Source organism: Pongo pygmaeus, chromosome 15 (genome assembly GCF_028885625.2).
Source record: "Pongo pygmaeus isolate AG05252 chromosome 15, NHGRI_mPonPyg2-v2.0_pri, whole genome shotgun sequence".
In the NCBI taxonomy this organism is placed as follows: domain Eukaryota; kingdom Metazoa; phylum Chordata; class Mammalia; order Primates; family Hominidae; genus Pongo; species Pongo pygmaeus.
This window is the reverse complement of record NC_072388.2, coordinates 55,470,682-55,542,770: the sequence shown is the minus strand read 5'-3', so window position 1 is coordinate 55,542,770 and position 72,089 is coordinate 55,470,682. Positions and strand designations below refer to the sequence as shown.

General features: G+C 42.6%; 1 protein-coding gene and 1 non-coding gene across 6 annotated transcripts; one reads left to right on the top strand and one right to left on the bottom strand.

Annotated features, from left to right (window-relative positions):
• Positions 1-39,415: 39,415 nt before the first annotated feature.
• LOC129013344 (U6 spliceosomal RNA) lies at positions 39,416-39,520 on the bottom strand. Its single transcript, XR_008493836.1, has one exon. It is a non-coding gene; the product is annotated as a U6 spliceosomal RNA (small nuclear RNA).
• Positions 39,521-54,052: 14,532 nt separating this feature from the next.
• On the top strand, positions 54,053-67,070 carry OTX2 (orthodenticle homeobox 2). 5 transcript variants are annotated; one of them, XM_054449724.2, is made up of 5 exons: positions 54,053-54,156; positions 54,308-54,371; positions 58,934-59,149; positions 60,170-60,321; positions 62,156-67,070. In XM_054449724.2, the coding sequence occupies exons 3-5, from the start codon at positions 59,053-59,055 to the stop codon at positions 62,774-62,776; spliced, it is 870 nt and encodes a 289-aa protein (XP_054305699.1). In that variant the 5' UTR covers positions 54,053-54,156; positions 54,308-54,371; positions 58,934-59,052; the 3' UTR covers positions 62,777-67,070. The 5 variants fall into 5 exon arrangements, with proteins under 5 accessions (XP_054305699.1, XP_063507713.1, XP_063507712.1 ...); XM_063651643.1 differs by having other exon boundaries at positions 60,146-60,321; XM_063651642.1 differs by lacking the exons at positions 54,053-54,156; positions 54,308-54,371 and adding an exon at positions 55,869-56,344 and having other exon boundaries at positions 60,146-60,321; positions 62,156-63,946.
• Positions 67,071-72,089: the final 5,019 nt, after the last annotated feature.

Here is a 72,089-nt window from a genome sequence, read left to right as displayed (position 1 = left end):
GTGGCACAATAAACTGGGTAATTTCCATCATCTTAGTGATCAAAGCAGCCACTGCACCATTGATCTGAATACATTTAACAATCCAATTCATTACTGATGGCAAATTGATCGGAGCGGTTATGCATAAATATGTGAGAATTTTCTGATTGTATCAATGGCTACATTTTCCCTTAACGATATATATGTGTGTAAATTACATATGTGCATATGCCTTTTTATATATACATATAATTTTATCATCCCATGAAATGTCTTGCAGAGATGAGGTGTTGAGGTGATTCTGGAATTGGTATGATTCTGGAATTGGTGCAATTCTGGGAGTTAAAGGAAGTAGAGATTCTTTTGCTCCTGAGACATTGTTTTGTCTCCAAACAGAAGATATGAACAGTTGCCCAGTGACCTCTGTGAAATGTTTATGGTCTCATGTCAGTTCCCAACAATGAGTTGTCCACATAATAGATGCACTTTATTTGTTGTACATACTCCTTTGATGTGTGTCAAACTTTTTATGTTTCCTTTTCTTTTTATCTGGTCTCTCACTGTTGATATCGTCCTGTTCTTATTGTCTTTCTAGATTGAAAGGACCAAGTCCACTTTAACTTGGCATGGCAACCAGCGCAACTCTGATGAGCACGTGGACACTTGATAGACAATGTTTGTGGTGCTGCTATTGAAGGCTCCAAAATTATGCTGACAATAGTGCCTTAAAATTGTAATCTGGGCCAGGTTTTGTGCCTCACGCCTGTAACCCCAGCACTTTAGGAGGCCGAGGCAGGAGGATCAATTGAGCCCAGGAGTTTGAGACCAGCCTGGGCAATGTGGTGAGATCCCATCTCTACCCCCCAAAAAAAAAACAAAAACAAAAATCAAACTAAACTGAAAAAAAACCCACAAAACTTAGCCCAGTGTTGTGGCACATACCTATAGTCCCAGCTACTCAGGAGGCTGAGGTGGGAGGACTGCTAAAGTTTGGGAGGCAGAGGTTAACAGTGAGCCAAGATTGCACCCTTGCACTTTAGCGTGGGAAACAGAATGAGATCTTGTCTCAAAATAAATAAATAAATAAAAATCATAATCTGATCTATCTATGCATACCACAATATGAATGCTCTATCTATAGATACCACAATATGAATACTCTGGTGCCTATTGCTCAGGCATAATGTTGCCAGATATGGCAAATAAAAATATAAGATGGCACAAATAATTTTTTTAGTATGAGCATATCCCAAACATTGCATGAGACATATTTATACTAAAAAATTATTTGTTGTTTATCTGAAATTCAAATTTAACTGAACATCCAGTATTTTATCTAGCAACCCTATCCAGGCACCCTTCTTTAAGGTCTCCAAAACATTTGGCAGAGGACGCACCCAAAATGGAAGAGTTGAGAGTTTTCTTAAAAGAAACTCTGTCATACTCATTTGGATAGGAGACAAAGAAAACAACTACAACTTTAAATCTGCTTCACAGTGGTAGAGGTGTTTCTCTCAGTGCACGAACTCCATGATCAGATTATTGTGAGCTCTCTTTGGGCAACATAAAGAAGCTTGAATGCCATATGGTTATTTTCTGAGTCACCAAAACTCTCTGTTCTCCCGCGGTGGCAGCCAGCATCTTCTGTGATGCTTTCACTAAATGGCAGAAATAGAACAGATTCAAGAGAATGTAGACTAGTGGATGCAAATGCATTCATGGAGAGAAGTTACATTCCAAAAAGATTTCAAGCCCTCACCTCCTATTTCCCCTCTCACCATCGCCCACATCTGCCCCAAAGCATTCAAGCTTAGGGTGTTCTCATAAGAAGCTGTACTCTGAGGAGTACACAAACATGCCAAAACATTGGGACAGAAAAAAAAACCAAAACTACAGTATTCTCCGAATTAAAATCAGTTCATGGAAAATAAAAGAGGAGCCTACTGCTAGTTGTGAGTTCAGTGATGAAGTATGTGAAGGCTGTGAATGTCATCTATTGTGGGACATGTAATAAGACAACTTGGGGGAAATCTCTTTAGTATCAGAGGGTCACAACTACCAATAAGAAGAATGTTCATGCTTAGTTACTGGATGTATAAGGTCACTGACAGGAATACCTATCAAAACTGGCTTCTCTAAAGCCCTTTTTCCTTTCTCGTTTGTCTCCTATCCCATGTCCGCACCTTTAAATCCCATCCAAAAATAAACTGGGTTGCTCTCCTTGCTGTATCCCTAGATCCTGGCCCTGTGCCTGGCACACAGTGGGCACTGAAAGCTATTTATTAATGAATGTAGACAGAAAACTTCAGTCACCCATTAATTTTTTTTTTTGAGACAAGGTGGTGCTCTTTTGCCTAGGCTGAAGTGCACTGGCACAATCAGCTCGCTGCAGTCTCAAAATCCTGGGCTCAAGTGATGCTTCCACCTCAGCCTCCCAGTAGCTGGGACTACAGGTGCACACAACTATGCTAGCTAATTTTTTCTTTTTAAGAGATGAGGTCTTGCTTTGTTGCCTAGGCTGGTCTCGAACTCCTCAGCTCAGGTAATCCTCCCACTTCGGCCTTCCGAAGTGCTGGGATTGTAGGCATGAGCCACCGCATCTGGCCCAGTCACCTATTTAGCAAATATTTTTAACTGTTTTTTTTTTTAATTTTAAAAACTGGTAATTTAAGTGTACACACCAACAGCTGGAAAATATAGCTATGCCTCTTTTAAAAAATTTATACTTTTTCTTATATTAACTGCACTATAGAACTTAATTTTTAAATTAAATAAATTAAAAAGCAATAAAATATAGTATGAAGTAGCTTATGTATATTTTAGCTTTTAAGCATTTGCCCTATGTTATGTAATCTGAAAGACTCAAATCCAAAGAGCAAAATGGAAAAACCAATGCTTTTAAAAGAAAATCTATTTTTTCTCTGTGTGTTTTAACAAATGAGTAGTTAGATATTTAGCCTATCATTACTGCATGAATAAATCTTAGGGCCTACCTGACATTACAGGTTTAGAATTCTAAGGCTTACTTTGTAACATGGAATCTTTGCATTGTTGTGAGACTATTAAAATAGATTTAAGGTGATTATTCTGGAAGCAGCATAAAAATATGCTACATTTACTCAAATGAACTAGTTCTCTGACTTTTTCCATTAGGAAACCCTCTTGAATAGGGATTCTTGACCTGCTATGGTATGTTTGGGTTAGCTGTATGTCTGCTCTTAAAAATATACCTTTCCAGACAGATACTTGAGAAGACTGAGAGGGAGAATGGCTTAGGTCCTCCCAATGAATTTGAGTCCAGGCGTTCGACGCTAATCTAGGCAAATAGTGAGACCTCGTCTCTGAAAACATACATAAATATGTATGTGTGTGTGTGTATATATGTATATGTGTATGTATATGAAGATATATATATATACCTTCAAGACTGAAAGAAGCTATGATTTTGAGCTGGAATTGGCTTTTAATATTTTTCTCTCCAACAGTGTAGCAAATTAAATATAAATCATCCAACAATCACTCCTTTTCTAAAACTGTTTTGATGCTTTATTCCTAACAAATAAAGCATATAGAATGAGAACCATAACATTTGATTAAAAATACTCACACACACACACACACACGTATATATATACACACATGTATATATAGAGAGAGACTCCTGGCTTTATTATGCAACAATGCATTAAGTCGGCTTCCTTTGAGGGTCACATGTTCATCTGTGCCCATCTTTAGAAAACACTCACTTTAATGCCAGCACATCCAACTAAAAACTGAAATCCATGAGACATGTATTATGCATTATGTCTGACCATTGCAAAGCATCTGATAATTAACCAAAAGTTTTCATCTTTCTTTGCAATAGTTATTATGCAGACATAACCATGGACCACAATAGAAAGAAGCACACACCACTCATGTTCTGCCCTGACTAGAGTTACAGCCAAATTTAAATCCCAGCCTGGTGAGTGGATTCCATGGTAAACTGTTATGCAGGAAAGCTTCTGTCACCTACCACTGCCTCCTCCCATTCATTTTCTGGCAAAACGTTAAGACGGAAGAAACCAACATCAATTAGAATGTAAACCCATCTCTGCTTAATAACAAATCCTCTCCATTCCTGTCTAGCCAGAAACAATCTGCCTGCTTATTCCTATTTTCATGTCCTCTCCTCCCCAATTAGCTTTCGTTACATTCCCATGACTGGATAGTATTGATCTTGAGTTAAGAAGCCTAGATCATGTAGAACCTGGCATATCAGAGGTGCTAATGAATGAGTGGCTCACCTACATTTTGAAATCTAGCATAAACATTCTGCTCTTAACATTTTTAGAGGGTAAAGAGCTTTATAATGTTGCACAAATAGCTCCTAGGAATTCTATATTCTACCGATAGCATTGCTTCTGTAGTCTCTGGCCTTTGGGATGAGAATTGCGTTCAGGAGCAATATTGCAGGTTTTTCCTAAAAGAATCTTATCTAAAATTCTCTCTCTTCAATGACTTCAGTGACTTCGTATTGTTCTTAGAATTTAGTCCCAACTAGTATTTTTATTTCTGTGTCTGGCCTATTTCCTTAGCATAATGTCTTCTAGTTAAAAAAAAAAAAAAAAAGAATACATAAAAACAGTGAAAACAGGATTTGTGGGGAGCACAGGAGGAAATAGGAAGATGTAGATCAAAAGGTACAAAGTTGCAGTAATGTAGCATGAATAAGTCTAGAGATCTATTTGCACAACATGAGGACTCTAGTTCATAATATCATATTGTATCCTGGTAATTTGCCAAAAGAGTAAATTTTAGATACTCTTACCAAATGCGCACACATACACAGACAGACACACATACACATAAGTATATAAGACAATAGGTATGTTAATTTGCTTGACTGTAGTAACCACTTCACTCACTACATATATGTATATCAAGCTAAGTATCAAAAAATCATATTGTGCACCTTAAATATATACAAAAAAAAGGTATTTCTGAGCCCCAGATGTTATTGAGGAATTTCAAATGATATTTCATACAAAACAATTTAATTCCTAATCAACAAAAACTGTATGAAATAGTCCTTTGAGGTTCACTGAAAAAAACAAAACAGAACAAAAATACACAGTAGCCCTAACGTCAGACTAGGCCTGGGTTTGAATTCTGGCCCCCTACTTCCTAGCTATGTGACCTTCACTAGCTACTCATCCTCTCAAAGCCTCGGCTTCTCCACCTTTAAAATGGGGATAATAATAATTATCTTATTGTGGCTGGGCACAGTGGCTCACACCTATAATCCCAACACTTTGGAAGGCTGAGACGGGTAGATCACTTGAGGTCAGGAGTTCAAGACCAGCCTGGCCAACATGGCGAAACTCTGTCTCTGCCAAAAATACAAAAAAAAAAAAAAATCAGCCAGACATGGTGGTGCACGCCTGTAATCTCAGCTACTCGGGAGGCTGAGGCACAAGGATCGCTTGAGCCCGGGAGGTGGAGGTTGCAGTGAGCTGAGATCGTACCACTGCTCTCCAACTCCAGCCTGGGCAACAGAGCAAGACTCTGTCTCAAAAATAATAATAATTATTATTATTATTATTATTTATTGTGCAGATTGAATGTGATAATGCATCTGTAATAGCTGGCACTTAGTACACAAAGGAATAAACATTAGCTACGCCGGCTGGTCTCATGATTACTAACTCTGACTATACTGAATAATAAATTGGAACAATGGTGTCTTTTGCGGGTAAAAAAAAAGAATATAATCTCAACCCCTTACCGTGGGCTTCAAGGCCAGTAAAACTCTTTAGCCTCACCTCATACCTTTCTCCCACCCCCCGACAGCTTGGTCAGTATGCAATAGGCACATAGAGTAACAAGCACAGGGCTTCGTGCTTCTTGCTTCCTCTTTCTCAAATGCTCTTTCCCCAGCTCTGTGCATGTCTCTGGCTCCTTATCATCCTTCCAGTGTCAATTTAAACACCACCTTCGCAGAGAAGCTTTCCCTGGCCACTCTATCTGAAGTAGCTCTCCCTAGCACCTCCCTAGCTTTCTGCAGTTCTCTTTATCACATACTCCTGTTTATCTTCTTTGTAGCCCTTATTACAATCAATAATTATCACCGGGCTATAAGCTCTGAGATATCACCACTGTATCTGTAGTGTCTAGTATAGCACCTGGCACAAAGTTGGTGCTTGATATCTGTCAAATTAATTATTGAATACATAAATGAATAACTAGGCTAGTAATATGAATTTTCTTCTCTTTTTTATTCTCATGTATAGCATCTAGCACCTTACAACATGGAAGAATTTAACACAATAATACTATTTTTGAGAAATAATAACATTAAGAAGCAGATATTTACAAACATTGCAGACATGTGCTAAATAAGCCTGACTTTCAGAAATATCACTGGTGTAACTGTTGAGCAGATTCTCTAAAATTCTTTTCTTATTTTCTTTTTCCTTTTCCTTCTCCCCTTCTCCCTCTCCTCCTCCTCCTTCTTTCTCTCTCTTTCTTTTAAATTATGTATGATGTTGGTTATTAGCATCTCAGTCCCCCATTTCTTCTACCTTCAAGCCTTTCCCCTCAACTGTTGTTCAATGTCATGAGCTGATGTGAAGCATATATCAAGAAAGAGTTGGTCTCCTACAGTCAAATGGTCCCCTGAAAGACAGCCTTTCAGGGATGTAAGTGGCAAACAAACCTAGAGTATAAAGCATCGCATTTATATTTGGAAGCAGTATGTTGGAGAAAAAAGACATTAGAGTCAGGAGGCTGGAATTTCACTCATTTTGCCACTCTGGGAATGATAGAAAGTCAATTAACCACTCTGTGCCCCAATTTCCTCGTCTGTAAAATTGAAATGTCTCCTATGTTGCTTAACCCACAGGTATGAAAGGATCCACTGAGTTGATCACGTGAAAGTACTCTGCAAAATATTATGTATTTCCAAGTTAAAGGTATTATTATATTAAAAGGGAAACTCTATGTCCGCTTTAGTAAACTAGACAAGGGAAGGGCAAACAACGGTCATATCTTGGGAGCAATGGGTATAGTGACCATATTTTCAAAACCCAAATCAGAACATATCTTTTGGCATATGATCTGACACATGGTTTGACCGCATGATGGAATATTCGAAATAAAAAATGTCCTGAAAAATCCAGGACATGTGGTTGCCATGGCAATGAGGAGCCATGGGGAGGCTGTGGGCAATGAAAACACAGGGTCGAATTGGCAAGCATAGAAAACCATTTTGCCAGCGATGTGCAGGACAGTTTGCAGTCAATCGATGTGGAAGACAGAAAAGGCAAGAAGAAGGAAATTTTACTAATCTGAGTGTGAGGTATAGTCATCCTGAATCACGTTCACTTTGGAAAATTCTTCCCACCCTCTCCAGAAAATCCAAGCTAGTCTCTGGTTTGCATAAACATGGAACTAGAAGAGAGGTTTTGGATAGAAATTTTGTTGGAGTGAACCTAGCCCCATGGTAGTCTTGTATCTACCCTCAATGTCCCAAAGGCACATCTAAATGAAGAATAATCTCGTGGCAGCCCAGTTCTCCAGGCCAAGGGAGACTCCCATGAAATACCCTACTGTAAACCCAAATCTGCCTCCTGGATGGAAAGACCATGGAACTCTTCACCTCTCAAAATTCTGCTCTTCATGGACTGCCTTCTGCCTCCACCTTTCCCCACGCAAAATTAAAGCAACTCTCTTCTCTGTGCAACTGTTCAGAAAATATTTTTGCTGTTTACAACTCCATCAGAGCTCCTGACAACACAACCTTGGTGTCATATGAATTCTAATGCTGAATTTTAAGTCAGAAAGTCAGATTTATTTTTTTTCTTATGGCCAGTCAAAATTAAGATGGAGATAATATTAACAAGAAGGTATAATGATTGGACTCAGAAGAAGTGGGTTTATAACAAGTTTAACTCTTTTAACAATTTACACAGATTCTTACTAAAATTAATAAATCACATATAAGGGCAAGTGTTGTTTCATGGGGGCACATTTCCCCCCATTCAGCTCTCTTATTCCGTTCCAGCCCATTAAGACCCCAAGACCTCTAAATTCCATCCAGTGCCTATCACATGCTATTGAGTTGGCATGTTTGCAAATTGCATGCAGTGAGATCCTTCCATACCAATAGCCCTGTCTCAGATTCCCCAGCATCGCAGCCAAACTAGTATTGCCTGCACATTTTCTTCATCTTTTCATTGAGTTCAGTGTGGCAGCAGCACATTCCTTAGCACAGGCTCCAGTCGGCATGGTAACTAGTTAGGGACTGCAAGTTGCCTTCTGGCAGACTCCTATTGCTTTCTGAGGGTGCTTTCTCGGGGGCTGGGGGGGGAGGTGCAGGGAGGGGACGGCAGTGGAGGAAGTAGTGAAAAGAGGGTGGAGAAAGAATTGATTGGGTTGGGCTGGAGGGGGAAGGGCAGAAGAATGACTTAAACGGGCTTTTTTAAAAGAGTTATCTGGTCCACCCATGGTGTTGGTGCTAAATTGCCTGGGCTGAAAAAAGTCCTAATTGGGGTAGGGAGGCAGTGACAAAGCAAAGCTTGTTCAAGCCTCGGAATCTGCACTGTTGATAGTGCAGGTACCTCAAGGGCGGTTGGGAGTGATTGCTGTGTTGACTTTGTCTAATTGCAGGGGAGGAGTTATGTGAGCTGTGGCGGGCAGTGTTACACCCAGTGGGGTGGTGGACAAAAACTGGCATAACCATGCAGAGCTAAATAAACTGACTGACAAAGCTCTTGGCATATTATTAAAAATCTGGCAAAATGTTCATCTCTTGACAAAAATGTAGAGAGACTAGTAATGCATAACTTCATCCCACGTTGGATTTTAAAATGGCTAATGCCAAGTTGTCTGTCAAAATTAATAGGGCATTGCTGCTTCTTATAGAACAAAAAAGAATTCTCATCCATTTTATTCATTGCTAAAAAAATCATGTATCTGCTAAAAATTTCATTTAGAAAAAAAGTTTCAAAGGTAGTTTCCTTGATTTTAAAGTGCTGCGAATTAAAAGCTACTTTTTCTCAGGTTTGTTATTATCAAAACCATACCTTCATTAAAATGTAAAGCATTTTATTCTTTGAGAATAGATTAAAACTCTGTATTCAATCTTATATTAAGAGAGGCATTAAAACTCCAATTATGGATTATAGCTTTATATGAGTTTGGAGACTTTTTTTAACTTCCTTTATATCAAGAATATGTTAAACAGTTAATTGACTGTTGAATAGATACTCTACATCATCATAGGAATTAATCAATATATTGGTTTTTTGATTCTCTGACTTGGTATTTCATGTGTTAATTTAACGATTTCTCCTTCCTTCTTTGCTTTCCATGAAGCCTTCATGCATGCTATTCTACACAAACTACTTTTCATTCTAAGTTTTACACACATAGGGTAACTTACTATTCTAGGATCTGAGTGCGTTTTGTGTGCATTCAGGCCTTAAAAAGAAAGTGTAAATAATACTCTACCTTGTCATATGCATAAAGTTTATGTGGATAGCTATTTCCTTTCTTATTTTCCACACCTCAAAGCTTGTAATTAAATGGAAATGAAAAACAATTCTCTGAAAAATTTAAAAATCTTTTAAAATATATTTTAATCCCTACTTTGCCTAATGAAACAATATATTTTCTTATTCATAAGTTTAGAATTTTCATTAATTTTTTTTTCAAAAATAATTCTGAAAGAGCATTTTCCTCAAAATCCTGTGTCTTCTCTAATTCTGTTATTTTAGGAACTTCAATAAAATAGGAAATTCAGTGAGGCTGGTGGCAAGTCTTTGCTCTTAAACTCTAATAAATACTTTGGTTTGGTGATTTGCCTCTTCTTAAAGCACCTACCTACAATGGAGTCTGTAAGTTCTTTTTGGAAACTGAGACACTAGAAGCATCAACACTGGTATACGTCCAGGTAAAAGGAAAATACTGATACACTCCCAGGTAAAAGGGAAATATATACATATTCCTTAAGTGCTGAAAGAACAAACATGTAAATAAGAGATGAGCTGCTTCCCTACTGTTCATGTTTGCTCACTGAGAACATTTGGTTCACTTGGCTTGATTCATTATTTCAGCTGGGAAAGTCACTATATGAATTAATAGCAGATTTCCCAGCTGAAAATAAATGTTTACCAGTTTAAGGGGCTGGGGTTTTTTTGGCAAAGATCTGGCTTTTTGTCTGACTGGCTCTTTTTTGGCATGCACATCCCTGAGGTGTGTAATTAAAGTAAGGGAATTTGCACATAGTGCTTTGGGGCTTTAATGAATAGAAAACACAGGATATTTCAGCAATTTTGGTGCCTAATGTCAGAGTGTGCATTTTCTGTGTGAGGTATCACAATAATAGGGCTCTGTGATAATAAAGGTGCCTGCAATACCATGCAAAGAAAAAGAAAAATGACAGCATTTGTTCCTAAATTCCAATACAAAATACATGAAAAAGAGCAATTTACATTTAAAACAGACGGACTTTGAACTTGAACATACCCTCAGAATTAATGGCTATTAAATCAGCCCCACTTTGCTGAATATTGAAATTCCCTTCAGGACAAAGATCTTGGCTGTTGATATCAGGTCACATTACAAAATTGAATACACACTATCAAATGGTTCTAATCATAACCATTCCACCCTAGCTGTTGAAATTTTTGAACAGCTCAAAACCCAAAAAGGTATTTTTAAACCTCAGGAATCTTGAGGGGAAAGGTAGAAAGAACAATGAACATTTATTGAGCACCTGTTATATGCCACATAGTTTCACATGCCTATCAAATTTCATATTGTACAATAAAAACCAGGTAAAAAAGTATTTGCAATTATATTTTTGTCTAAAAAAAATAGAGTTCAAGACGGACATGGTGGCTCAGACCTGTAATCCCAGCACTTTGGGAGGCTGAGGTGGGGGGATCACCTGAGGTTGGGAGTTCAAGACAGCCTGACCAACATGGAAAAACCCTGTCTCTACTACAAACACAAAATTAGCCAGGTGTGGTGGCACATGCCTCTAATCCCAGCTACTCGGGAGGCTGAGGCATGAGAATTGCTTGAACCCAGGAGGTGGAGGTTGCAGTGAGCCAAGATCACGCCATTGCACTCCAGCCTGGGCAACAAGAACGAAACTCGATCTCAAAATAAATACATAAATAAATAAATATAGTTCAGAGAAATTAGGTAACCTGCCAAAGACCACATTGCTAGTAATCAGTGACATCAAGATGTGAAAGAGGACAATGCCAGCAAAGAGTAAACACTCAGTGTATACTGACTAGTATTATTGTTGAACTCCAAAACCCATACTCTTTCCAACAAATTTCACTTATTATCTTTATTTCTCTTCTATACAATTTATTCTAAAGTGGGATGAAAACCTTGTTCCCTCCTCATCCCTCAGTCTTTGATGGTTCTCATTAATAAAGTTTGTATCCAATTTGAAAAACAGAAACAAAAACTTCTTGCTCCATCCCATGCAGAACAGTACAGGAAGCCGCGAGTTTGTGCTTCCTGGGTCATGGGAAGGGCATCTCAATCCTGAGAGCAAGCCACACTTTTAATACAGGACAAGGGAGGCCATGACAGGAAACAAGTCGCACACAGAAGCTTGGAAGAAGGGGATACTTTGATCACAGCCAGAGGCCAGAATGTATGTAGAAAACAGATTTCACCTTGCTAGGGCCCAATTTTATCAACAATAAACTGATAAAATTTACAGTTGGAAAGGATTGGTCCAAATGATGTAAAAGTCCCATTTCTGATTTAAAAGTCCAAACTACCAAATAACCCTTGGCTGATGACCAGAACATAAGAATTCCCACAGGATAAGCTTCAGGTAACTACCTATCTTGTGGTCACTACACAAAGACATCTGCCAGCATTTCAGAGCCATATTCCCCAGTGAAGTGATTATCAAGTTCCTAGCACATATTTCCCACAGTGATATTTCTTGATATCATCCATAAACTAAGTTCTCAGGTAAAACATTGTCTTTTTGTTTTTAAGAGATGGGGTCTCACTCCGTCACCCAGGCTGGAGAGCACTGGCATGACCATAGCTCATTACAGCCTTGAACTCCTAAACTCAAGCAATCCTCCTGCCTCAGCCTCCTGAGTAACTAGGAATACACACGCACACCACCATACCTGGCTACTTTAAAAAAATTTTTGTAGAGCCAGGCTCTCACTTTTTGTCCAGGCTGGTCTTGAACTCTGGGCTTCAAGTCATCCTCCTGCCTCAGCCTCCCAAAGTGTTGGGATTATAGGCATGAGCCACTGTGCCTGACCAAACATTGTATTTAAAAGGCTTTTTCTCCAGACCTTCCCTTTCTTGACATTTCGTCTTATCTCGGCCTTTCTGTGATCTTCCTATTATTCTCTAAAAACCTTTGAAGAATCACTGACAGACAACAAACCTGAGGTTGGGGCACTATCCTAATTTTCCGGTAAAGAAGAAAAATAGGAACAATTTGTGTATATGTGTGTTATTATTATCTCCATCAATATTTAAAGAAATTTGAACATTAGGATTTGGAGAGATTTGTTAGTACAAGGGCCAGAAATGCCATTTGGAGCACACATTTTTTACTCCACTGGAATTTAGAGCCCTATGAGGTGGATCCTACCGCCTGTCTCTGTCAGCACCCCTCGCACATCCTCGCTTTCCTCCTTCTTACCTTGCTTGAATTCCAAAAGTCATCATTATTTTTAGTTTTTATTTATTTATTTATTTTTTGAGACAGAGTCTCTTTCTATTGCCTAGGCTGGAGTGCAGGGGCATGATCTTGGCTCACTGCAACCTCCGCCTCTCGGGTTCAAATGATTCTCCTGCCTCAGCCTCCCAAGTAACTGTGACTACAGGCGTGCACCGAAACTCCGGCTAATTTTTGTATTTTTAGTAGAGATAGGGTTTTACCATGTTGGCCAGGCTGGTCTTGAACTCCTGACCTCATAATCCACCCACCTCAGCCTCCCTAAGCACTGGGATTACAGGTGTGAGCCATCGTGCCCAGCCTTCTTTTCCAAGCTCCCTGAACTCCCTTGCTCCTCTCGCACTGTACTGTACTGGCAAATTCTCACCCCAATTCAATCCAACTTCCTGCCCATTCTGTGTCTGCATCCCTGCCACTAAGTGTGCTGGAGAAAACTACACAACGATGCTCGTTGGTCTCAGGCTAAATCATGGTCATTATAACCTCCTATGAGCCATGAATGCTGCCCAGCTGTCATCCATTGTCCTCGTCCATTCCCTCTTCCACCCTTCTCAACAACTCTTTCATCACTTCTCTCCTCAGTCCTTCACAACCCGCCCACCCATCATCATTCACTTGCTTCCTGTTTCACCAAGAAAATAGAAGCGCCCAGGACGATCTTCTTCATGTCCCACCACCATATCTCCCTAGCTACTAGCATCAGAGCCTGTATACCCCATCATTCCTTCTGTGACTTTGGATGGATTATTGAGGCCAATCAAGACCAGTCCCCGACTCACATACTAGATACCTCCCCTCTCTCCTGCATCATGAATTTCTCTCATTTTGCTGGACTGTTGCAATAACATATAAACAGGCTTTTGTTTCTTTCATTAAAAATAAAATAAACTGGGTGCGGTGGCTCACGCCTGTAATGCCAACACTTTGGGAACCCAAGGCAGGTGGATCACCTGAGGTCAGGAGTTTCAGACCATCCTGGTCAACATGGTGAAACCCTGTCTCTACCAAAAATACAAAAAATTAACCAGGCATGTTGGCACCCACCTGTAGTTCCAGCTACTCCGGAGGCTGAGACAGGAGAATCACTTGAACCTGGGAGGTGGAGGTTGCAGTGAGCCAAGATTGCACCACTGCACTCCAGTCTGAGCTATAACAGTGAAACTCTGTCTCAAAAAATAAAAATAAAAATAAAACAGCCAGGGCACAGTGGCTTATGCTTATAATCCCAGCATTTTGGGAGGCTGAGGTGGGAGGATCCCTTGAGGCCAGGAGTTCAAGACTAGCCTAGGCAAAAAAGCAAGACTCAGTCTCCAGAAAAAAAAAATTTTTTTTTAAAGACCAGCCAGGCATAGTGGTGTGCACCTGTAGTTCCAGCTACTCCAGAGGCAGAGGCAGGAGGATCGCTTGAGCCCTTTAGTTCAACGCTGCAGCAGTGAGGCAGGATCATGCTACTGCACTCCAGTTGGGGGTGACAGAGAGAGACCTGTCTCAAAAAAAAAAAAAAAAAAAAAAACTTTTTAAATTAAAATAAAATAAAAACAAAAATCTTTTGATGCCATATCTCCCTCCAACTACTGCTCCATTTCTCTGAACCTCTTGACAGCAAAACTTCTCCATGAAATTGTTTATATTCACTGGTAAGTTTTCTCCTCTCACGCTCTCTTGAACCCAATTCAATCAGTTCCCCACTACTTCTTCCCTCTCCACAGCAAATATTCCATCAAAATGTCCTGTGTTGAGGTTACTAAGGACATTGACAAATCCATTGGCCAGTTCTCAGTCCTCATCTTATTTGGACTTAAACATCTCATGTATCCAAGCGCTCTCCTCCTCTCTCTTCCCCCAAAACACTTTTTCAATTGCCTTCCAGGATGCTGTGCTCTCCTGAGTTTTCTCCAGTGTCTTAGGCTATATTTCTTCATCTCCCTGACTCTGAGTTGGAGTGATCCAGAACTTAGGGCTCAGACCTCTTTTCCCTAACAACATTTGATTCCTAGAGGATGTTATCAGCCCCACAGCCTTAAATACCATCTCTACAGTGTTATCCAGATTTCCATCTCCAGTCTGTATGGCTCTTACCCTAAGCTTCTATTGTGAAACCAAAATCTAGGTTCTCTCTTGCTCCCCAGTTATGTTACATGAATTTCTCTCTTCTTTCCCTGTCTAATACCACAATTCTTTGAGGTCTGAGATCCTATATTGTCCTTATTGGTTTCCATTTAAGTGTTCTGTATCTGATACCTGCTGACAGACTTTCCTAGTACTGCTTACCTGCCTAGGTTTCTGAAAACCTTGCAGGGAGGAGGAGGAGGAAGAAAAAAGAAGAGGAGAAAGAGGAGGAGAATGAAGAGAAAGAGGAAGAACAAGAAGACAAGGATGACTTGTGGTTACTGTGCACAGCCCAGAGAAATTGAGTGGTGTTGGTTGTCAGTCGCCACTCTTGGAGAAAAGGCAGCAGAGCAGGCTCCCTCCTGAGCAGCCACAGGCAAAGTTATTGCTGTGTTGAATTTACTGTGGTCTAGAAAAGGCCCAATTCTTAATATTGCAAACCAGAAACTTCATAGTTTTAGAAAGTAAATCAATCATCCTAGGGCAGACTGCCTAATCTTTCTCCTAAGTCTGATGTACCAAATCAGAGTACCATTTTGTTAATTTACATTGAGAAATAAATGTTACAAGACCTGGAAGCTCAAAAGCCACATGATTGGCTGGGCACAGTGGCTAACGCCTGTAATCCCGGCAATTTGGGAGGCCAAGGCAGACAGATCACCTGAGGTCAGGAGTTTGAGACCAGCCTGGCCAACCTGGTGAAACCCCGTCTCTACTAAAAATACAAAAATTAGCTGGGCATAGTGGTGTGTGCCTGTAGTCCCAGCTACTTTGCAGGCTAAGGCATGAGAATAGCTTGAACCTGGAAGGTGGAGGTTGCAGTGAGCCGAGATTGCACCACTGCACTCCAGCCTGGGTGACAGAGTAAGACTCCGTCTCAAAAAACAAACAAACAAACAACAAAACACACACACACACACACACACACACACACACACGCAACATCTTCTCTCCCTGGGTCAAGAATTGACTTGCTGAGCAAAATTCTTGAAGTGTACATGATCTGTGCATCCTGTCTTTCTCAGCAGACTTACTTTTTTCTTTACTAAGAAAAATCATAGTCGGGCTTTAGAGACATGGTAGCTAAGTGAATCTTTCTCCACATTGCAGCCAGAGTGATAATTTTTGGAGCACACATCCAAGCAGGCCACTCCTTTAAAACTGTGTATTCTTCCTTTTTTTCTTCTTCTTCTTCTTTCTTTTGAGACAGAGTCTTGCTCTGTCGCCCAGGCTGGAGTGCAGTGGTGCGATCTCTGCTCACTGCAACCTCTGCCTCCCGGGTTCAAGTGATTCGCTTGGCTCAGCTTCCCGAGTAGGTGGGACTACAGGCGCCCACCACCACGCCCAGCTAATTTTTGTATTTTTAGTAGAGACAGAGTTTCACCCTGTTGGCCAGGCCGATTTCAAACTCCTGACCTCAAGTGATCCACCCGCTTTGGCCTCCCAAAGTGCTGGGATTACAGGCGTGAGCCACTGTGCCCGGTCTAAAACTGTATATCGCTCTTAAAAGAAGACAAAATCCTCAACCTACTAGTCCTACAATGGTCTGGCCACTTCAGCCCCTGTCTTCAGTATAAGAACTGGATAGGAATGTGGGCTCTGGGACCACACCTCAATGGTTCAAATCCTTGTTCCTCTCATTCCCAGCTCAGGTGATTCATTTACTTATATTGTGCCATAGTTTCCTCCTTAATAAAATAGGAATAAAGATAGTGCTTATCTCATAGATTAGAATGAACATTAAAAGAGTAAACTTCTTTCAACCATGTCTGGCAACTACTGAAAACTCAATAAATATTATCTGTTATTCTTGAAAACCACTCTGGGTCCAGTCACGCCTGCCTTCTTTCCATTCCCCAAATAGGCTGCAAACCAAGATCTTTCCAGCCTGGTTGCCTGAGCAGATGCTGCCCTGTTCAAGATACTGTCCTTATACCCACCTCCTTGCACCGTTTCACTCCCACACGTCCTTGTCTCTCAGATCTAGTATTACTTCCTCAGGCAAATCTCCTCCTGAGACCCGCAAGTTCTCAGTCTCAAGTTTCCTTCATTATGTTGGTGTGTTCTTCCAGTTTGTGCCTGGCTCAGGTCAGTCTTCAACCTCTAGAGGTCATCTCCAGGTCTGGCACTTTTTCCCAGAGTCTGATATATGCCTGACTCATTGTAGGCACTCCATACCGATTTGTTGGGATAAATGTTTAGTTGATGCTTAACCCAGTCTGAAAGACTTTGGCCAGATCTGGCCTTCCAGGGACAAGCCTGGACCAGCTCCACTGCCTTTGACTTATGGGCTCTTTTTTTTCCCCCTACCTCCCAGGGTTCACCAACCCCCTTCTGATTAACACATTCTTTCTTTGCATGTGTTAATGAATTTGATGAGGTTTCTTAGGGCCCTAAGAAAACTTTGCATATCTATGCTCTGTTTTAGTTCACGTTGTTTTTAAAGTTTTGCTCTCAGTAGGTGTCTTATTTCCCTTATTTCCAAGTTCTGGCAGGGGCAGGTGGATGAGGGTTGTCTCATTGTGTCTCTCTATTATTGACAACACACCTGGACCAGGATTCTATCTGGCAGTGGAGACTCCCTGGTGTTTTGTATTTAGGTGAGTGTCTGCTCACCTTGCCAAGGGAACACTCCACCTTCTACACTGAACTTCTAAAGGCTGATCTAGGTCTGTCCCTAGCCCCCTCAACTCCATCCCCAGTCTCTACCAATCTGTTCCCTCTCATCTCCTGAGATAGGGCCCAGCAGATACTCTCTCCAGAGAATACACTATGTTGCTATATAACTCCGTTTAATGGAGGCAGGTGGTCAGGTGTGTTTTTCAATAACCCAAGAATACAGCACTGCTCTGGGAATGAGTTATTGTCTTAAATGGAAACATTAAGACTAGCCTAAGGGCAAGAGTAATAAATAAAGTCATCGTTACCCCTCCATATTTGTACTGTACGATGAGACATATGCAAATCCTCCCGTCAGTACCAGGCAAAAGTGACTATAGTTACAAAGATTCCATCCTGCTGTCATAAACTCTCTGTCAAAAAGACTCAATGCTATGTTAACAAAAATATTTGATCTACAACGTACATCCCGAAACCCTGGATGTCTGAAAAGCATTGCTCTGGGTTTTCATGCTGTTTCCACAATGCTAAGATCTAGTGTAGGCCAGAGATGTGTGTGGAAATGGCACAAGAAAAGGGCTTGTCCAATCCAATGCAGAATTTAGCAGAAGGTAAGAAAGAACACAAAACTCAGGTTAAAGAAAGCCTCTCCCTGGGGTATTTCTCGTCCTTTATTTTTACCCCAGATCCAAGACTTGTGGTTAATTCAGATAAGCACTTGACCTTTGTGGGTGCTTATCCAAAGTCAACCTTCCCGTGTCTGAGGGTCACCTGTAACTCATTAATCTCAGTCCATTATTGTTTTGCAGGGATGTCTGTTCCATTTAAGATATAAAACTCCTATACAGATAACATGGTAGGTTAATGCACTCACCTTTCATTCCTTGATTGCTGGGTTCAAACCAAACTCAATTCTGTTATGAGTGAGGATTATGTTTTGATATGTTCCCTGTCCCCAGGAGCCATTTGTCTACAGGTCTTCAAACCCTAAAAGGATGTTGCAGGCATCAGCATACTCTTCAGGGCCCTATACAGGAGATTCCAGGGAATAGAATGGCCCAGAGGTTACTTGATCAGGACTGGAGAGGAAAGAACTATTTAGGGAATCTTGCTGAGTGCATGCTTCTGAGGGTGCAATCAGTCTTTTGCTACTCTCAACTCTTAAGATGAAAACAAGGCCATTATCACTTTTCAAAAAATAATAAATTGTTTTATATAGAATCTAGTACTGTTGTACCGTAGGTACTTCTCCACAGCAAGAAATGTGCTAGCAGGCAGTCGGGGAAAAAAAAGGCACAAATTCTTTGCAGTTTTTCGAACATCATACTTTTCTAGCATTGTCTTCTTTATGATTTAACTTCATTTCCTCTTCAATTAAGATATACAAATCTATACCCTCATCTGGGACAAAAATCAAGGATGTAAATCTAGAGGGAAATAACAACCAGGCATTCGACTATCTGTGAGGCATCACTGCCCTGCACAGTGGATGGCTTGCTTCTCTGGAGTCAGACTGCCAACGATAGAATTCTGGGCCTGCCACTGAAAGCCTTAACCTCTTCCAGCCTCAGTTTCATTAGCTGAAAGATGGAAATAATAAGAGCACCTACCACAGAGAGTTATTGGATTCAAATAAGATAATGATATATAAAGCTCTTAGAACAGTGTCTGGGCCGGGAGCAGTGGCTCAAGCCTGTAATCCTAGCACATTGGGAGGCCAAGGCAGGCAGATCACTTGAGTCCAGGAGTTTGAGACCAGCCTGGGCAACATAGAGAAACGCAATCTGTACAAAAAATACAAAAAAATTTAGTTGAGCATGGTGGCATGCACCTACAATCCCAGCAACTTGGGAGGCTGAGGCATAGGATCACCTGAGCCCAGGAGGTCGAGGCTGCAGTAAGCTGAGATCGCACCACTGCACTCCAGCATGGGTGAGTGACAAAGTGAGACTCTATCTAAAAACAAACAAACAAACAGACAAACAAACAACAACAACAACAACAAAAACCAGTGTCTGGCATATAAAGAGGGTTCAATAAGTGTTAGCTGTTATTGGCACTTAATTGCTTTGACTCATGCTATAGAAACCAAAGGGGCTTTTTCTTTAAATCCGTGGCTTCTCCAGCCACCTGAAACAAGTGACTGAACTCCAAACAAATACTTCTGGTTCTTTCTACCTTGCATGGCCACGTCACTCTTCCCTCCTGTTCCATGCCCCTTGAATCCCAACCAGTTAAAGTACAAGGGAGTGGCCAGGGAGTGAGGATGGTGCAGTCCAAACCGCCTCACTTAATTAATTTCAGCCAACTCCTGCTGCTGGCCACGCTGCTGCCGCCTCAATTACCCTTGGAGTTAACAACGGAAAGCGGCACACAAAGACTTTCACTTTATAGCAAGGAAAGGAAAAATGTACTGTCGATACATATTACTTGTCAATGTAAATGCTTTCAGGAGCCCTTCACTGCTTCTTTTCATGTTCTTCGAGTCTAAGAACCATTTAGAGAAGTCCCGCTGTTCTAGCACCCTAAGGACATGTAAGAGGATGTGCGCAGGCAGCTGAGAAACAGAGCTTCTATTTATGTGGAGCAAGGCAGGCCTAGATCTTTGACTAACAATAAGCAGAATATCTTAATCACAAGCATTCTGAAGTCATGCCAGTGGAGTGCTTAGTGTTTGCCAGCTTTCTTTTCTTTCTTTTTAGAGAATACAACTTGGGAAAGATGCAAGCACATGCAGGTAGGCTCTTATTTGAGGATCCGCTGTTATTTTCCCATTGGGAGCATTGGGAGCAAGCTACCTAAATATCAGTCCCAATCCCCCCACCAGGAGGGGTCTAGAATTTCTAAAACGAATAGGTGCAATCTGGGAGAAAAGGGAGACAGAGAACTTCTCTTGAAATTATGTTTGCACGACTGAGCGCTGTCACTCACGCCTATAATCCCAGCGCTTTGGGAGGCAGAGACGGGCGGATAACTTGAAGTTAGAAGTTCGAGATCAGCCTGGCCAACATGGCGAAATCCTCTCTTTACTAAAAATACAAAAATTGCCCTGGTGTGGTGGCACACACCTGCGGTCCCAGCTACTTGGGAGGCTGAGGCAGGAGAATCGCTTGAACCCAGGAGGCGGAGGTTGCAGTGAGCCAAGATGGTGCCACCGCACTCCAGCCTGGGCAACAGAGGAAGACTCTCAAAAAATATATATATATATATATATGTTTACACAGAAAACAGTCTGTTGTTTGGAGTCCATGTTTACTGGGGGTGAAATTGTAGGGCTAATGGAGATTTTGAAGGGCTGGAGTCCACCCCCAAACCCTGCCCCTCACCACCTCAAAGCACCGCTCACTTTGTATTCTAACACCAGGACTCCCATCTTTCATTCCCCATGTTTTTAGGAGCCTTTACTACACATTCAAGGTAATGTCTTCAACAAAGATGATGTGTTAGAGTAAACGTTGTTTGTGGTGTAGGAAACGGGGACATTTATTTGCCTTGAAAAATGCCTGGCACAATAGGTGCTCAAAGATATTTGCTGGATAAATTTCTGATTTTATGGAAGCTACTAAGGTAAAAGCCTTGGAAAAGAGGCTGCCACCAGAATAACTCCTTGCGATTTTTAGGATTTAAGGTAATCATTAAATATATTTTGAATAACTTCTTTCCCCCGATTGAAGCAATTAAAATGATCTCTGTATAGAGTATAGAAATTGTTTAGTAATATGCGACGCTTGGCAGAGATCACCTACTGTCTTCCGATTTTTAACAATATCTATTCTATCCATCTCTTTAAGGATAGACGCCCCCATGGCCGGGCGCAGTGGCTCACACCTGTAATCCCAGCACTTTGGGAGGCCGAGGCGGGCGGATCACGAGGTCAGGAGATCGAGACCATCCTGACTAACACGGTGAAACCCCGTCTCTACTAAAAATAAAAAAAATTAGCCAGGCGTGGCGGCGTGCGCCTGTAGTCCCAGCTACTCGGGAGGCTGAGGCAGGAGAATGGCGTGAACCCGGGAGGTGGAGCTTGCAGTGAGCCGAGATCGCGCCACTGCACTCCAGCCTGGGCGACAGAGCGAGACTTCGTCTAAAAAAAAAAAAAAAAAAAAAGAATAGACGCCCCCATTTTAGTTGGGTACATGGCTTCCCAGATGAAGATTATATTTCCAAACCCCTACCTCCTCTGCAGCTAGCTGTAGGTACATCACTAACTTCTGACCAATGAAATGTGAACAGAAGTAATATATACAACTTCCAAGCTGGCACTTGAAGGAAAGGAGTGTGGCCTTTGCTTCTTCTTTCTCCTCTTCCTGCTGGTTGGGATGCAAATGTGATGGCCGGTGCCTGAGCAGCCATCATGACTTTGAGTTCAGAGTTGTAGGTTGAGGATGATGGAGCAAAAGACAGAAGCAGCTTACACCTCTGACACCCCCAGCCTACCTGCAAGCCTCAGACTACTTATACTCAAGCTGTTACTTGAGAGAGAAATAAATTTCTATCCTGTTCAAACCATTGTATTTTAGAATGCCTCTGTTACTTTAGCCTAACCTGTATTTTAACAATACAGACATCATTAGAAAGGAAAGTTTAAAAAAAAAAAAAAAAACTTGCTACATTAGAAAGGAAAGTTAAAAAAAAAAAACTTGCTACATTAGGAAAGAAAGTTTAAAAAGAACTCCATTCATTTGAAACAAAAACAAGTAGAACAGAATAAATTACTGAGATATTAATTTGTTCTCATATTGTCCTTCTCTTAGTTCACTACTACTTTCAGAATAGGTTCATATTATTGTTGACTCATGAAAGATAGGTTGGTCCTGGTTTCCAGTGCTGTCGTAGTGGACAATGACACTAACAGTAAGTGACAAGTCCAGCCCACTTTCTCTTTTTTCATGGCCTATGAGCCAAGAATAGTTTTTATATTTTGTAATGGTAGGGAAAAAAAAGAATATTTCACGGCATATGAAAATTATATGAAATTCAAATTGCAGTGTCCATAAATGAAGTTTTATTGGAACACAACCACATTCATTCATTTAAACATTATTCACAGCTGCTTTCATGCAGTTGAGTAACTACAGCAGAGACTGTATGGCCCAGAAAGCCTAAAATGTTTGCCATATGACCTTTTACAGAAGAAGTTTGCCTATCCAGCCCTGGAGTGTCTTTCCTGTTGTTTTTAATGAAAGGTAGATATATATTGTCAGAATTGGTTCCCTTCACTTTGAAGTTTCAAGCTATAGGATCATATTCATGCATTTAAGGATTTTTTTTCAAATAGCTTGATTGTAATCATGAAGAATATTTGATTAACTGATAAAGAACTTGGAAAGCAACAGTGGCTGAATTGCATTGCTAGTTATTTTGTTTGTTTGTTTGTTTGTTTTTGAGACAGATTCTCACTCTGTTGCCCAGGCCGGAGTGCAGTGACGTGATCTCGGCTCACTGCAATCTCCCACTCCCAGGTTCAAGCGATTTTCATGCCTCAGCCTCCCAAGTAGCTAGGATGACAGGCAGGTGCCACCACACTCGGCAAATTTTTTGTATTTTTTAGTAGAGATGGGGTTTCGCTATGTTGGCCAGGCTGGTCTGCAACTCCTGTCCTCAAGTGACCTGCCCACTTTGGCCTCCCAAAGTGTTGGGATTACAGGTATGAGCCACCATGCCCGGCCACATTGTTAGTGTTTCTGAGTTATAGTATTTCCTGGAATTTTAATGATAGAGTCTTCAGTCCCACATTCAGCTTCACTTCATATGGTATTGGTTGACAGCAAGCCCTGTTGCTATATGTTGCTTTTATAATGTTTCTTCTGCCTCTCTTTTCAACTGTATTCCTACAGTCATGATACTCATTCAGCTCCTTAGTAATTCAAGGCCAAGCTTTTGCAATATGTCTGAACTGGTTTTCTTGCATCTAATCTTTTCTCCTCCCTTCCATCCCTTGTCACCAAAGATATCTTCCCTTTAAAAAACTACATAACTACTTCCAATATCTAATTACATAGCTACATCTCCCATCTCAAAAATATCAGCCCATCAATTGCTTACAGAATAAAATCCAAACTCTTCAGGCTAGTATTCATGATTCTTTATGGCTTGTTCTTACTCTATACTGTATCTAACTGAACCATTTTCTCTTCCCTGTATACCTCTGTAGGACAGACTTTGTTCTCTTGTCTATCATCTGTACCTCTGTTTATACCATGATCTCTTGTCTTCAAACCCAACCCTTCCTCTTCATCCCTACATATTCAAATGCTATGTATCTTTAAGACCTAATTCCAATATTAACTCTTTCATGATGGGTTCTCTGACTCCTCTATCCCAAGCCCAATAAGTATTGTGGACACCAATGGCTTTTTTCTTGCCTGACGTTATTCATTCACCACTCTTTCAGAATGATTTGGATTCTTCTAGGATGCATTGGTTTTGCTTTGAGAATACAATCAATCTTGGGGATGCATGCAGCCTTGATAGAATTATAACTCAAAATGTCCCAGCCTTTCTGGTGAGGGGATAGAGATATGAGATTCGCTAGGCCAATCAGAATTGTACTTGTGCACTTGCTAGTACTCTATCTCTCTCTCTCACTGCAATTTGACTCTTGACTTATTTTGTGAGCATAGAAAATGGCTGGAGATCACTGATGCCCTGAAGAGGCCAGCAGTGACTCCTACTTGTGGATCTCTGTAGCTGCCCTACTCTAGTTCTTGCAAGTGTTGGGTTCTTTGACCTACAGTTTAATTTCATGAAGAACTCCTTACCCATCCAATGAAGTTCTTTGTAAAATTAGCCACCACCAGTTTCTATTGTTTGCAACCAAAGATGCTGACTGATAGAAGGGATGATCATTCCTTTTCCCAAACCCTCATAATACTTTACCTAAACATTTCTTAGGGCCCCTAACATTTCCAACCTTGTGCAATAGTTATTCATGTCATTATTTTCTTTGTCTTACACAATGGCAGTTCCAGAATTCTATCCAGAAAGAGCAATCAGAGTGGAAGGAGAAAAGTATAAGGGAATTATCATTACTCCTTATTAAAATAAGTGTTTTCTTTTTATTTAGACTGCGTGTTTAAAATCATGAGAGAATGAAGTCTTCTAAAGATGTCTTTATTCTTGTTTTTTTGTTTGTTTGTTTGTTTTTTGGCAGACTCTTGCTCTGTCACCCAGGCTGGAGTGCAGTGCAACCTCCGCCTCCCAGTTCAAGCGATTCTCCTGCCTCAACCCCCCGAGTAGGTGGGACTACAGGCGCACACCTCCACGCCTGGCTAATTTTTGTATTTTTAGTAGAGACGGGGTTTCACCATCTTGGCCAGGCTGGTCTCGATCTCCTGACCTCCTGATTCACCCTCCTCGGCTTCCCAAAGAGCTGGGATTAAAGGTGTGAGCCACCGCACCCGGACTTATTCATATTTTAAAACTAATAAAAGCATCAGTTTTCCTTATTAGAGCACACTTATTTGAAGAAGAGATGGCATTGAGATTATAGTGGGGTGAAATTCTCCCTCCCTTTCCAAGGCTTCTTTTGTTATGGCCACTCAACTTAAAAGACTGTGAGCCATTTGTAACCAGGTGGTTACAGTACTTGCATGGACCTAATACAGTGTTTGAATCGAACAATCACTGGCCACTGTACCATCTTGTATTTTTTTTTTTTTTTTGCCACCTTTCCAATGAGATTTCAAGGTGTATGTTTTTCCCATTTGGAAATTATTTGGCTTACAAATCTATTTTAATAAATTATCATTAAACACCCACCACTATAACGGGCACTCTTCTAAGTGCTGGGAATACAGTCAAGATCAGGCAAGATTACTGTCACCACAGAGCTTGCATTCTAGTGGGATGTACATCTACTTAAGAGACGAAAATCACTATATAATAATTTACATCCTCATTTATTATAAGTATAGGACCAAAACTATTCATCTTTCTCCCATGTTACTTTGTGTTTCTGCCTCTTCTTTACTTCTGTTTCCAGCTGTAATTCAGTTTAATTCTCAACTTTACCATGAACCCAGGGCTTTCTCTTATTATTTTTGTTGGTTTTTTCACTTTTCCCACTATTTTTTTTGTGTCTTCTGATATTTGAAATATTCTTAAAAAATAACAACACATTATTGTTTAGTCTTTTGTACAAAGTTCCTAAAACTAAGAAATATTAGCCACATACAGCTAGTATCTATGAGTCATAGAGCCATAGATTCTTAATAACATAAAATTAAAAGGAAGAGCTTCTTGCCAGGTGCAGTGGCTCACATCTGTAATCCTAGCACTTTGGGAGGCTGAGGTGGGCGGATCACCTGAGGTCGGGAGTTTGAGATCAGCCTGACCAACATGGAGAAACCCCGTCTCTACTAAAAATACAAAATTAGCCGGGCGTGGTGGCGCGCCTATAATCCCAGCTACTCGGGAGGCTGAGGCAGGAGAATTGCTTGAACCCGGGAGGCAGAGGTTGCAGTGAGCTGAGATGGTACCATTGTACTCCAGTCTGGGCAACAAGAGTGTCTCAAAAAAAAAAAAAAGAAAAAGAAAAAGAAAAAAAAAAAAAAGGGCTTCCAATTAACTAGTGTTTTTTTGTTTCCCAACCAAGCAAAACATACAGACATTATTTATATCCCATTTGAAACAAATTATTTTTCCAGCTTTATTGAGGTATAACTGACAAATAAAAATTGTATATATTCAAGCTGTACAACCTGATGATTTGATATTCATATTCATTGTAAAACGATTGCCACAATCAAATTAGTTGACACATCCATCACCACACATAGTTACCATTGTGTGGTGGGGTGTGGGGTGAGAACACTTAAGATCTACTCTCTTAGAACATTTCAAGTATACAATACAGCATTAATTATAGTCATTACACTGTAAATTAGATACTTATTCATCTTATTACTCAAAATTCATACCTTTTGACCAACATCTCCCCATTTTTTCCACTTCCCGTGCCCTGGCAAAATTTTAAAAATAAATTTTATTTCCAAGTAGCATGTTTAATGATAGCACTCAATAAGTCATCAAATCTAAATAGATGAGAATTACTTCCCCAAAGAGGGGAAAGGTAGTAAGGAAATTTCACTAACAATCAAAGAAATAGAAATTAAAACAATTGGTATCATTTTTGCACATTTTAGGCATTGAAATGTGTTTCAAATGCCATTCAGACTAATGAGGTTGCAGCCTCACTGAACTTTGCTTTCATTTCTGCCAATACTGTAAATACCTCACAAAAATCATGAAAATGTTTATTTCTTTTGATCCGATATTTTCACTTCTAGGATTTATTGTAAGCAACTACTTCAACCAACATAAATATATATGTGCACAAAAATAATCCCTTTACAGTTATGTTAAATCATATGAATAGCTGGGCTCAGTGGCTCACGCCTGTAATCCCAGCACTTTGGGAGGCCGAGTTGGGCGGAACACAAGGTCAGGAGATAGAGACCATCCTGTGAATGGTGAAACCCTGTCTCTACTAAAAATACAAAAAATTAGCCGGGTGTGGTAGCGGGCGCTTGTAGTCCCAGCTATTCGGGAGGTTAAGGCAAGAGAATGGTGTGAACCCAGGAGGCGGAGCTTGCAGTGAGCAGAGATAGTGCCACTGCACTCCAGCCTGGGCGACAGAGCGAGACTCCGTCTCAAAAAAAAAGAAAAGAAAAGAAAAAATCATATGTATAAAAGCAAAAATATGTCAACATTTGGAATAAGCCTTAATAAATTTAATTGTAGTATTGCAATTATTAAGCCTATTCGGAAGCATAGAAAAATATTTATTAGTTAATGACAAGTTATTTTATGTTGCCACATTATTGTATCTTTAATTATTTTTATAACAAATTGGGACATAAGTAACTACCTAAACAAGTAATAAACTATGAAGTCACAGTAGCAAAACAGGAAATAGCATGACTATCCTATTGTGTCATCATAGAAACATACATGTTTTTGGAACGCAGTATATACATACTCAGTTCAACAAATGTTAATGGAATACTATATATCACACACTCTGCTAGGCCGGGAGGGTGCTAGACTGTGGCAGAGGCTATTGGCTACTCACCAAAATCTATATACCCTTTTTCTTAGGCACAGAGCTAGAATACATTTGCAGTTAGGTAGTCATGTGACTAAGTTCCAGCCACATGGAATGGGAGCAGAAGTCTTGTGTGCCACTCCCAGTCCTGGCCCATAATGCCCTCCCATTCTCACTCCTCTGTACTCTTTCTCCCTTCCACCTGGCTGTGATGGAGATAACCATAGCGACTATAGAAGCCATAATTTGAAGATGGCAAAGTCTCTGTCAGCCTGGTACCCTAAATGAGTGTGTAAAGGAGAGCTGCTGGCGACTCTGTTTATATTCCCAGGACTCTAACATGAGCAAGAACTAAACTTCCATTGTCCTGAGCCATGACTTGTTTGGGTGTCTTTGTTACTGCAGCCTTGCCTACCCTATCAGACATGGAATTACAGATGATTTATTTTAAATGTTTTTATTTAACATTACTGGCTGGGCACGGTGGCTCACGCCTGTAATTCCGGCACTTTGGGAGGCCAAGCCAGGGGTGGGGGGGGGGGGTGGATCACGAGGTCAGGAGTTCAAGACCAGCCTGGCCAAGATGGTGAAACCCCATCTCTACTAAAACTACAAAAATTAGCTGGGCACAGTGGCAGGTGCCTATAATCCCAGCTTCTCAGGAGGCTGAGGCAGAGAATTGCTTGAACCCGGGAGGCGGAGGTTGCAGTGAGCTGAGATTGCGCCACTGCACTCCAGCCTGGGCAACAGAGAAAGTCTCTGTCTCAAAAATAAATAAATTAATTAATTAAATTAAATAATTATAGCCCATCAATTAAATTTAAAAATCCTAAATCACCATGTCATTTTTTTTTCTTTCTTATTTGCTAAAATGCCTACAGCTTGCCCAATACAGTGAAAAAGTAGACCATCTTTGTTTCTTACTTACTGAAAGAGGTGATGGGAAATAACAAAATCCTAGTTAATTTTATTGTTTGTCAATTTGATATTTGTTAGGGTTCAGAAGACATTTGAAAAATGTTTAAATAATTCCAAATTACACTCCTCAACTGAGATTTCGTGTCTCACATTTCAGACCAAAGCAGATTTTTTTTTTCATTTATTCATGAACTTCTAAAAGGAAAAAAAAAAATCCACCAATTGGAATGCTACAGTAGTCTCAACTCTGTTCAAAATATGTGCTATTGTGTTATTTCTATGTAGCATCCACAGTAATTATTATTGGGGAAAAAACTAAATGTATCAGTTTAATTTCATAATCTCTACTAAAAACTTGCTTAGAATATTACATATACATTAGAAACTGAATGCTGGCAAAGACATCTGCACATTGAGATCTAAGTATATTTAGCAGAGGGAAAATCTTTAAAACAAGAAAAAATTCACAAATTAGAACAAATACTCAGAACTGAAGGTATCATATGCATAACTGTATTCCTAGCACACATTTTAAAACATTTTTTTATCCATGTGTTTCAGAGTCCTTTCACCTTTTTTACATTTCAGTCTGCCTTACAGTGTATAGGTTAAGGTTTTCATCATAAATAATCTTTTGTTCAAGTGAAAAGAATTCATCCTATCTCAGGCACAAGATTCTGAAAACCCCCTCATCACAAACTCCCTCTTCAGGTCAGCAGGGTGCTATCGGCACTAACAGTCATTTTCAATTTCTTTCTAAATATAAACACAAGGATTTGTTGCACAGAGCACCTCACCCACAATTGGATTGCAGTAGGTATTCCCAGATCTTAGAGACACCTGAAAGCCTTGGATCTCCTCACAGAGGCCGGAATTGTTAAAGTGAAATTCAACTCAATGAGAAATTTGGTCGTGCAAATGTAATTCACCGTAAAAGGAGGGCTGTCCACTTTAAAGTTAAAATTACCACATATTTATCATCATCTGACAATATTAACCTTGTCTGACTTTCAGCTTCTATAAGCCATAAGATAAGTTTGAACTTAGTTCTCTCTTTGTGTCCGATAGCAAATAAAAATTGTAATGTTTAAAAGCCAGTAAACAGGAATTTACCCTCAGGTACCATAATTAACAAGGCAGTGAGGTTAAAGCTACCTATTAAGGAAGACGAAAAAAGTGCCTCACTCTTTGTTGAGTAAATGGGGCATGTGGGGAGGGTGCACACCCCAATACTCTCTTCTCTAAAATGAATGTCACTCAGATTACAAATTAAAATAATAACCTATTCCACACAGGTAGGTAATTGTTCTCACGGTTGTACTTCTCATTTGGTGTTTATGGGAAGCACTTCAGAATTACTTAATATGATTTTAATGGCAGTGGGAAAAGAAGTTGAATGCTTAAAGAAAGGAACAAAGGTAAAAGGAGCCCAGGAGCCTCCTCCGCTGCAGTGAGTGGCACTGAGGCCGGCTGCAGGTGCGCACACCCTGGGCTGGAGGCTGGAGACAGAAGCCCTGCATCCGAAATGGGTTGTTCTCGTGGGTTGCCTCTCAAAGGTGATTCAGGGCCTGAGATTTTTTACCTACTCTTATATTTAAGCTATTTAAACAACTGCACATCTGAGACTCACAAGAAATTAAAGTGAGGAAAAATTAAGAAGCACTTACAAGTAGTCGGCTGGGTGCAGTGGCTCACACCTGTAGTCCCAGCACGTTGGGAGGCCAAGGCAGGCAGATCACCTGAGGTCAGGAGTTTGAGACCAGCCTGGCCAACATGGAGAAACCCCATCTCTACTAAAAATATCAAATTAGCCAGGCATGGTGGCAGGCGCCTGTAATCCCAGCTACTTGAGAGGCTGAGGCAGGAGAATCACTTGAACCCGGGAGGCAGAGGTTGCAGGGAGCCAAGATCGTGCCATTGCACTCCAACCTGGGCAAAAAGAGCTAAACTCCATCTCCGAAAAAAAAAGAAAAGAAAAAGAAAAAGAGAAAGAAAACAAAAACAAAAAACAAGTAGTCATTAAAAGACTGACGGACTACTTAATGTACCTTAACAGTAACTATACCTGAAAAGGGTAGGGAGGGATCATCACCCCAAGCAACCTGACTGTAAAAGGATAAATGCATTCAAGTATGCATTCATTTATTAATGTATCCCAGCATTTATTCAACAGATATAGGATGGTGCTGTAGCTCTGAGCTGGGCTCTGTGTTAGGAGATGGGATTATTTTAAGAACAAGGTAGACCAGGTTCCTGCTTTCACAGTGGGTCTGCATGATGATTAGCTGGAGTGCAATGGCATGACCTCTGTTCACTGCAACCTCTGCCTCCCAGGTTCAAGTGATTCTCCTGCCTCAGCCTCCTGAGTAGCTGGGATTACAGGTGCCTGCCACCATACCTGGCTAATTTTATTTTATTTTATTTTTAGTAGAGATGGAGTTTCACTACGTTGGTCAGGCTGGTCTCGAACTCCTGACCTCATGATCCACCTGCCTCAGCTTCCCAAAGTGCTAGGATTACAGGCATGAACCACCGTGCCTGGCTTGATGATTAGATTTTGGAAATCAATATAAATGGTCATCTTATGCACTGTTTCAAAATATAGAAATTTCTAGTACTTCATTTTAATTACTTATTCATTTGGTCAACAAATATTTAGTGACCACCTGTTGTGGATTCATCAGAACCTGCTTTGGAAGAGCACAGTTCACTTTCTTCCTGTCTAAACTAGATGAGGTTCAGGCTGAGTCAAACTCTCAATTATTGCCTTCTGGAACTGGATCACTCCCAAGGAACTGAATCTTTTTTTTTTTTTTTTGAGATGGAGTTTCACTCTTGTCACCCAGACTAGAGTGCAATGGTGCGATCTCGGCTCACTGCAACCTCCATCTCCTGGGTTCAAGCAATTCTCCTGCCTCAGCCTCCTGAGTAGCTGGGACTACAGGCGCACACCATGGCCAGCTAATTTTTGTATTTTTAGTAGAGATGGGGTTTTGCCATGTTGGCCAGGCTGGTCTCAAACTCATGCCTGCATCTGCCTATTCTGTGCTTCAGCCAATTGGATACAGCCTCTCAGCCATACTATATTTATTTCTATTTCCATGTCTTTGTTCCACTGTTCTTCCTGTCCTCCATATTCCTCTCTGCTAATCTAATTCTTACTCATTCTTAAAGGCCCAACCCAAAAAAAGTATTCCTTTCTTTCTAGGGATCTTCCCTAAGTTATATTACATCCTTAACCTGGACCTATTGTCTATACCACTCACTGTCATCTTGTGACATCTTTTGTATCACAGCTTTATTTTGTGCCTATGGTTTTTTCCATGTATGTCTCAAGGCAGCATGCTGCAAATGCCACTTGCCCCTCTAGAACCATCCTCTACCTTTCTCTACCCTGCTCTGTACAGCAGGACACTGACCTTCTGAATTATGTCAATGAGTTCCCTTGTTTTCTGGCTCTTGGCTGAGTTTAAACAGTGCAAGCCACCAGCAGGAATCAGTGGGTGGGAGGAGAGGGTGTGTAGAGTTTGCTGCCCAGTGCCCACCAGGCTGGGATGCACCGGGTCAGCATTTATTTCCTGAAGGCCACCGCATCCATCAGGTGGCCCTCTCCTCCAGCTACAGCCACAACCATAGCTCCGGCTAGCTTTGGGTTCCAGTTCCCAGCCCTTTCCTTGACCTCTTCAGGCTTATGGATGGTAATGGCTCCCCAGTGTTGTTAGTCTCATGTGCTTCACCACCCCTTGTGGCTTCCCTTATCCCTGCCACACATTTGTAAATACTCCCTTCATTACTATCTCCTCAACTGCCGTGCTTGAGTACACCATCAGTTACCATCCTTGAGTGCCAGGATCCTGACTGCTAGGGCAGCAACTTGGATTTTGCTTCTATGTATTCCCATGGGTTATGCTTCCATATAGCCCCCACAACATCTAGCTCACTGTGGAGCTTAATAAGCATTTGCTGAAGGAAGGAATAGAATCATGGGTGGACTACCATACTTGAATTAACAATGGATAATTCACAGAAGAAAAAGAATCTCTATGCACTATGGTTCCTCAACTAATGAGAAGATTCACCTTCACCTAGTACCTATACATAACCAAGCATAGTGCTATTTCTTTTTTTCTCATAGTGTTTCTTCTTGAATCTGTATTTATGATATTAATTAAACTATATTAAAATAGTTCACATATTTAGTCCCACTTATTCTGGGAAAAAAATTAGTTGGACTCCAATGAATTGGGTTAGTTGAAATGAAACTTCTATTTTTCTCTTTCTTTGCTTTTCACTTTTTTAAACGGAGTTTCTTTACTGATGACCCAGTCATACCAGACTTTGCCCTCCTATTTTCAGTCCTTTTTCTGGACATGTTTTTGCATATCTCAATCTAATGGGTAAAAATTAAATAGATCTGATGCATTCATAAGCTGTCAATCACTTGAGAAAGTTTCAGCTTTTTCACCTGCTTATCTACACCCTGTTCTACTGAATATCCTAGGTGCCACCTAACACACGCCTATCACATATGGGTGAGAAAAGAAGTACATTAGTTCTGCACAGTGGAGATGAAAAGATAGGTGTACATAGATAACCTGGAGAACAGGTTAAATGACTCCTTGACCAGTGATCTTTCAAGAGGCCGTGTCACCTCTCGAAGGTAAACTCAGATACCTGCAGCATGGTCTTCCTTCCTCAGTGGTCTTTCTTAAGCAACCCTCAAGCTCTTCTGCCTTGTCTTTCAGAGTCAGAGGATGGCCTGTGACCACAAAATACATGCTCCTTGAACCATACTTGTTTGAGCAGTACCACTATCTGATTAGTACCCTTTTAGCATCACTGTGATTGTTCACCAAGAATAATATTGCAACTAATGCATTTATAGCCAATATTCCATGAAGAAATAACCATTTGGTAGTTTGCTACATCAATGAACAGCAATAGCAGGTTGATTGTGGTGGGAATACCAAGGTCCTACTATTCAAAATCCTAACAGTGGTATAGGTGGATTGAGAATTATAACCATTAACATTGAGGGATTAAAAAAAAGGCAAAATTATTTCAGCCAATTGTTTCATCATTTCAGTCACCAAGGAATTAAACCTATGAGAGATTTTTCATCTATGGTTTCCATACCTAAAAATTCAGAGAGAAAGAAAAAAAAACTATCACAAACTAACTTGAAATTTTTATTTTATAAGAGATGATTAATGATTAGTTAGTGGCAAAGAACTACATACTGACTCTTCTGAAAATGTATTCAACATTATTTCTACTTTTTCCTAGGATGAAATTGTTGGGTAAAGCCAGTGGGTTTTCAAAAGATAAACTTAGCAATCACTGCAAAATGTAGAGGGGTTTAATCCTCTCTACAGCAAGTCCCTCTTACCTGTAGTGATTTCAGTTATCTGAGATCAACCAGGGTTCAAAAACATTAAATGGAAAATTCCAGAGAAAAAGAGAAATCACATTCACAAAACTTTGATTACAGTATATTGGTTTTTGTTTTGTTGTTGTTGTTGTTTTGTTTTGTTTTGAGACAGAGTCTCACTCTGTTGCCCAGGCTGGAGTGCAGTGGCACCATCTCGGCTCATTGCAACCTCTGCCTCCTAGGTTCAAGCAATTCTCCTGTCTCAGCCTCCCAAGTAGCTGGGACTATAGGCGCCCACCACCATGCCTGGCTAATTTTTGTATTTTAAGTAGAGACGGGGTTTCACCATACTGGTCAGACTGGTCTCGAACTCTTGACCTCAGGTGATCCACCCGCCTCGGCCTCCCAAAGTGCTGGGATTATAGGCATAAGCCACCGCACCTGGCCAATTACAGTATATTGTGAATAATTGCTCTATAATATTAGATGTTATAGTCAATGTCTTAGCGTGACTAATAATTAAATTTTGTCATAGGTATGTATGTATAGGAAAAAACAGAGTGTATATAGAGTTCAGTATTATCCAAAGTTCAGTATTATCCATAGTATACATAGAGTTCAGTATTATCCAAAGTTTCAGACATCCAGTGGAGAGCGTGGAACATAACCACTGTGAATTAAGGGAGATACTGTCATTTCTGATCTTTATTGAATTTCGAGTGTAGTTGGAAGTCTGCTCCTTGAACCACGCTCATTTGAGCAGCACCACCCACTGCCCACCCTCTAGACATAATAAGTAAGTAATCAAATATCCAAAATAAGCTTCCCTCTTAGAAATAAGGAGATGAAGCATGGTGAGCAGCAATGAGCAGTGGTGTGGGTGGTACAGTTTGAACTTTAACACTGTGGCTTTCTTCATGGGTAGAGATACTGATATTTTTCCTCCAAGATGCTCTTCTTCACACTTACACTACTATACTATGTAACTACTATAACTTCTATGATCATCCTTTAGGATTAAAAAAAAATCTGAAACCATTTATTTCTTCCTGACAAGTGAAATGGTATATAAAAAAGGGAAAATAGACAAAGAAACATTTTACAATCCAAGCAACCGCAAACAGCTCCTGTGAACATCAGAAATGTGGAAGTATCCGGACAATTTTGCAGCATTGAAGGAAGTCTTTGAGGTAAGTAATTGAATTAGAGACAGCTAGCATAGCTTTATGAAAGCGATACTTGTGTACCTTACTAGTTGGAATGCTTTACAGGGCATTACTGCCATAGGAAGAAAACGGAACACAATGGATGTCATATAATTGTTAAAAAGCCATTGAATGTTATTAACAATGAAGATTATTGGCTAAGACCGCATCTATTGTGTAAGGTAAAATAGCTTGTTGGATTAAAAACTGTTCAAAACCTGCAAAAAGTGAGTGAATGTTAATGGTAATTTTTTTTTTTAAACTGAAGAGAGGTTATCAGTAAGGGTGAAATAATAGCTTTGAAAGCAAATGACTAAAATTGGAAGAATACACGCGATCCAACCTCATTACATTGGACTATTGTGGCATCTTCTCTGACACTAGGTACTAAATTTCCAGGTACTTTTAATCATATTATGTTTATGATTATTATAATAAACCCCCTTTCTGAAGAAGAGATGGAAAGAAACGGCCGTGTTTAACAGAATACGATTCAGTGTGTTGACTGTAATTATTGGAGCACAAATTCTTGACTTTTTCAACTTAGCTACTTAAAAATTACAAACCTATCTTTTCTTCTATCTGTAGAGACAACATAACCAAAAATCAATGCTCTTACCTATATTATTTACCTGTGTATATACAAACTTGGCTTACAGTAAATTATTAACATGCTATATATCTACAAACAGGTAGCCAAATTTGACACTGCTAAAAGATCTGACTCATAATGGTGTATCAAAAAGACTCTGTCTATAGTATTAATTCCTCTTAGGAAGTTTAGACAAGTCAGAATGACCCAAGCTTTTTATTGTATCCAATTTAGTCATAAAAGTTGGGTAGAATCTCCAAATCTTGGGCCGGGTATAGTGGCTCATGCCTGTAATCCCAGCACTTTGGGAAGCCAAGGCAGTCGGATCACCTGAGGTCAGGGGTTCGAAACCAGCCTGGACAACATGGTGAAACCCTGTCTCTACTAAAAATACAAAAACTCGCCGGGCATGGTGGTGCACACCTGTAATCCCACCTACTTGGGATGCTGAGACAGGAGAATCGCTGGAACCTGGGAGGCAGAGGTTGTAGTGAGCCAAGATTGCACCACTGCACTCCAGCCTGGATGACAGAGTCAGAGATGCCATCTCAAAAAAAAAAAAAAAAAAAAAAAAAAAAAAAAAAATCTCCGAACCTATTTCTTTAATCTTGAGTGTAATATTTTTAGGATACAAAAATCTGGTGTGGCAAAGAGTTTGTTTTGTTTTGATGGCTTATGATGGAAGTCATATTTTCTGCAATCTGTTCTAAGCAACTGTTTTTTTGTTTTTGTTTTTGTTTTTTTTGAGATGAGTGTCGCTCTTTCTCCTGGGCTGGAGTGCAGTGGCTTGATCTCGGCTCACTGCAAGCTCCGCCTCCTGAGTTTATGCCATTCTCCTGCCTCAGCTTCCCGAGTAGCTGGGAATACCGGCGCCCGCCACAATGCCCATCTAATTTTTTATACTTTTAGTAGAGATAGGGTTTCACCATGTTAGCCAGGATAGTCTCGATATCCTGATCTTGTGATCCACCCGCCTTGGCCTCCCGAAGTGCTGGGATTACAGGCATGAGCCACCGCGTCTGGCCTCTAAGCAACTTTTAAAGAAAAAATAAAACAAAACACAATCAGGGTAGATTCTACAACAAGTAATTGAGTGAAAGTACTATAAGTTTTAATCTGATTGTAAATCTGAAAGTTCTGTAAGTTATAATCTGATTGTAAATCTATGTCATAGTTTAAATTAGATTTTAAAAACTAAAAAACCTTATGAGACACTATTAAATCTTCAAAATTGTGGAGAATTGATATTCATATTATATGTATATGTGCATATGCTATTGTCTGTTAATAACGACAGCTGTTACAATAACAAGGAATTGCATAAAATTCATTTGAACACAATGGGTCAGATTCAGCAACTTGGATCTGTTAAGAATATCTTCAGTACAGCACTTTATTGTACATAACACTACTTTACATTTTGTAGTAAGTATTATATATTCTACTATGTATTTTGCTCATTGAGCAGTTATATTAGAGAATGGATTTCAGTGACAAAGCTATTAAAATATGGAGAGTATCTTATGTTAAAAGAGTTCGGTGTATCCAGATTGTAGTGGTGGTTACATGAATCTATATGTATATTAAAATATTCACAGAATAGTACACCAAAAGAAGTCCATTTTACTGTATGATAATTCAAATAATAAAATTAACTGTCTCTTTTTTTTTTTTTTTTTGCATTGGGTGTCTTCATCACATTGCCCTGCTACATTGCACCACCACGCCCAGTCAAAACTAATATTCAAGATGTAATAAATAGTTTAGTTTTTTAAATGTTTGTGCTGGGCTCTGAAGGATAAAATATAACCTATGGCATAAAATAAACATTTTTTAAGGTATAAATAATGCTAAGACTATAAAGAACAAGAAAAAAGATTTTAAAGTATATCCCCCCAAATATGACAAAACAATCTATCACAGATGCAATCTGGGACCCTGAGCTTTTTTAAGGGAGAATTTCAAGGCTAGCAAATCTTCACAACACAAACTTCTTATAACCTCAAAAGATAAGACAGCTTTCCTAGGATTTACTAGTTGGGAATAAATATTTTGCTCAGCAATTAATAAAAATAATTGTAAAATTGTGTTTGCTTCATAGAATAAGAACTGGAAAGAAACTTAAAGAATCATTTGATTACCTTCAGGCAGGTGTACATAAAGGTACTTAACCAAAGCTTACAAATCTCTTCTCAGAGATCTCCAAACACAGAGATTCCACAATGGCCACCAATGAACAGATTCTCATGTTTTAGCACTAGGATAGCTAAGCTGGGGATGTGAGTCAGTGTGTTTCTGCTGAAACAGCTCCTATGTTAAGTTCTTTCATCATCTTGGATCTCTCAAGGCATGGAGAACTACTATAAAAATTCCTCTTCTAGAAAATATCCATGCTTTTCAAGACATTAATTGGATTATCTCTTTAGCCATTCTTCTTCAAGGTTAACAAACCTGCCCTTGATGTGCTATGCTCATAGAGATGCCCATAAAACATTTCTATCATAATAGCTCTTTCTCTTCACTTTCGGTTGTCCACATCCTTTGTGTTTTAAAGAACAGTGACCAAAGTAGGCCCTGTACTCAGCCCAAGTCTCGAGAGTACAGTGCTAGAGTGCTTCCTCAGCCATGCATGCTATGTTTCTCTCTTTCTTTTCCTTCCTTCCTTCCTTCTTCCTTCTTCCTTCCTTCCTTTCTTTCCTTTTCTTTGTTTTTAGCATTCTTGGGAGAAGAATGTGTTGTATATACAAACCACATACAAATGTCCTCATGTAAAACACAAAAACCCAGTAAAGAAGCACATGGTTCTTTAGTTAATTTTTTAGTTAATGATGGAAGTGCATGTAAGAATATGAAAAAAGAATATCCTTCAGCCAAGGATGTACAAGTAAGTGACTGAAATAAAAAGGAAACTCCAGGCCGGGCGCGGTGGCTTGTGCCTGTAATCCCAGCACTTTGGGAGGCTGACGCGGGTGGATCATGAGATCAGGAGATCGAGACCATCCTGGCTAACACGGTGAAACCCTGTCTCTGCTAAAAATACAAAAACTAACCAGGCGTGGTGGCGGGCACCTGTAGTCCCAGCTACTCGGGAGGCTGAGGCAGGAGAATGGCGTGAACCCGGCAGGCAGAGCTTGCAGTGAGCTGAGATCATGCCACCACACTCCAGCCTGGGCGACAGAGCGAGACGCTGTCTCTAAAAAAAAAAAAGAAAAGAAAACTCCAGGCAGTAGCCAGAGTAGTTACCATTCCCTTCCTATCAACACTGGGGCGGATATATAGACCCCTTCCTCTACAGCAGCAGAACAAAATAAAATGAGTTTTATAATTGGCAGTCATAACAATTTACAGACAACTACAGAATTAAATGAGGAGCTACTTCTGATATTTGTATAATGATAGGAACAGAAATATCTAGACCTGTAGACATAAAGTTGATGAAGACACTTGACATTAAATTTCAAACTTCAAGTAACACCTATAGACCAAGATTTTTCTGTAATTCCTAAGTCAGCCCTGATTCAAAGAAGTGACCGGGTTGGCATAGGCCAACTTTAGATATGAACAGGACCTAAAGGAGGCCCAGCAGAGACCCATAATCAGCTAGTTGATGAGGAGAAAGAACAAACACAGAATCAGAACAAAGGATTGTGTAGTCTTAAGGACAAAAGGGTTTGTCTGTCCATTATTGTGGAAAGGATCCATACTTCAGCTGAACCATCATATATTTTTTACTAACTGGCATATTATTCATTCTGTGGTATATTTCATTTCTCTTCACTGAATCTTTTAAAAAATCTTTTAAAAAATCTCTACTTATGTTCTCTTTCTTTTTTTTTATTTTTGTAATTTAAAAAATGTGGAACGATTCACAAATTTGCATGTCATCCTCACGCAGGGGCCATACTAATCTTCTCTCTGTTGTTCCAATTTTAGTGTACACGTTGCCAAAGCAAGCACTATGTTCCCTTTCATGTGTCTGAACTTGGTGGACACAAGAGAGCTGGCTTCTAAATTCTGTTGTTCAGAGTACATAAAAACAAATAAACAGCTTCCCCAGACAACTGTTTGCATGTGCCACCTATTATTTACCCAAGGGTGAGACCTATTTTGTGAAGAAGAAAAGAAGTTCTGCTCTGGAAACTGTTCAGTGAAGCTTTTGTTTTATATTGCTGGTTAGGGAGGAATACAGGGGTGAGGTTTCCATAAAATTGGCATTGTCAACTGCCCAAGGCACAACTTGTGGTAGCTTGAGAGCTAGTCACTGTTTTAAATTCCTGAAAAAGCCAGATGTGGTGGCATACACCTGTAGTCCCAGCTACTTGGGAAGCTGAGGTGGGAGGATGGCTTGAGCCCAGGAGTTCTGTGCTACAGCAATCGGATGTTCACACTAAGTTCAGCATCAGTATGGTGACCTCCTGGAAGCAAGAGACCCAACAGGTTGCCCAAGGAGGGCAAAAATGGAGCAAAAATGGAGCAAAAATGGAGCAGGCCAAAACTCCAGTGCTGATCAGTAGTGGGATCACACCTGTGAACAGCCATTGCATTCCAACCTGGACAAAATGGTATCTTATTAAAAAAAAAAATCCTGGAAAAAATAAACCCTGAAAATTGTGGGACCATTTCCAATTTTTTTCTCTGCTTCCCTGAGTTATTGGTGCAAAAGAAATTGCAGTTTTTGCCATTAAAAGTAATGACAAAAACCGCAACTACTTTTGCATCAACCTAATAATACGGGTCCGAGGAGGAAACCAAAGATTAATGCCTCAAATAAAGCAAAAGTCCAGTCATATAACTGCCCTTCTTAGACTACTTGGGCTGCTATAACAAAATACCAGAAACTGGGTAGCTTTAAAACAACAGAAATTTATTGCTCACCATTCTGAAGACTGGGAAGTGCAAAATCAAGGCAGATTTGCTGTCTGGTGATGGCCTGCTTTCTGGGTTATAGAGGGCACCTTCTTGCTGTGTCCTCACAGCAAGATGGAAGGGGTAAGGGTCTCTCTGGGGTCTCTTTTATAAGGACACTAATCCCATTCATGAGGGCTCCCTCCTCATTACCTAATCACTTCCTAAAGTCCCCGTCTCGTAATAGCATCACCTTAGGGGTTAGGATTTTAACATGAATTTTGGAGGGACACAAACATTCAGATGATAGCACTGCCCAAATGCTAAATGCAAAGTCATTGTTGTTCAATATGTTATTTAAAGGCTGTGCATTATTGCATTATCTTCCACTTGTCCTCTTTCCTTCTGTAATTTGTCCATATTAGCCTGCTGTATCTTCTGGCGGTTCTCCCCTCCCTTCTGTCTGGGTTTCATTCCCTAACAAGGGCTCTGTGCCTGTCTCCCTGCCCAAATTGTAACTACCACCTTAGTCTTGCCCAGTGGCAGTATCTTCACCCATAGATTTAACTGAGGCAAAACTATTACCTGTTAAACAACTTTAGCTCTGCAGCATAAACACCCAAGTTAAGAAAAAATTACTAGTACACAAGTCATACATAGTGTTGGAGAATACTAGTTCTAAACATCTGACTTAAGAAAAAATGACTAGGAGACAAGTCACACGTAGTGTTGCAGAATACTAGTCCTACAAGATATAAACAGATAAGGCAGATGAGGTCCAAGCCCATTTCTCTATGGGGAGATGTCTTCCACTTAATATAACTGAATACATTACAAAAGAAAGAAAGAAAAGAAGTAAAGGAAGAAAGAAAGAAAAGAAAGAAAAAATTCCAATAAATCCACACTCAGAAAAAAGGATGCAAACTGGTATGGACAGAACAATTAGGAAAACAACGATAAATTTCACTTTACATGTGCTAGACAAAGGAGTTAATATCATGAAAACCTAACCATAACAAAATATTTTGCTGAACAGTATTTGGTCCTATATTAAGAAATCAATGTCCATAGACACAAGTTTAAGTTTAAAGAAGCTAAAAACTTAAGATGGCTAGATTAAAGATGTCTTTCATTTTCTTCTCTATAAGTTTATGCATTTTTCAAATTATTTGGAAAGAACTTTTGGAATTGAAAAAAGTTTAAAAACTGAAAATTCTTTTATATATTTTTCCTGTTGAATTATTATTCTGTTTATGGAATAGGAACATGATATCCCCAAGCTGCTGTTGATGTCATCCAGTCGTAGCTAACTATGTGCTTAAATAATAATTGAAGTGAGGATGAGAAATATATTTTACAGAAAGCGACAACAATATTATGCCTTTATACTTTGTCAATATGATCCCAAATGTGAAGATATTTGAAAATATTTGTTACTGATTTTTTTTTCTTTTCATCTAGATTAACGACACTACAGAGCTATCTATATTTTGATAGTCATCAAACTTTTTAAAATGTCAGTATCATTGTACGTGTTCTCCATTCTCTACACCAGGATTTTTCAACCTTGGAACTATTAACACTTTGGGCCAATTTTCTGTTGTAGGGTGCTGTCCTCTGTAGTGCAGGATGTTTAGCAGCATTCCTAGTCTCTACCCAGTAGATAAGAGTTGTGATGACTAAAAATGTCTCCAGACATTGCCAAATGTCCCCTGGGGGGACAAAATTGTCCCTGGTTGAGAAACACTGCTGTATAGTGAGTTATTACTATCCAAATATTTTGATTATCTGTTTAACCATTACGTATTACCCTGGCCGCATTAATCATGCCATGATTCACATTGATAACAATGATTAAAGAAATTATAGATTTACTATGGTGCTCAGGCACTTACCATTAGGCTATTAGACAAAGTCTGGGAATATAAGGGGAAAAATTCCCATAATTACAAAAAATAAAAGATTAGATGAAAAGAGCAAAGGTGTTGGCTGTACGCTAGGATCAAACGACATTCATTTGTTGAAGTAGCCTGAGTGACTCAAAGACATACAGCAGCTATTATTCACTTAGCCACAACACAGCAAATATTAACACATATTTTGAAAAGGAGAGATGTTGCTTCATGTGACAATACTGATAATATTTAAGAAGAGATGTTAGTGACTCATCATACACTCAGGCAGCCATGATTTTTCCCCTTAAATGTCACTAATAATTTTTCTTCCTGCCTTTTTTATTTAGGCACATGTTCAGTGGCACCCACAATCAAAATTCTATTACAAAACACAGTATCGAATGTCTTACTTTTATTTTATTTAAATAAATATTGAAAATGATCAGAGTGAATAACATAATAAGTATAATTTGTATCACCATTCTTCTAGATTGTAGTGATTTTTATTTCATCACTGTGAATGGTGGATGGTCTTTTGTCTCTTCTAAATGTCCCATTCCTCATGGGATAATTTAAAATGACCCATAAGCAAAGTTAAGTTTCAAGAGGATTTTTTTTTTCAAATAGACAGCCTTGCCTTGTACTATTATCCTCCAATTTCCTTTTTTACATTTTCAAAAATAATATGTGAGTTTTAAAACTTGTTTAATTTAAAATGACTCTTTTTAAAAAAGAAAACACTGTAGTGGGATGCCGGGATTGCATTCATCCCAGCATGCCCCACCACTGTTCTTTGGATGGCAATCACAGGACCCAGACATCAAGCTGTGGAAGAGATTCTTCCAAGCAACAGCATCTGGCTCTTTGGCAAACTGAACAGGCAGTTGCCCTGGTGGCTTTGGAGTTGCCTCTGGGTCTGTCACAGGGTAAGGCTGCTGATGGAGTGTCTGGATTCTCATCTCCTTTTCATTTCGCTGTCTTTCACATATACATTTTGGGCATTAAGAGACCCACTCTCTTCAAGGCAAATACTGCCCTCCTTAAGCCTAATGAACTTTTACATAAACCCTGTTGTACTTCCATAAGTATCCCTTTCCATTGCCCACGTCTCTTACAGAAGTGTAAAAATAGGCAAGCATTCTGGCATCAGCAACACTAGCATTCTATTTCACACCCCACCTACAGAGAGAATCAGAAATTAAATGCTCTATTCTCCGTCCTGAATATTTTAAGCTTGTATTTTCACCTTCTTTACTCATAATAGATCTTTTTGCCAGTTAAATTTAATAAATTCATATTTATAATACGAGTAGCTACCTAGTCTCATAAAAACTTTTTTTCATTCTTAGGATCACATAATCTAAGCTGGTAAGGTGGTATAAAGACCATAGGAGCTTAGTACGAAGAATTTATGGCACTTTAAAATCATAAGTGCAGTCCTTGGAACAAACAAACACCTTGAATACCAGAATCAGCAGCTCCAGAACAAAGGGGCTCTCATATCCTCTTAGCTGTGAAGGAAATTAAAAAGACCAAATTTGAAAAATAAAGAATGAGTTTTTAGAGGTTTGGGGATTAAAAAAAAAAACAAAACCCTCAGCCTTCTGAATAATTTGCATGAAAAGTATTAATATGGCTTCTCTACAGACCACAGGCTATGCACAGGCACCATGACCCACAATTCATACCCAGAAGGTAAAGTACTATTGGTGAGGATGTGTCTCAAAGACTCTAGTGTGTCCGAACACATACTAGATCAGTAGGACTGATTTGTAAGAGGTAGCATTTAATTCTTCCTGTGAGAATTCTTCAGAAAAAAAAGAAACCTTCATGCACTGGTCACCTCATGGAGACTCAGTTTTAATCTGTTATTTGATCACCACATTCAATAACTCCATCGATAACCTATGAAAACTTTCATGGTAATGTCTGTGTTATGAATGGAAAGCAAATAAAATAGAGAGGGGGAGAATCTTTATAAGAAAGACTACGTTTGAGTGTAAGTTGTTACTAGAAAACTCCTAAATTCGAGGGGAAATTAAACCCTTTAATTTCTAGGACTGGCAAGTAGTTGAAGCTAAAATGGACAAAAATAAATAACAGTAACTACTTCTAGCCCAGAAAGGGGGTTTTAAAAAATAAATTGTATTTATAATTATTTGAATACTTTTTTTGCATTCTCTTTGAAATAAGATAAGAAGGTAATGATGGCATATATGCACATATAGTCTCTATCTTTTAGAGATGAACTAAAAGAATATAGAGTTAAATCTAAAGTTTGTTTTTATTCCTATCAAAAAAAAGTATTTTTTACTGAGGAGCACATAATCTAAACACATAATAAACCATACACTCAGCTGCCTTATGATTTTATTTTTTAGAAACAAATTAGATTTGAACATTAAGAGTCATATACTTTTGTCAGTTCATGCAAACAACTCATGCAGCTTTCCTTAGGAACACTGCTGTGGATGAGCAATAAAAGTCCTTACACCCTAGAGCAATGGACAAATCTCTCCAGGCTTAATTTTCGGCCAAAAGAGAGCAATGAAAACTTTTAAATCAAATGTTTATTATAACTATTTGATTATTTGAAGTGAGAAAAATTCGAACCTCTAGACATAATCAATTCCTGACAATTGCCTACTACATAGTAGGTGTTCAGATATGCTGGTTGACTGCATACATGAATTAATGAATGAATGTGAGTTCATGTTACAAAAAACTTTCAAAAAAGTACTTATGCTCTGGAGATGTCCTTGATGGCTTGATAATCACAAATCTTTAGACAAATCAGAGGCTTCAGTAAATATTTTTGCATGTGAAAAATAAACAAATTTATCCGTCCCTCCATGTGTGCACAAATTGGGTAATAAACCAAATTGATTCAAATGTGCGATTGGATTTAAGAATATATGGTCTAACGTAAAATGTTGTTTGCTTTTACTGAAATGTTTTCATTAAGACTCTAGAGTTGACTGAAGTTATATCTACCCAATGCCAACTACCAGGATATTAAAAATATTTCTTGATGATAATGAAATTGTTTGGTTTCCCTCCAATTCCTTGGTGAATATCTCATGTAGAGAATGTCTTTTTGTTAGAGAAAGATTTCAACCACTTCAACCACTACTTCTGGTTTTCGGTTGAAACAGTAGGAAAAGGTCAGGGTAGACTTAATCCCATGATTCTGTTGATACTCGAGGTCTATATCCCATGCCTGTTTCTTCTGTGCTTATCTGATATATTTTGTCCATCAAATACAAGAGAGCATAATCAAAAGGGTTACTGCTTTTCCAGTAACCCAGAATACACTATCTCCACTTGGGGTGATCTGTGTGTCCCTTAAGTGATGGCTTTCATTGTCATATTTGGGAGCTAAGTATTGGAAGCAATGTTATCTTTCACTTTTTGCATGTTCATTAGTTGAACAAGCTGCCAGAAAACTGCCATTTAGGCTAAGAGTTACTGTCTCTGGTTGAACTAGCTTAAATGGTATTCAATAAATGATTAGGAATGTCATTATTGAGTGGCTATCCAAAGTCAGACACTTGCTAATAAAGATGCCTCCAAGCATCCATAGGTTAAATGCTAAGAAACAGATCCACAAATGAAAGCAAGTCTGTTTTTGCTCTTATGTTGTTGGGCAAGTAAGACATCTAGACTTCAAGCTATCCCTAGGAGACCTGGTGCCCTCCTTATTCCAGCCGACACACATGGCCTCACCAAAAGCAGAAACCACGGCTTGGTTGATAAATAGTAACTGAGTACTTCAATGTTTGCAATCTGAAAAAGGTATTTAAAAGGAACAGGTGAAACTCTAGATACATCATGCAAGGAGGCTTATCTAACATTGAAGCTGGAAAGGAGGCAAGAAGATTCCTAGACCACACCAAGTAGCTGATAGTTGGCTCTCACCAAAGGGAAGTTACAATGTTCTAGAGACTCACCTGCCCTAAGGGAGGGAGAGGAGGCACCTGGGGCTTCGTGGAAATCTCCAGGCCTGCTTGTCTTCAGAGCCTTGAAGAGGCTACCTAGCCCGTGGGCAAAATCACAGAAGTGGCAAGTCTACAGGAAATTTGTAGATAAATCGATGGAAGCAGGGAAGAAAGTGGGGTATGCTTGATTGAGGGACAACAGAGCTGGCCCCAGCATACTGAGGGCTGCAGAGGGAAGCGTGCATTTGTGGAAGGAGCTTTCCTGTGAGGCTATGCCTCAAGGAAGGAGAGTGTATTCAGTTGGCCCTTGGAGGACAGGGTCCTTCCTCCTCCACGAGGCTGGATGTGTGCAAGTGTCCGCAGGGCAGCCGCCAAAGTCTGACTACCTGCTCCTCTCTTTTCTTTCCTAGACACTTCCAACGGACTCAGACCCCAGCAATATCTTTCCCTGGCACTGCGCGTGGCTGATCAAAGCGAGAAGCTTTGCGAACTCCCCAGAGGGTGCACGCTTCCCATCTAACCTTTGGTGAAGGGAAGTGACGGCCTGGTCACGGTGCGCCTGTCAGCCTGCAGCCGCGCCCTGGCTCACACTGGGGCGGGTTGTGGGGGATACTGATGGGGGGCGCCCCTTTCCCAGGCTGTCTGAGCCTTGCTGGGAGACTGTGCTGGGGAAGAGGCAGGGGCAGAGCCAGTTCCAAGGGGTGTAGGACGCCAAGCAAGACGGGCCTACCCTTTCGCGAACATCGAAGCACTTCGTGGAGACCAAACAGAGTTTGCCCCTTCCCCAAGCTGTCACGGCCCCGCGGGTCTTGGGACTGCGGGGGCAAACCGCGTCCTCGAGTCCCGGCGCCCGGGAGGGCCGGCAGCCTCAAGGACCAGGCCCGGCACCAAGGGCTGCCACTCCTTCCGCGCCGAGGGCGGGATCCCGGGGGTCCCCCAGTCCCGCGCCGTCTCCCCTAGCTCGGCGCACTGGGTCCGAGGCGGCCGGTGTGAGGTCTCAGCTGGCCGCACCTCGTACAAGAAGGGAAAAGACCAGAGGCCGCAGACGTCTCCTCCCAGTCTGGAGGTGGGACGCACTAGGGTGTAGAAAGGTCGGGATGTCCCCCCACCCCAAACCCACACGCGCTTGCGAGCACACACGCAGACACAGAGACACGCGCGCGCGCACACGCACACGCACACACGTACGCTTTGCTCCCCTGGCCTGAGAGCTGGAGAGGGGGCGCTTTGGAAAACTTGGCTGATTCGCCGGATGACCATGTGCGCTCAAGACTGTACCCGCCAAACATAACCTTAATTTTACAAGATATTTTTCCCCATAACTTTTCTGCAAATGAGTCAGAACAGAACCCAGTTTCCGAGGCAGCCCAGTCTGGTTTGCTAAATTTCTCAAAATGTACCAGGTGGCTCTGAGCCTCCAAATCCTCCACCGCGCGGTGGCCGCGGCCGCCCTCACCCGGCTCCATGCGCGCAAACGGAAGGGCGCGAGGTTTGCGCGGAGAGCCAGGCAGCCCGGGCGCCTCCAGCGGGGCGGCGCAGCTCGAGACCCGGCGACCCGCCGGCAGGGGCGTCCAGTCCCGCGCCACACTTGCCAGAAAATAGCCCGCCTGACCACAGCCGGCCCTGGCGCTTGCACATTAAGAAACTCAAATTAAGAAGTGGGTGAATTGGGAAAGGAGGGAGCCGGGGGCGTTTGCACCGTGTATCTCAGGTATGAGCACTTTTCACTGACATTGATGCAACTGCATTAGAGTTAATGGCAGCAGCCTGCTTCTCATTATTAATTGTCTTTGTGTTTGGATAAAGTATGTAATCTTCTTCTCAACCACACCATTAAAATAGGTTGCCTTTTCAATTAAGAACTGTCGTGAGCACAGCAGTCAATTTTCCTAATGAAGATGCATTATATTTTCACTTTTTTTTAAATAATGGAAAATCCCAGTTTTTCATTAGACACGATTACAGAGAAATACAAGAGGGCTCCTCTAAAATTCATGCGGTCATGTAGTGCATTAAACGCCAGGCTTTTAAATAAATTGAAATTTCTGCAGATAAAAGAAAAGCATGGCTATCAAATATGTTGAAACACGCTTCATTCAGATTTTTAAAAGCAAACATGATAAGTTCGTTTTTCCAAATGAGCTTAACAGTTACAACAGTTTTTAAAAGTACAGTGACTGCCTGAAAATACATTATAAACTTTGGGGGGGGGGGGTCCCTTCTAGTTTACGGATGATTTGCAGATCTTAAACTAAGCGCTGAATGTTGGAAATGCACTATGCACATTTATATAATGTTCGGCCTTTGAACAAATATCTCGGATTAATCGTTCAGCAGCACAGACTGTCTGGACTGTGCACCTACAATTAGTTTTTATTTGTTTGTTTGTTTATTTCCTTTCTTCCTTGCTTTCATTTTCTTTTCTTTTCTCTTTTAAGACAAACTGAAAGCCAGTGACCCTGGTAGAACTGTTTAAAATTCTATGCCTTTGAGATAAGCAACTTTTCCGTTGTTGCAAAAAAATTAAAAATTGCAAAATTCTAATTTTGAAGTTTTAAAATTGGTCAGAAATATTCATTCCTGAATCCGAAAATGGAAAGTTTGCATTCATGCACAAAAATGAAAAAATATGTGTTATTTATTCTCTAATCTTGAGAATTTGGGAGCATGTAGTGAAAGGGATCTGTCAAGATTTATGTTTTCTTTGTTAATAAAAAATTAAGGTTGCTATCTTTTGCATATGAAATACTGTTTCAAACAAACAATTTCTGTCTTTTTCTTTCTCCATTCAATGTGAATACTCTCATAGGAGCCACATTAGGGAATACTGTTTGAGAGAAAAATAAGTCAAATTCTTCTAAGTAGAAAAAAAAAGTTCCCAACAACAGCCAGACTTTTTCTTTGTAAGGCAACATCAGTTGGTTTCTTGTAGACATGATCTTTTCCAGGTTTTAGGTGTTATGTCTTTTAAAAATTGAACTCTTTTTTTTTTTTTTTTTATCAACCAGTCTCTTAAAATGATCTGCAAAGAGTGGGAAATTAGATTTTCGATTAAAACCTTATCCCATCTCGAAGGATTACTTTATATTGATTCTTAAATATGGCTACAATTGATGGACTCTAATTAAAAATCCAAAGGAAAAGTCTGTCGTGCCCATATAAAAGAAGCTTTTCATATACGGGAAATAAAGCTTGTAAAAGGTTACAAATAAAAGATTAGAGATTTATCCAAACTAGTTTAAAGCTTCGCTGTGGTTTTCTTTTCTTCTTTTTTCCTTTCTTACAAAACCATTCCTGGGTCTTTTTTTCCCCAGTTTTAAATGAAGTTTGCAAACAGGCAAGATATTGGACTGTAATGGTTGTTTTATATCAGCTCTGTAAGCTCAAGGCTGCTGCCTGCAGTAGAATTGATTTCAAGGAAACTTCAGGACCAGGAGATGAAAATTATGTAAACTGACAGCTACCACCCTTCATCAATCCATCCACATTCCCGTCCATACCGTCCTAACACACACACACACACACACACACACACACAGACCCTGCCTCACACTTCTCTCTGTCTCACATCCACACTTGCCCTGCCTATCCCTCACCCTAACCTTGCTCTGCACACACCCTTGGTCACCACACTCTAAGGGACAGAGGCACAGCTCCCCGCTCACACTCCGCTCATAAATGTCTCACAGCCCCACATCTCGCACTTGTCACACAATCTTAATCCGTTTCATTCCGGAACAACATGGTCCTCTTTTCCTCTTTTTCGAATTTGGAGTTTGCCTCCCTACTCTTTTATCAAGACAGCCCAATCCTATCTTTGAAGTTGTTTCTTTCTCCCTTACCCTCTTTTTGAGGCAACTGCAGTGCAGGGAGTGAGAGACCCAAGCTTAATTTGTAAGTGATCTATTGCCTTATTTTTTCCCCTAAATTTTGTCTGCATTTCCAATCTTAAATCTTTGTTAAAAAAAATAAGGTTAATCTCCTCAAAGTTTATAATAAAGACATATCTAAAAACCTAATGAAAAAATGACTTCTTTCTAGGTATTATGGTGCTTCTACGGCAAAATGTAGTCCCTCACTGTCCACTGAATTGCTGAAAAGATTGGAAATTAATGTTCATATTTCTGAAGTCAGTGTTAAGGAAGTCTAACTGGCTCCTTTCCCCCAAGAGGCTGCGTTCTCACGGAATATGGGTTTTGTTCTTCTTTTTTAATTAGCCTGGAAGAATCCCGGGATGTCTTGTCTCCCCTCCCCCTCCCCTACTCCCCCCCACCAAAGTTAATAAACTTGGAGGAAAGTTTGGAATATTTTAAACTGGCCTGGCTTGTGCGGTGGAGAAATTGAGCCTAGTTAGTGCCAGGCATGAATCTTAATTTCAAAATATGAATATCAGACATATTCTAGAAACTGCACACAAGCTCTGACAAATAATTTGATTCCCTTCGTATTGGTTTTAATTTAGCTTCTGAATGCTTATATCTCATATGCATAGCAAAATAATTGTGCAAGTGGCAATTAAAAACCATCCACTTTTTAATAAAAATTATTTAAAAACACAAAGCATGCTACCATAAGTCATATTCATAGAAAAAAATGTTAAAGACACAGGACACAGAAAAAAAGTTAAACACAGAAATACAATGAACAGATACTAGGTAAATTGGAAGTTCAAGAACTTACTGAAAATCAAGAGTTAGACTTTTCATCCAAAGAGTCTTTTTCTCCCACCAAGCATCTAAGGTTTTCAGTAAAAGAGCCCAGCCCCCTTCCCCCAAAGCCAGTGGCTTTTGTCCTGACCTAGAATAGGGTTTGTGGGGACTGTACCTGAGCCGGGCTGTCTGCAATTTCCAAATTGACAAGAAGAGACTGGAAGATAAAGAGCATGTTCTTACAGGTGAAGAGCAATTTTGCAACTTTTCAAGGAGACACCCAGGAGAAAGCTTGCCTGCTACCAACTGCTGCAGAGTCTGGGCAGAATTCCTCTAGAAAGAAAAAGAAAGTCTTTCCCCCCCCGCCCCCCCCCCGTCTGCCTCTCTCTGTCTCTAGTTCTCTTTCTCCTCTCTGTCTCTCTCTCTCAGATCCAATCTTTTAAGAGCTTCAGCACATTGCTAAGCTAAAGGGAAATTCTCTTTGATAAAGCAGTGTTTCCAGCTTCTGGGTTTTAAAACCTAAATCTATATTCAAATCTGGCTGAAGGTGTGTTCTGGGATTTATGAAAGCCTCTTAAAGGGGTAAATTTACCAAACCGTGACAAAATCATCACAATCTTACTTTAGACATCTGAAGTGGATGAGAATTTTAAAGAGACCCTTGTTTATTTAACACTGTCCATTTCCAACTCGTAGTTTATTGGCCCTGTATTTCTGCGAAGTTATTAGACTAGAGGGCAAAGGAGAAGCGGGAGCTGTCTGCTGCCGGCCGCTGGAAGGGCAAAACCCTCTCACGCCCCACCATGCATAAATCTGCCCCTGTCGAATAGAACAGGGGGATTTTTAGGGAGATTCAGCTGCCCCCGCCATCTGGGAGGACATCGCAAACCTCTACACTGGGCTTGAAAGGTTTCCCTGGACACTGGACCCTACAGCAAATGGATCTCCCAGTCCAAAATGGTTTAGTTGGTTTAGCTCACAAGCGCATGTTCTGATAATTCTCCATCCCACCCCATGCCCCCTGTCCCCAAGGCCTTCCTCCGGCCTTCCCCTCTGCCAGATCCACAACGTCCATTTTTCTTTTTCGGCTCTTTTATGCTTTAAACATCATTGTGATCAAACTGGGGGAAATGTTGTCTTTTCTAGGGGTAGGAAGGAGACTCTGCTTCAGGCGATCGAGGTGGATTTGCCTTTCCTTCATCGAAAGCATCGTGACTCTGACCAAGCGCACCCAACCAGTGCCTCCGACAGCCAGCGCCACGAGGGCAATAACGCCTGGGGCATTGGTACCCCCTCCCCACAACCATCCCTATTAGTCTTCAGGGGCGGCCGCCAGGTGTTTCAGTACAGTGGGGGTGGGGTGAGAAAAAAGGTCGGTACTCACCCTCCCCCCCGCCCGGGCCCCTAGAAAGTCTTGACTCCTGGGAACGCGACAGCCAGCGGGTCTCCGGACTGGAGCTGCTGCAGAGGGCTGGGAAGGAGCTGGGCGGGCTCCGGGCCCCTCGGAGGCTCGAGGGGCCGCCAGGGCCCAAAGCTCTAGAGACACCTGTGACAGGGGCCGCTGCCGCGGAGTCCCCAGCCCCAGGCCGAGCCCGAGCCGGAGCCCAGCCCGGCTGCCGAGAGCTTGCTGCCTCGTGCGCACTCCCGTAATTCGTTAATTGCTGTAAATCCCAAGGACGGCCACATTTGATTACACATACAGTATAAGAACCGACAACAAAGCGACGAATTAATTACCAACTTCATTAACATAGGTCCCCAAATTAAAGGCAGCGAGCTGTTTCTTTGGGCCCACTAGCCGTGGTGGTGATGGTAGTTGGTGGTGGGTGGGTGGCGGGGGGTGGGGTATTTAGGAAGAGATTTTATTTTTCTTTTCCTGCACTGGGTGTTGTGAAGCAAGAGCTGTCTTCCGCTCCCACCCCCACCCAGCTTATTCACACACACTCAGCAGTTCCACTGCCACCCCCCACCCCATACTCCGCCCAGTCTGTTTTTGCTTTTCTAGGGACTCGGATCCGTTTGAAACCTGTCCGGTCCCTGCTGTCTATGCCAGGCAAAAAAGTTGGGCTGGGGGTCGCACTCTCCGGCTCGGGCCCCTAGGTCCCATCACTTCCCAGCCTCACGGCTCGCAGCCCGGGGGTCGGGCGGCGCCAGCCCAGGTAGCTCCAGGCCTCGCAGTGTCGGGCGTTTGGTGGCGTTTGTTCTAACACAGAAACTGTTTCCAACGGGGGCCTCCCTCGTTCGCTCCCTTCCCCGATATCTTGTCGAGCTCACACTCGCATCCTCGAGGCCTGATGTGGCCCCAGCTACTTCTCCTAAATGGGCCCTGAGATTAGATTCCGGGGTTCGTGTTCCTGCAGTCTGTCGTGGGCTTGTCAATTCCAAAAAACCCCAGGAGCCTACCAGAAGCCGGGGTCTCTCACTTGGGGATCATTTATTTATATGTGTAAGGATATTTATAAGGGTGTAGGGAATAGAGAAGACACTGAGTTTTAGAAAATAGTTTGTTCTTGGACTTGTGTATCTTTCTCTCTCTCTTTTCCCTACATGCCCACATCGCACTCCCAGGCCTCCCTCATTTACCCTTTCTGGCCGTCAGCGTGCTCTGGCACTGTCTGAGACAGCATAGTAGTGTTTTTGAGTTTCAGTCTGACTTGCTTTCTGCCTGTCATCCACACACTTATTGCTGGGGTTGAATGTGATAACCCAGTCACTCCCTATCCCCCGCCATTCTCCAGCATTTACTTAAATATTTTTATCTTCCATCTTACATTGCATGGGTTTCCTTTCTTTCCTTCGCTAAAAACAACAACAACAAAAAAAAAAAAAAAAGAGGAAAGGAAATTTCGGAGTAAAGGAAGCAGGGGAAAAGAGGGTAAGAGAAGAACTCCCTGTCCATCATTTTAATTATACAGTTAGTTCACATGCTCCGGCCCATAATGTATATTTTAAGCAAAGCCCAGTGTCTTTAAAGAACATTCTGGTAATGTCGGAGGCCTGGATTTGTTGCCTGCTCGTCCCCCCGTGCAGCAGCGGCCTGTTTTCCTCCCCCTGTTGTGTGTTTTTATTATTTTCCCTCTGGCTTAGATGTGTCAATCATTCTCTCCCTGCCATTGGTTGGAGAGTTTGCGTCAAAAAGTTGCCAGAGAGGCGCTTTCTCAGCAAATCTCCCTGAGAGCGGGACCGGCCTCAGCTCCAACTCAGCCTCCACTGTGATTAAAAATAAAAATTGCTAGAGCAGCCCTCACTCACCACATCTACTTTGTATGTATTGCAGAGGGGCCCACGCGTGTTTAGAACTCTAGCCGCCTTCATTTTCCGTTCTTTAAAAAAAATTTTTTTTGGTTGTGTTTGACTTTTCGTGGAAGGGTGAAGACTGCAAGGTTTCTAACTCAATACTCTTGATTTCTTTTAGGATAGCTGGCTATTTGGAATTTAAAGGATATTTGACTTTTTCTAACCTCCCATGAGGCTGTAAGGTAAGTGTCCGTCTGTCTTGTCTATATCCATATCTACGTGTCCCCGTGTCTGTCGGCCATCACCCCAGTACCTCCAATAGACCGACCGACGCCCCTCTGCGAACGTGGAGTTCTGTAGGCGGATGTATTTTTTCTCTTACAAATTTTGAGGTGTGATAACGATCGTTGCAAAAAGAAAAATGTGATCTAGAGATGAGAGCGGTAGTGGGAGAGAGGCAGAGAACGTGCTCCTGGGGGTCGTCGGTTCTGCAAAACGTCGTCGAAACGCTGCGAGTGTAATCTGGGGTGTTTTGGAAGGTTTTGTTTGTGGTTTTGTTTTTTTGTCAACGCCGTTCTGGGCTTCTCCCGCGATCTTTGCGTTTTGGCCCCCAGATTGGGTTGGGGTCGTTTGGATGGATCCCAGGGACCTTTTTAGAGTCCGAGACAAAAAGATGCAGATGTAACTAGATGGATGGATTGAAACAACAATAATAAAAAGCCAGGCGCCTCCTTGGGCCCGCGCGCCGGAAGCCCGGTTCGCTTGCGGGTCGGCCTGGGCCGGGGGCCGCCGCTCGAGCCCCTGTCGGCCCCTGATGAACGTGAGCGGAAACCGGAGCGGATAACCGAGGAGGCTGGGAGCGCTGGCTTCTCGTCTGCCCCGGCGCTCACTGCTCGCTCTCTTTGGCCTCCTCTCCCTCAGCCTAGCACAGCTCGGTTGTCTGTTTCTCCCAAAAGCTTCCAGATCTCCTTTTTGTTTTTAAATACCCGCCACTCCCCAAAATCCAAACCACCCTGGGTTGTAATTACGCAGCCTCCCAACCCCCGGTTGTCGTGGTCCCCGACTCTGGTCACCAGGCCGAGCGAACGTGAAGAGTGTTTTTTCAACATGACTTTGCCGGGTCGCGGCCCGCCCCACGTAGCCCTCCGCGCGCACCTGGGGCGGGCAGAAGTGGCAGCTAGTGGCCCCTGCTCCGCCCGAGGCCGCGGCCGGGCCAGGGACCGGAATCCTCCCGCTGGGACCGCGGCCCCTCAGCCGTGCTCTGGCGGGGAGAGGCAGGGCTCGCCCGCGCACCCCCTTCCCAGGCTCCAGGACAATGAGGTGTCGTGGCTCGGGGCCGGGCGGGGGCCTAGGGGTTCGCCGAGGCCCAGCCTGCGCCATGGGTCGGCCCAGTGAGAACCATCCGAAGGTCCCTGCCAGCGCCGGGCGCAGGCGACGGGTAGCTCTGCAAACTCCCAAGAAGTCTTCGCGTTGTTGCGTTCAAGTGACTCTTGAAATCGATGCCCGATTTCGGGACATATTTTTGGAAACCCAAGTCCCCTGTCAGGATTCCACCCAGTTGGCTTTTGCTTCCTTCACAGACAGAACTGGTGCGCGGGGAGCGAGGGCCGAGCGGCGCTGACCCTGCGGTGGTGGATTGCTTGGGGAGGGGACGTGGAAGTCGCTCCTAGAAATTCTCCCCTCCATCCTAGTGCTTCGGGGTCAGGATTTCTCCTGCTCAGCTCGGGACTTTTTACAAGCACCAAAAGTTATTAGCAACAGAGAGGGGAGTAGGAGAGGAAACTCCTCCCCCCAGAGTAAGGTAGACACCCAGACCTCAGCGCTAACACCGGGGCTTTCTCCCAACGATAATTAATAGTCAAGGCCAACCCTTTTGGCACGTTTCTTCCTCCCTCCCTCGCGGGTGGCAGAGTTATTTGATTCCCCGAGGCCAGAAACTTTCACTCGAGTTCGCCGGAGAGAGGCCAGCGCCGGCCGTTTTCCGCGGTGCCCACACGTCTCCTTTTTCTTTCTTTCCTCCTCTTCGTCGTCTTCCCAGCCGCAGGCCAGTCGCCGGTCCGCGTAGTTTTGTTTCCTTTCCATCATGCAGAAAATTAATCAGCCCGGACGAGAAGCAGAGCGGAGCATGGCGGCCTGTAATTAAGGGACGTGTGCCCCTCGGATTATCTCGTTAGTTTATCAAGAAAACATTTATTATAATTAATTCTCGGACGAGGTAATTATTGTTGAGCGAGGACACAGCAACTGGTAGATGGGCTTCTTGGAAGAAAAAAAAAAAACAAGGCGTGGGGGAGGGGGAAGCGACAGATTGCACGAATTGACCGTTAGATATAAGGCTGCGCGGGGGACGCGGGCAGTGGAGCGGGACCTCGGGCGCCAGGCCTGCGGGGCTGCGGGGCTGTGGGGCTGCGGGGCTGCCGGGCAGGGACGCGGGACCCAGGCACTCGCGCCCGGAGGTGCGGTCGCCGACCGGCTGCCGGGACTCGCCGCGCGACCGCGGTCAGCTTCTAGGTATGAGTTCTCCAGAGGCCACCTCGTGAGCAGTCACAGTGAGGCGTGGATTTTTCAAAAGTTATTTCTTTTCCCCCTTCTGGACCCTGCTTCGAGAGGAAAAGAGCTTTGAAAGTTAGATTGAAGGGCCCATGCCTTCTATGCACAGTGCATACCTAGGCCGGTTGTGGAGAGAATCTCTTAGTTTTGGGTTTTGGTTTTCCTCTTTTCCTTTTAAAGGTGGATCCAGGAGCAAAAGTGAAAATAGTCTATTCTGAGAATTTTAGCCATTTTGCAATGGTAAGGGCAAAGGAGCCCCTGGAAAGATCTCGGCCCTGGTGCTTTCTGTGTGTTACTGCTTTTTATGTTGGAATGTGCTACTTTATTGTATGATGTGTCAGGCATTTCTAATTGGGTGAGAGCTCGACATGTAAGAACATTTCCATATTTCTCAAGGGTACATCTGATACGATTTTACGATTCTCTATAGCACTGTAGTTCAGAACTTTGCAAGGTAGTATGATTAAACAAAAAATCTCCAATCTCCAGTTTAGAGGCTGTTTAAATACATATACAACTGTATTTTAAAGCAGTCGTATATGTGTTTAAACAACCTCTAAGCTGGAGATTTTTGTTTATTTTCGCAGCCTCCAAAGAACAGCATTTTGAAAAGGAAAGACAATGCAAAAACATAAAGTCTGTATTGTAGGAGCCACTAAATTAGTTTCACTGAGGATAATAGAAACTCCTCCAAGAAAGACATTTATAAAATTATATTAAATTAGATCTTAGGGTAGAAAAGCATGACTTTTGTGCACTGAATTTAAATCAGAAAGAAGTTGCAGTTACTGAGTTTCATTTATGGATTTTTGTGCCTTGCTGTCTTAAGCAACGTAAATATGAAAACCCGGAGTCCTTCAAACTCAGTAAGACCTTTATCTTGTATCCGCCATTTTGAAGCAATCTCTCACGGTGTCAAAGTTTCAAAGTAGAGATCCTTGCATATAAGTGCCACATTTTAGGAAAATAAAGGCCAGACTTGCAAACTGCCAGTCTATATTAACATCTACTTTGAATATCTTTGCTGGGGTGGAGTGGGGGTAGCTCAGCTGAAGAAAGTAAATAACTTTTCTTTTTCTTCCTTTTTCCCCTTGAGCTCTTTTTCTTATAGGATTGTAGGAAACTTGAAAGGTAGGGAGAAATTCTATTAGTTTCACAACTTTGGGTGTTTGTGTATCTACTTTCTTCAAAACTAAAATGTGCAAAAGGCAGTTAGAGTTAACAGGAAACTCTGCTGCAGCTGCGAGGACCCAAATGTCTGAAAATTTGCCTCCCGCAGGATCTGCAGCCTCCACACATCAAAATCAACAGGGAAGCAACTTGCACTACAAATGTGGGGTCCCGTCATTATCTGATTGGTGGGATTCTAACTTTACTTCACAATTTCTGGCAAGCCCTGTGCCAATCTTGAAGACTTTTTTGCAATATGCTTAAATATTTGATGGGTGTCTATTAAAAGTTAAATACTTGTTTGTTTAGCTTTCGTTCCTTAGACACATATAATCAAGGTTCTCCAAAACCCTAATAAATCTGTTACTTACCTCGAAATCTAATTACCCAGACTACTAATTAGGTGAAAATGATTACCGGAAATGACTTCAAATGTGGAATAATAGTGGTTGAGCGGTTTTTCCAAGTTTGTCGTTTAGTAAGTTGGTATTTTAGATGTTAAACGCATTGACATTTTAGGTTCGCAGCAGTTGAAAGTGGTAAAAAGCTAAGATAATTAAAATCTCTGCCATGGAAAGGCAACAGTCTGGGGAGAGGTAGATTTCTTGAATTGTTTCTTTGTTTCTCACCAATGGGCTTTGTTATCAGCATTATTTATTTAGCCAAAGAGTTCTTTGTCTCCGCAAATGGCCCCAATCAAGTTTTGTTTGAGACAATTAGCTAGTGCCAGCCAATGAGTCCTATGCAAATGTAGGGATAGGAATGCAATGTGTGCATTTGAAGGCATGGGGTTTTGTTCTTGGGGAAGGCAGATTGTAATTGCTTTCTTCGGGTACTTTTTTTTTTTAAGTTTAGGGTGGGGGTGGGGAAGACAGGTTTATCTGGTCTCCCTCCATCCCCTCTAGTTCCAGAGCAGCTGGGGGTGGGGGTGGGGATGGGGGTGGGGGGAGTGTCTGCAAGTCCTTTAAAAGCCTCTGCCTCGCCTAGCCCGTGCTCTTTTTAAGTTAGTGGTGGAAAGTGGAAGAGCTGCTGCCTCCGAAGCAGTAAACCAGCCCCTCTGTTTGTTTGTTTGCTTTGCCCTTAGTTCCACTGCTCCAAACCCACCCACCAAGGACTCTGAACCTGTCCACCCCTGGCGCATCAAGATCTTCCAGCTGGGTACCCCCGATTTGGGCCGACTTTGCACCTCCAAACAACCTTAGCATGATGTCTTATCTTAAGCAACCGCCTTACGCAGTCAATGGGCTGAGTCTGACCACTTCGGGTATGGACTTGCTGCACCCCTCCGTGGGCTACCCGGGTAAGTGAGCCCTGCTGCACTCCCGCACACCCCTTCTCCACGCCCATCCTCCGGGGATGCAACACCCTGTTCCCATGGAACACGGGGGTTGGCAGTCACACTGTCCCCACCCAGCTTCAGGCTAGGTCTCCTCTAGGTTTGCCTTCTGAGGAAGCAGTCCCAGGGCATTTACTGACCAAGCAGAGAACAGGGGTTGGGAAAAGTGAGTAGGTGGGTCTGCAACTATTACAATCACATCACTTTATTCTTAATTCAAGTAAATAAGGATTGGCATCAGAGTGGGATGAGGAACATTACTGTCCTTGTCATTTGAGCAAAAGACCCCTGCCCATATCTCAATGACCAATTCCTCAGAAGTGTCCTCTTGGAGAAGCTGAGTTTTCCCTCCGTAAGTCCTTAGCACCCTCGGGCTTTGCAGTTGTTCCCTCCATGCCCAGGCCTTCCCCTATGACCTCCAGAGCCTGCTTTAATCCCAAGAGGCGTGACTTGCTCCAAATGCGAGTGCTTTCCTTTCCGATCAGATCTGTTTAAAAATCCTCCCAGAAGTATGAACTATGTCCCCATTTTAAAGATGGAAGAACAAAGGCCCATGGTGTGCTAAAAACCATGGGAACAGGATCCAGATTTCCCCCATCAATTCGAGCTGCCAGTCTGTCCTCGGAGATCCTTTGACTTCATGGAATAGCCTTTTTGTGTTGTGGTTTGGGGGTTGATCTTGGATAACTTTTTTGTGTGTCTTTTAAAAAATGTTTCATTTGTTAACTTTCCAAGTGATGCTCTGATTGGAGCAATCTCAACACCAAGAAGAGTAGGGAAAGAAGCAGCATGTGTCCTGGGTCCCTGGGGAGCAAGGCTGGGGAGACGGTGGGGAGAGCATTGGTAGGCTCCCGGCTGAAGGGCTGTGAGGAACGGGGGACTGCTGCGGGGTGGAGGGCAGGGGCGTCGGAGAACCCGCGGTAACGCCTATGACTGAGAAACTGCTCCCCCACCCTAAAGGGCCCTGGGCTTCTTGTCCCGCAGCCACCCCCCGGAAACAGCGCCGGGAGAGGACGACGTTCACTCGGGCGCAGCTAGATGTGCTGGAAGCACTGTTTGCCAAGACCCGGTACCCAGACATCTTCATGCGAGAGGAGGTGGCACTGAAAATCAACTTGCCCGAGTCCAGGGTGCAGGTAGGGCAGATGCAGGCAGAGCCATCCTTCCTGATCATGCCACCCTTCCCCAGAGTATGGGACTGTGGAGAGCCCCAAGTCTTTCAGAGGACTGAAGGAAGGCTTGACATTCTCCTTCACTCACTAAGGGGCCAGGAAACTATTCTCCTTCTGCCCTTTTTTGCTTGCCCATCAACACTTAATCCTGTAAGCAAGGGTCTTCAAGGCCCGGGTGGCTGGTGGACAGAGACCCAACCTTGAGCATGTTTCAAGAGTAGTCACGTGGTGTTGTAACCCTTCCCTTCCTCTGTATAGAAATTCTCTCCTATTCTCATGGACTTGTCGTGTGAAAGCAGCTCAGCTCTTGAACAGTCCAAATATTTTTACAGATTAAAACATAGAGTAAATGACTTGCTCAAGGTCATAACTAAGTTTGGTGGCAGAATCAGGGTATAAATGCAGCTGGTGCTTTTACCAAATAAATCAACACAAAAAGAATGTATTTTCCTTGACTTCTTAGGGATTGAAGAGAATTTTCTAGTTCTGAGCCATTTAACAGATAAAATATCTACATAATGTCTCTAGTGACACCCCTCTTGTTTTAGTTCCCCTAAACTTGACCTTAAACTGGAGAGGGAAGGTCAACTCCAGCTTGCCTTGTGGAGTGAGCTCTATACAGAATTCTCTGCAAAGTGTTTAGCACATAAACCACATACATACCTGGGCCTCTCCTTCAGCTAGAATATGTTTATGAAAGCGACAGACATCAGTGTCAGTTGCAAATTGGGAAAGGGGCTTTTTCAAAGTAGGTTAGAGGAAGTTTTAGCACTTGTAAGGCTTGAACCAATGTCCTCACTAGGAGAAAACAAATGGCCCCAAATGGTTGGTGGTCTTGAGTTTGGCCTTGGTGGCATCACTTTTACCACAGTTACGGCACCCATACAGAGAGCTCATTCAAAAGTTCAGCTAAGGATTTGTCCTCCAGAAAATGCCAGTAGTTTCTCTTCTAAGCCCCCTCGTACACCAATCATAGCTCCTTCATTGCAGAACATGAACAGGACTGGTAAAGAGAATTGTCAAGATTGCAGCAGGGGGTTGAAGTGGTAAGTCAGTAAACACAGCACAGGAGACTGAGTCTATGTGCTGAGTGGCACTACTCTAAAGACACAGACTCGAGTCTCAGAGACTAGCAGGTCTGTGCTCCAGCTCAAAGCAGAGTGCATGTAAGTCACTCCTTTTACCACAAAGAAGCTTTTAGCAAGTAGTGGCTTTCAGACCTCTTTCTTCAACAAGATCATGTCTTCCCCTTGGAGCTTTCTTTTGTGAGTTTTTCTAAGAGAGACAGAAGGGTGATGGAACCAACCAACCTCCATATTAGCAGTTGCTTCCTGGAAGATGAACTGTAAATGAATTTAGGCTGTTCCTATTAGCATGTAACAACAGAATTGCTTTCTCTCACTTCTCATGTATTTCCTTCCAAAAGACATAGATACATTCCATTCCTCTGTGAGAGTGTTCCAAAATATAGCTGGGTCTATGTGTATGTGTGTGTTAGAGGCGAAATAAGATAGGAAAGTGATGTGGAGAGTTTTTAGCTATATGATTTGGGGGATTATCTTAAATGTTATTCTGGGCAAGAAATAAGGCAGTGTCAAGTGTTTTTAGACAGAGCCTCCCCAACTTCCTTACAACTCCAGGAGTTTATATGAGAGTGCCACATAATAGGTCTTCAATGGCAGGGGAAATTGTGTGTTTAGCTGATCTGCCCATGTAGGGTAGATTTATAATACGGGAGCCATTCTTGTCCTTAAGGAATTATCAAAACTGTGTTAAAGAAGTTTCTTTCCCTTCCAAGGTATGGTTTAAGAATCGAAGAGCTAAGTGCCGCCAACAACAGCAACAACAGCAGAATGGAGGTCAAAACAAAGTGAGACCTGCCAAAAAGAAGACATCTCCAGCTCGGGAAGTGAGTTCAGAGAGTGGAACAAGTGGCCAATTCACTCCCCCCTCTAGCACCTCAGTCCCGACCATTGCCAGCAGCAGTGCTCCTGTGTCTATCTGGAGCCCAGCTTCCATCTCCCCACTGTCAGATCCCTTGTCCACCTCCTCTTCCTGCATGCAGAGGTCCTATCCCATGACCTACACTCAGGCTTCAGGTTATAGTCAAGGATATGCTGGCTCAACTTCCTACTTTGGGGGCATGGACTGTGGATCATATTTGACCCCTATGCATCACCAGCTTCCCGGACCAGGGGCCACACTCAGTCCCATGGGTACCAATGCAGTCACCAGCCATCTCAATCAGTCCCCAGCTTCTCTTTCCACCCAGGGATATGGAGCTTCAAGCTTGGGTTTTAACTCAACCACTGATTGCTTGGATTATAAGGACCAAACTGCCTCCTGGAAGCTTAACTTCAATGCTGACTGCTTGGATTATAAAGATCAGACATCCTCATGGAAATTCCAGGTTTTGTGAAGACCTGTAGAACCTCTTTTTGTGGGTGATTTTTAAATATACTGGGCTGGACATTCCAGTTTTAGCCAGGCATTGGTTAAAAGAGTTAGATGGGATGATGCTCAGACTCATCTGATCAAAGTTCCGAGAGGCATAGAAGGAAAAACGAAGGGCCTTAGAGGCGCCTACCAACCAGCAACCCAAAATGGACAAACCAATCTACTTAAGATCCTGTCATAGTTTTAGATCATTGGTTATCCTGATTTGCAAAGTGATCAAAAGCATTCTAGCCATGTGCAACCAAACACCACCAAAAATAAAATCAAACAAAACTAAGTTGTGAAGGAAGGGAGGGAAGGTCATAGCCTTCTTAAGCAGAGATGTTCCAATGTTTTAGCCAATCCTTGGTTGAATCTTAGGAATGAACAGTGTCTCAAGCTCATTCACGTTTCATGACCAACTGGTAGTTGGCACTGAAAAAACTTTTCAGGGCTGTGTGAATTGTGCGACTGATTGTCCTAGATGCACTACTTTATTTAAAAAATAATGTTCATAAGGAGTCAATATGTAGTTTAAGAGACAATCAGTGTGTGTCTTATAAATGGTACATCTGTGGTTTTTAATCTGTGCTAGACTTCAAAACTGTGATCTCCTGTTATTGTATGCAACCTTGAACTCCACCTCTGCAGGGGTTCTTCTGTGATTAAATAGGTTATAATTATAAGCAAAATTCAGAGCAACTGAGTACTGATCTAAAAAGATTACCTTTGGCTGGAGGTGAGCTGCACTGAAACTTTACGACAAAATATCTCTGGACAAGGAGAGTCAGAGAAGAGAAGCAAAAGGACACTAATTCATCTGTAATTTACTGTTGGTAAGCCTAGCAGTAAAGAGACATTGGTCAATTGCTCTGACCCTGATGAATTATTAAACTGAGATCATTGTCGTTTATGCTTGCAGATGTTAACTGGAAAAGTTATATATGCATAAACCTTTTCTTCCTGGATTTGGCAGATATGTATAATTATATTAAAATGGTTCTAGCACAACATTGGGTCCAGTTTAATTTTACACCACTATTTACGAATGAGAAGCCTACATTCAGCCTTTCCTCCCCAAAACACGTTTTTCTTAGGACAGAGAGTAAATTAGCAAATTTATTTTTACTTTTTTTTTTTTTTTTTGGCTAATCTATGCATAAAATAGATATGAATGACAGTGGTAGGTAGACTTTTTGTGACTTTCATCAGGATTGCTCTGAAATTGAGTTCGGAGAGCCTAACAAGCAATAAGATCTTGTTTTCCTTGCTTTTCCCTCCCTACTTCAAACCTGAACGATTTCTTAAGCACTTTATTAGTATGTTTTAAAATACATCAAGTTTTTAAGAGGGAGGAGGAGAATTGGAGTATCTCTGAAAACATGAGAATGACAAGAATTTCTTGTTTCTATTCTCTTATTTGGTTAAGGGGATTTTTTTTTTAACTTCCAAAAACAGGTAAACATGAGAGGGAGTGTAATCAGAATCTGAAAGCAATTCAGGCAGAAATGATTTCTGAACAAAAGAGTTTCAGAAAAGTTTTAAAACCTATAATTTCAGTAGTTGAACATAAGGCACCCTGGTCAGTTTGTGTGTGTGTGTGTGTTTAAGAAAGTGTCGAGGGGGAAAAAAATGGGTCCCTTTTCAGTTGTACCTGCATTTTGTAAACCAGTCACCAGAAAAGACAAATGGGCCAATGATCATGGTGCTCCTCAGGTAAAAGCAATATTTAATTTCATTTTAAGCTGCTTAAGCTCTTACAGCTGACCAAAATTAAGTGACTCTTGATTGTAACGTTTTAAATGAAGGTTAGCAGTTGCAACCATTTTGTTTTCTGGCTATTTCATTTTTCCGGTCCCTGGCTGCGCATGCTCTCTTGAACTCTGTGTAATCTTTCCTAATAAGCAAATTGGTTCACTGGTATAGGAAATGCAATAGTTTGCAACCAAAATTTGAGGCCAAATTTGATGGCAAGAGTTTTCAGCACCTATTGATAACCTTCAACATACTGTAGTTTACACGAAGTTAAATTGGGGCCTGAGGTTTACCCAGATTCAGTGTCTTAATCTCCCAGCTTTTCTTCTGCAACAGTAATGCAGAATCAAAATAACCATTTTCTACCATTGCCTTCCGTTTTCAGGATGTCCCGCAAGGGGCAGGGAAAGATTACCCTTCTTTAAAAACAATAATGACGATAAACATTGGGCTACTCAGCAAATAACGCAGTTGGCAGTTTCTCTCCTGAAACTTTAAAAAAAAGGTCAGAAAGAAGAGGCACTGAGCACCCTCTGAAACTAATTTTTCCATCACCTCTGCACAACTTCTCTTAACTAAGACCACGCAGTTAAATCCCTTTGAATCAAAGGCGAAGTAGAAATGAATTCCCCTGACCGAAGGCAACGGAGGGAGGGAAGGAGGCGGGGAGCGAACACTGGCTTAAAGACATCCAGAGAGTTCCGATCTCCACTCCGAGTCAAGACCGGTTTTAATGAAGTTAATAAGCCCAATAATGGTGATACTTGGTACTGAAATGACGCCGTCCTCCAAAGAGGTCAGGGAGCTACTTCAGCTGCGTATCGGCAATTAACAGGAAGTGAGCCGGCAATATAAGCTTCGGTTTGGAGGGCAGGTCCTGATGAGGGTGGGGGTAGTTTGCTTTACAAAGATCTATTGCCCCAAACCTTTATCTTTCCCACAGGGATTCTTGGCCCTTTGTATTTCACCTTGGGAGTGTTTCTTTCCTTCCTAGATAAGAAGAGAAATTCAATCAACTCAATTAAGTTCCGGCTTTCGAAACCTCCAAGTTTTAGATAATGGTGGGTTTCCTCAACCGCTCTCCCACATGGTGCTGCTAATCTCACCTTTCCTGTGGGTGTCCCCCCACGCCCGTACTGCCGCCGCCACAGGCGCAAGACGCTGGGAGGCTGGGGCGGGACTGCCAGAAGGAACGTGGTACCGGGCGGCCAGCTCTCTCCGCCGCGCCCTCGGCGCTCTGGCCAAAGAGCTGGCTTTTCTAACTCCCCAATGCCCAGTCGGAGTTTCCTGGGAACAGCACTCACATCTCTGCCCCGAGGGCCCCCAGCTGAGGCAGACGCCGGACTCCCCAGGCTGGCGCTGCCCAGTGGGCCCCACTCGCAGCCTGGCGGGCCAGGCAGGGGCGAGACTGAGGCTCTTGCCTCGCCGGGTGTTCCCCTTTCTCTCTGGGCTGGCTCCGTCCCTGGCCCGCACCTAGGACCTCTCTTGAGCCTCAGCCCGCCCCCTCTGGGCCTAGTCCTCAGGCCTCGGGGGCGCCGGGCCCAGGGAGCTGTGGGCCGCGGCAAGGCCGAGGCCCGGTGGCGAGGCCTGTACGCCCGCGGGAGTGGGCCGCCAGCCAGAGCCAAGCGAGGGCCCCTCCCGAGCCCTGCAGTCAGGCCTCCAGGTCGGCCGCGGGCCGGGGCGCCAGTCGCTGGGAAACCTCGCGGCCTGGCGGAGTGCAGGGGTCGGGTCGGCCCTGGGGATTGGAGGGTGGGGTGGCCCGGCCGGGAGCAAGCGCCCTGCGCCCGAAGGGGCTAAAACCGAGACTGACAGACGGGACAGCGAGCGGGGTCCACTGGCCGGGGAGAAGGGGCCGGGACGGCAAGCAAGCACAGCGGGGCCCGCGGCCGCTAGTTTTCCAGGTCTCCCGGTAGGATGAGCCGCGGACGGCTTGGGAGGGGGCCGCTTCTCCTGGCCGCGAAGGGCGAGGCCGCCACAGCGGGGGCTTCCGCCACGGCTGTGGCCTCCCGCGTCCCTAGCAGACGGGGCCCAGCTGGGCCTGCCTCGGGCCCCCGGGGATCCTCCCAGGAAATCCAGGTCCTCGGCCACTGGATTTGGAGGAGTCTGGCCCTCCATTGGGGTCTCCCCCGGCACTGAGCTGAGGCTTTCGGGGGAAGCCCGAGCAATTCCCAGTTTGCCTTGGCTCATCCCCTTTCTCCCAGTCCTCTAGATCTCTTTTTTTAAACTGAGTGCCTTCTCTTTCTTTTCGGACCTGTCGCAGTAGTTAGCGGCCCTGAAGGCCAGAGGCAGGCTCCGGAATGGGGAAGCGGTCCCTTCGGCGTCCCGGGCAGGGCCAACTTGCCAGGCAACCCATTGCGGTTACCTGCAGGGCAGGGGCCGCAGTCAAGTCCCCGCGTCCACTTAACCGGAAGTGGCCAGCCCTGGCGCGCACACCACATGTTCGAACCCGCATCTTACACCCAGGGAGAACCTCGCTGTTGTTACCCGGACAAAGCTGTAACCCAAAACCAGGCGTGCCAGTGCTAGGTGATGGTTTATTGCATACAGAAACGTGTTTTTAATCATGCAAAAGAGGAACACAAAAGAGTCGGGCAGGAGACCAGCGCATCCCACGCAAATGGGAGCAGACGTGGTGGAAAACAACCAGAATGAGAAGATGCAGGATCAGAGTCAGCCGTGACTTCCGCCTGGGTTTTTGCCTTCCTTCGAGACTTTTAAGATGAACAGCAGTCTCTCTCCTTTTCCTGCCACGAAAGGGTCCAAGCCCCCATCAGGCATCTGCATGCCCAGATTTGTGACCAGGTGCCCTGAGCACCTCTGATTTTCTCTTCTAAACTGCCCGAGCCTGTCAGCGCAGGGTGCTCTGATAAAACCTGATTCCCCTAGTCGCCCCATTTCCGCCCTTGGGTTGGTGTGACAGAAAAGACTGGGAGCCCCTGGGACTTTCCCCTGGAATGGGGAGAGCAAAACCCCAAACAAAACCCATCCCCATGTTTTTTGGTATTAGGCTCTGAAACTGCACAGATTATAGGATTTGTCTCGGACAGAATTAACATTACATGTGAAACCGTAGTGCTTCGGTGTATTGAGACACGTTGTATAGGATTGCTTGGAGCATCTCTTTCAAACTGCCTGTTAATAGCAACATGAGACCTTCAATAATAATGTGTTGGGGGGGTGGTTTTTTGTTTTTTACCTGATGGAAACAAAATCTAGGCACTATTTAGAAAGGGTAGTTTTTCTGATGGCAGCAGATGGAAGGAAATGGAACCAAATGAGAAACTAGAGGAAGTTTCTGTATACTGAAGTGGCTGTAAAGGAGGGAGCAGACGTGCGTTTGAAAGGCCTTCTACTATGCAGCAGTCCTCACAACCAAGGGAGGCCCCCCAATGCTAAAGAGAAACAGCCAGACTTCCTCTCTTGCAAGCAGTGTGTTTTATGTTTAAAAACCAACCTGCTGTCAACTGCAAACAAACAGTAAGCAAATTCAAATAAAGGATCCCTACCAAGTCCAACCCATTTGGTCAAAGATAACTGCAGGTGCCAGGGAAGCCAGGCTATCACTAGGGGGAGGGTCGCTTCAAATTTTGTTTTTCTCCTAGAGGGAAAGTCAAACAGCATGAGGTCTATGACTCACTTTTATTCCTTAATCTCCCCACCCCTTTTCTTTTAATTCTTAGTGGAAACACGGTATTTTGAAAGAAAAAACAGCAGCAACAACAAAGAAAACAAAAAAGAATCCCACTGAAAATATAATGGTAAGTGGGCAAAGTTTGGATTGACTTCTGTTTCAGCACCACAAGGAAAAAAAGGTATTCAAGAATCAGAATCCTTTGCTACCTGCTACCTCTACTGCTCCTGCCTTAGTTTGCCTACTGCAGGTGTGCAAAGGGGGCCTTTTGATTAAGAATTTCTTAGTCTACTTGACATCACTAGGTGACATTTCCAGCTGAGGGCTTCTTTAAAAATAAGATGCCAGTTTCTAGTAGCCATACAATTGTCTATTGCTTTTTTTGTCCCCCTGGACTCCCCATTAAAGGACCTTCAAATACTGCCTTTAGGAGCCACAGGCCTGCTCCCCCTCTATCTCAGTTTCCCCAGGTAAAAGCTGGAAAGTACCCTTTAGAGACAGGTCCTTGGTGGGGTGAGGGCTCTCTCCCTTAGGTCTTGCCCCCAATCTCCCAAATGAAATCTCCTGAGGCCTTAGGCTGCACGGAAACCAGAAAATCACTCATCACAGCCTTGAGTTGTTAAAATCTGTTCCTAGAACCAATAGTCACATTTTAGGATCATGGACCATTAATAAAAATCTCCTTAACATTCAAATGGCTCTAAAATGCGTTGATAGCGGATTACTGGGGCCTAATGGACGTCGCGTGTGATAACATGGTCTCTGAGTAGCAGAGGTTCTGGAGTGGGTGTCTGACCACAGCTACCTGATTATCAGCTTACAGCCAACCCACTTTTTAGCTGCGATACTCTTAAGAGGCGTTCCGCCGGGCAGAGCCAGAGACTTCTGTGTTCTTCATTTAATCCATGTAACAACCGCATAGTGTTCCGCAAAGGAGACAGAAAAACCTGCCTGTAGGCGTGGGGTGACCTCCGGACGTAAGGAAGGCGGGTCGCTGGCCAATGCCCCTCTCCTCCCTGGCTTTAATGGAGCGATGCCTGAAAGTCAGTGGCTCTGGCAGATCGAGATCTTCGCCCGGGACGCCCGGGTTGTCCTAAGGTTGAGGCCTCCTTCGCGGGGCCAGCGCTCCTCCCTGCCTCGGGCCACCTCGGAGTGCAATCCCTGAAGTGGCTGCTCAGCTCTCCCCTTTAGGACCCGACACGTCCGGGAGAGCTCGCGGGGCTCTCCTGCCCGCGGTGGGGAAGGCTTCGGGCTCCGGTGCGCGCAATCGACAGCGCTAAGGACCCGCTGGCAGTGGCCGGGGCACCAGGGACAGAGCTAGTCCCGGGGTTTCTCCGGAAAATTTGGCAAAGAGACAGTGCTCCCATCCTCCACCCCCACGTCTCACCTAACAAACTAAGCCAATGTCCCTGAAAACTAGGCCTTCTCTGGCTGTAAAGTACACACCTGCGTCACCCCGGGGGCCTGCCCTCCCCGCGCCCGGTGCCCCCAGCAAAAGTCATTTGGAGAGTCCAGAGAGACTACCGGAGGAGGCAGGGAGTTGCTCAAGAGGCTCAGAGGCAGCTTTCTGGCCAGCTGCGGGGAACATCCGGCTCACGATCCCCCAACCCGCGCCTCCGACGGCCACCGCCCCCCGGAAGCGAGCCTGAAACTCGCGGCCGCACGTGGCGGGGCCGCCGGGTACCCTCCAGGGCGGTGGCCGGTGGTTAGCGCTGGCCCGGCGGATGCGAAGTCTCGAGCCCCAGGACACCGTGCCGCCTCGCTCAGAGGCGGGGGTGGCTTGGGGAGTACGAGGGCAGCCCTCTTCCCACTCCTCTGTGGTCTTTGCGGGGGTCAGAGTGTGGTGAGTGTGGGTGTAACAACACTGGGAGGCGACGTGGGCGTTCTTCCCGCAGCGCTCCCGGACCGCGGCCCCAGGCAGGGTGGGCTCCGAAACCCAGGCTTCCTCTTGACGCGGGAACTGAGACAAGCTTGGCCTCAGTGCTCCCGGCCTGCAGTACCTGCCTCCCGGAACCGAGTGTGCAGTTGCGCGCAAGACTTGGCCGGCGCTGTCCCCGGGCCCTCGCGGAAGTGTGCCCACCCGGGCACCCAGGGCCTAGGAGGCCGGCTGGAGACGGCTTCCGGTTCCAACTCCAGGCCTCACCAGCTGGCGCGTGGAGCGGTCGGATACCCAGTGCCAGGGCCCGTTTAGACGGCTGGTTTAACGAATTGGCCTAAAATGAATTTTGAGTTAGAGCTTTTGAACACTACGGTTGCACACATAAAGCTCACTTCACACCCCACCCCACCCCTGCAAGTCCTTCATGGCCACTAATCCGAGTTAGTTTCATGACCTTTGAGTTACATTTGGTTCGAGATTTCCAACCAACCTTATTGCTATTGCTTAATGCTAGGGAATTTTTTTATTTGAGAGGCAGATATATGGGCAAAAATAAAAAAGAAACATATATAGATATAAAATATATGTAACAAATAGGTATTTAAATTGAAGTCTAAGAAGAAATTGGACAGTTTTGGAAAGAGGAATCACGTTATTATTTTTACATTTAAATTGATGCAAGTCTAATTGAAATGCATCTTTCAACTGCTCTTCTTGCTGATTAAATTGGTTCTATTTTTAATTCTAGTCTAATTTGACCACTTGAAGCTTTAGAAAGCTAACAAGCTCTCAGTCTATTTGTTAATTACCTTTAACCAAAAACATAGCTTTCATTTAGTCTTAAAACAGTCCATTCACTCCGGCCCTCTGATTTTAAGGTGGGGAGAAGTGGAAAACTTGGGAGAAACATGCATTCACCATCTTCATTTTCACCGATGATTTTAGCTGATTAAACCACTACCCTTGATTCCTGCCCATTTTGGATAGGCACCTTGTTTTCTGTCCTTTTTTCCTTCATATATATTGATAAGAATATGGATTATGTACACATTTTTAACACAAGATCCCTGAGTTGATATTTTTCCAGAGATTCTTAACCTGTGGTTCAGGCATCCTTTGAAGATAGTTGTCCATGAATAGGTTCTATAGGATGGGTGAATTCTTTCAACTGTATGGGAAAAAAAAATTGTTTTCTCTATTTCTGCAGTGTAGTCTTCCCAGGCAGAAGATCCACAGTTTTCATCAAATTCACAAAGAGACTGGTAACAACCCAGAATTAAGAGCCATTGTCTTTATGATACTTATGTTGGGTGAACTTGGAGATAGAAACTTTGTAATTCTTGGTGACAACTGGAAAAGAGCCAGGCGTGGGGGCTCACGCCTGTGATCCCAGCACTTTGAGAGGCTGAGGTGGGAAGATGGCTTGAGCCCAGGAGTTGGAGACCAGCCTGAGCAACATGGCAAAACTGGTTTCTACAAAAAACTGGCTTGGTGTGGTGATGCAGCACCTGTAGTCCTACTTACTCAAGAGGCTGAGGCTGGAGGATGGCTTGAGCCCAGGAGTTGGAGGTTGCAGTAGCCAAGATGGTGCCACTGTACTCCAGCTTGAGCAACAGAGACCTAGTCTCAAAAACAAAACAAGACAAAAAAACAAAAACTGGGAAAGATGGCAGCCCCATAAAATGTAAATCTACCCTGTACTTTTAGAGACTTTGATTTCATTTAAATAAATTAATACCCAAAGAGACTTTTATTTCTAAATTTTACCCAATGAGACCTAATTTGAATTATTTTCAAAGAGGCTGTTTATGTATGACAAATTTAAAATTAGTAAAAGAACTAAACAAGAATGATTTTGAACAGTATCTACACATGAAATGCAATGTAGAAAATTTAAACAACTATTTTAATGATTCAGACTAAAAACTCTCTTTAGCCAAAATAACAACAAAAGCAATTACCTGGCCCTAATTAAAAGCTTAAGAAAATTTACTGGCTGGGCGCGGTGGTTCACACCTGTAATCCCAGCAC

Excerpts from the sequence above, each read along its gene's own strand:
- OTX2 (XM_063651643.1), top strand. The coding sequence starts at position 59,053 with ATGATGTCTTATCTTAAGCAACCGCCTTACGCAGTCAATGGGCTGAGT. Across the intron at positions 59,150-60,145 it reads CCCCTCCGTGGGCTACCCGG|GGCCCTGGGCTTCTTGTCCC; the intron begins GTAAGTGAGCCC and ends CCCACCCTAAAG. Across the intron at positions 60,322-62,155 it reads TGCCCGAGTCCAGGGTGCAG|GTATGGTTTAAGAATCGAAG; the intron begins GTAGGGCAGATG and ends TTCCCTTCCAAG.